Here is a 72,089-nt window from a genome sequence, read left to right on the forward strand (position 1 = left end):
TACTAATGCATTTTAAATCAAAAAATAAATTTATACGTTTTAAGAAATGTTGAATGTTGGGAACAAATATCGTTAAAAGACGTAACAATTTTGGAAAAAATATATTTTCAAGAATTCATTGATATTTTGCATATTTTTAATGCTAGCATAATTTCAAGAGCATACAAAAGAGGTAATCTTTGGTCCATTATGAATTTACGTTAAAAAAAGTTAAGTTAAATTAAACTAATATTATTTACAATTAAAACCACCAAAAAAAGCATAACATAGTATTTCTTCTGATACAGATTTTTATGTTTTAACATTCTGTTTTTGTAAATTTCAACGAATTATAAAAAAGTTGAAACTTTTTACTAGTTGTATTTTTTTGAAATATATTTTTATGCATTTAAAATAAGGATTGCAATTATCACGTAAAATTTTGCTTGTTCCAATATTTTTCCTAATTGTCTTCAATTAACCATGAGGGCCAACAAATGGTTGATTTTCCTTACACACTCCACTTACCCAAAAGTCCTCACACTTCAATTTCGCTTGCATAATTTCGACTTAACATAATCGCCAGAAGTGCTAATTATACCCTCCCGTCGAACGCTTTAATGCCACACAATTAGTAAACAATTAATTTCCATCGGTACGGTAATTTCGGTTAATTTCTTATGTATTTTTTGTTTTGTTCTTTTACTGTTACGTTTTCACAACTGGAAGCAGTCTAATGAGTTTTAACGTGATTATAAATATTAATGCTTGCAGGTTTTTCTTTTTGGTATGGTGTGTGTCGATTGTAGCTTTCCTAAATGTTATTCACGTTTTTATTAGCTATAGCTGCCTAATGCTAGTTTTGTTTTTGCTTTTTGGATTTTGAGACACGTGAACTGAAACAACAACAAAAAATCAGTGGAAAGACACGGTTACTTCTAAGCGAGGCTGTTTTCATTAGTTATATAGGTTTGCACGAGTATACAGCTTCTTCACTGTAGGAAGAGTTTTTAGTTCGAATGGTTTCACAGGGATGTTGTATAGCTGGTAAAAGGGTTCAAGCTCATGTGTTTTATTTTTCTCCTAGAGAACATCAACAGTAACATCACGAACAAAAACTGAAAAACAGACAGGACAGAGTGCGCGGCTCTACAACATCTGTACACGTGGCTTGTTGGTTAATAGTTTCTTTAAAAACGATGAAATCCATGGGGTTAGTCTGTGGCTTAGGAAGTATCTTATATGTTACATAATGGAACACCGTTTCTTATTTACTCAGTGGGAAGCACTCAGATTCTCCAGGTCCTTGCTGGAGGGTGGCCGCGACAGGTGCGGGTCGGCGTCGGAGGCCACAACCGGGGGCAGCACGTTCTGCCGGAACTCGCCCATCACGTTCCCCGCCGGGTAGTAGTACGACACCACGAACAGTTTGCCCGTTTTGGAGATGGACTTGCTAACGCCAAAGTACCGGCTCGCCCGCCAAACCATCTGGGAAAAGTGGCCCGTGTTGACGTTGGTGTGCAACAGGTGCGGCTCCTTGAAGTAGTCGTACCGCCGGTTGGTGCTGTACCAGTACGTGGCCACCTCTTGCCCTGTGGTGTTTGAACCCCCGGAAGGGGCCAATCGGCAATCATTTAGTAATCGTTGAAATACCGTTTGTTAGGGGGACTTTGATCTTTTATTTTGGTGAAAACGATGATTCATAACCTCAATTCAAACCTTAACAAACAATTGATATTCATATTTCGAGAAGAAGAAATTTCCCGATAATTTGGTTATTTTGAATATTAAAATTGTACACAGTTTCACAAATCGAATAACAAACCAATCAGTATTCCAAAAAAAAACTTTACCAAATTGTTTTGACATTTCATTTTGAATGTCAATGTCAAATCTGTTAACTACCGATTTCGGTAAAATCACAACCGATTTCGGTAAAATCAAAACCGGTTTCGGTAAAATCCCAACCGATTTCGGTATAATCACAACCGACATGAATTACAGAATTATCGACTGTTCTGTCAGGGACACAATATTCTAAATAGTTCGTAGATAGTTATCAGAGTCCCCCATTTCTAGATTTCCTTAATAACTTACCCGACAAATCCGTCAGCAGCGAGTTGGCCGGACAGCAGAATATGTTCTGCCCGTAGTTGGAGCCGATCTGGTAGTACAGCTCGTTGGTGTTGGCCAGGTGGTTCGCCCACTGGTTTGCCATCTCGCACAGTTCCGCCGAAATGGACAGCGCCGGCGCCCCGTGCCTCATCCGGTACTCGTTGTGCCAGCACATGCACTCGAAGATAAAGTCCTTGTCCATCACGATCTTCACCTTGGGCGAGCCCTCACCGCCGTCCTCCGTTCCGACCGTGGCGATTCCGGTGCCGCCGTTCTTCTGGCGGTCCTTCCGGTCCAGGGCGGTCGAACTGGCTGGTTTGGGGAGTAGCGGGCGTTGGTCAAGCTGGTCCTGCGTTTGGCCGGTGTCGTTGATGCTGATGTCGTCCAGGTTCGGCGCCGGAATGTTCCGGCGACCGTTCTTGTTCAGGTCACAGGCGGCGACTCGCTTGCGCAGGTTGGCCATCACGATGGCTTCTTCCCTGGAGGGGAAGAGAAATATTTGAAATTAGACTAATAAAAATCCGAAGTTTGGCCGTATTTGGTTGCCGGAGCTCCGAGTTATGATTAAAAATGTTTACAGTTCGACGTCGTCGTGCTATCTTGTCGCACCCGCCATTTTGACGTTCCGAGAAAAACGCGTTTTAATGTTTGACCTTGAATATACAAAAACGAGAGCACGCAATGTAAACAATAACAAACACGTTTTGTTTGGCTGACCATTCTGTGCATTGTCCCGAAGTTTGGTTGAAGTTGGTTGCTGGAGTCACGAGTTATAATTACAAATGTTTACGGTAGTCTAGCTTGTACGTGCGACAAACGCATCCTGACTTTCCTGGCCTGAAATCCCTCTGGCCTTTTGTCGCACTTACATCAATTTTCATGGAGTGACAAGATAGCACGACAAGATTGAAACTACTTTCATATGTAAAGTGACAAAAATGCACGGAGTTTTTTCGGTTTTTGTTGAATATCTCAGGATTGAAATCGAATTTTGGGGATCTGTGAAGGTCAAAAGGTGAGGCATTGTGAGCTGCACAAAATGGCGTTCTTAACTCAATTTGGCCCAAAATGCACGTACGACAAGTTAGCACGATGGCGACGAGTTGTAGGGCATGTACGTGTGTCAAACAAGTTCTGATTAAAATCTCTTTGACCCAGTGTTGCAAATGAGTGATAAAAAGCTATCAATAGATTATCTCTGCACCAAAAATAGCCGAGAGTATAGCAGCCGTCACTATCGAGAAATTAAAAGTGAGAGTGTGTGCAACATGGAGTTAAACTTTCTGTGCAGTTGCTGTGAAGGTTTCCATGGCACTTCGAAAAGTTTAACTCCATGTTGCACGCACACACTCTCACTTTTAATTTCTCGATAGCTTGTGAGATCTCTTCTTGTGTCTCGTGATTCCCAGCGATGTCATTCTCTCTCTATCACTCCTCCCCTTTTCCTCGACTATGCGCTCTCACCGCCAGGGGTGCCAGGTTGCCAGATAAATCTGGGATTGCCAGATTTTTTGAGCGCCAATAAGAAAAAAATAATTTTCTATTTCTTCCTCATATTGTTTTATTGACGTATTTTTTTTATTTTGTGAAGCTATAATGTATAAAAAATTAAAATACACAGTTTTGAACAAAAAATTACTTATTACTTTGAGAAAAGTGGCTTGCCAGATTTTTCCCAGATTTTTTGCCAGATTTTTTACTTTTCAGACCTGGTAACCCTGCTCACCGCTGAGTCTCTCAATATCTCCGAAAACTGCAATGAGAGAACGCGAGATGGCGATTAGGAGCCGACCACGCATGACGTCCCGTTAAACTGCGTTTGCGAAATTGGTTTTGTGGCGGCTTTTGTGCTTAAACGCTGTTGCGGTAGGATGATCGTGGAAGCGGGAATGAGAGAGAAAAGGAAAATGTCAATCGCGAGTGGGTAAGCACGAAAACGTGTTCGGCTATGTTCAGCTCTGAGAGTTTCAATGAAGAGAGAAGAGCAGTTGTATTTGAGGCATGAATATTCAGGCGGGATAATTCTAGTTTCTGAGAGCTGATATTTTGATATTTTAAAAACCCTGCTTTGACCAGTTGTCGCACTTACAGCAATGATGTATCAAAATAGCACGATCAGATCAAAACTTCTTTCATATGAAGAGTGATAACAATGCCCCGAATTTCTCAGAATTGAAATCGAATTTTGGGGATCTGTGAAGGTCAAACGGTAAGGCATTGAAAGCTGTACAAAATAGCGTTCTCTATTCAATTTAGCCCAATATCGACGTGCGACAAGCACAATCCCGACGACATGACGAAGTCATGGACCACCGCGACAGTTATTGTCATTGCAATCTCCAACTTTTCAAATAAAACTAAAATCTTATCAAAGTTTTCACTTGTGCAAGTCAACATCGGCAGCCTTCTCCCCAACCAAAACGCGATGATTACAATCTCAATCGACCTTCATCATCCCGAACGTCATCTCATCACCATCAAAATCATACCGAGATGGTAATGCTTTGCGTTTTGCTGCCTCCATTTCCCTCGCCGGCGAAAACTGAAGCCAAAACTTAGAAGAGGCCATCACTTCCGACGGGAAACATGAATCCCCCCCAAGCGGGATGGCATCATCCGGGCATCCAATTTGCTGGCATTTTCCCGCAAAACTTTCCTTATTCTCGGCGGAAGATCTTCCGACCAACCGTGAAGTGTCCCTTTTTAATATTCTCTACACTTGTTTGTTGGTAAATATTTTGGAAGGTTTTGGGAAGCGTTCCCAGCTTGTTATTTTTTGCGCGTTATAAAAGATAATGGCATTGTGTTTTTTCACGGTTGAATTAGGTTTGCCTCCCATTTTTGCGTACGGTTAACGAGGTTGTATCGAGTCGTGTTTCAAAGTTGTTGGTTCATTAACCGGCGAAAATTGGTGGTCAGAAAATTTGTCTTGTAAAATTCATTCTTTGTCCATACATCATGGTTGTAGGGCAACTTTGGGGACCATAATTTATTTTTATGGTTCGCCAGGAAAAAGTTGCTCCAATCCACGCAGATCGGATTTACACGTGGTCAGTGGCAGCAGTGTAGGTTCCTTAAAGGTCCAGGTCGGTGGCATACTTGAGCGCAGCAGAGTCCAAGGGCAGCGAGATTTATGGCATCTGCAGGACCATAAAGCAAGGGAGCATTATATTTCACTTCAACAGGTAGATATGCTAGGATCGACGAGGTAGAATTTGAAATCGGATAGACGACGGAATGGCACGCAATGGCGCGTTGACAATCTTTTCAATGATTGCAAAAAACGTTAAGAAATCCAAGTTAAGTAAGTCAAATCGTCTGGAAAGATTGACCATCACACTGACAGCGAAGGCAAACTATTGAGAATGAAAGTAATTCTGTTTTTAACGCAGAAAAATGTTAGCTCACCAAAATTTTAACGCATACACCGAGATTCGAGTCTGTTAAGTAATTCTCTACGTTTTTTTCAAATTGACCTTTATATTTTTTATTTGGATGATTTTTTTCCATGCATTCTTGTGTCAAAACGATTTGACGAGGCTGGTCAAACAAAATGGGCAATTGAAATTTCGAAAATCTTTATCATGAGATGGGATTTTCGATCGATTTGGAGTCTTCGGCAAATTTGTATATTAGGATTAGGATCCTTCACTTAAATAAATTGCATATGAAAAAAATCCCAAACTTTTTATTTGACTATACATTATTCAAAGTACCTATACTTTGATTTGAGATTTTTTTTAATATGTTTTAGGGGACTCAAAATGGCATTTTTTGGAAAAAATATGAATTGTGCATAATTTTATACCTGATATAAAAACTTTTGGAAAAATGTGATTTTTGCAATGAACATCGATAGAATTGTAGACAAAATATCAAAAATCATTTTCAGATGCAAAACAAAATTTGCAAATCAAATCTACAAAAAAAAAAAGAATTAAAGAGTTTTCAAGTTATGTGCATTTTCAGGAATATTTTTTCTGCAACTTTTTTTATATGGGTTTTGATATTCTTTTGACTATTGGATCCTAAAGCCTTTTGTTAATTTTAGCATACATCCATAAAGGAACGTTAGAGCACAAATTCTGATTATTGTGAGATCCGAAAGTATGTCAAAGCAAAATAGGGAATGGGTGAAAATCACGTTTTAAACTATAAACTGCAAAGAAACAATATTGGAAGGCATTTGAGAGTTGTTATTTTATTTTTAATGAATTCCTTGGACAATTTTCTATAACATGCAACTAGAAGAATGTCTTTTGGTCTAATAATTAGAAAGTTACGAGTAAAAGAATTAAAAAGTTTTTTAGAAAATCGTCACAAAAGAGGGCGGTGCCAAAGAAAGAGGGATGGTCAAATCTGCACCAAACTTGATATTTCTGTTAACTATCGATAGATGAACGTTTTCTTCAAGTTTGATCCATATTGGTGAAGGTCGAGACCAAAAGTGTACCCAGTTGACACGGCATATCCCCAAAATTATTGTTTAAAATCCGCAATCTGAACTCGATTTTAAGCCCATATTATTATTTTTTGGCTTTGTTGATAGAGCAACTGGTTGGTAAGATACTGCATCCTAAGGTTTAAATTCGGTGCAAAATGAGTTTTTCTCAATGTCATCTTCTTATTTGCTTATTTATCATTTTGAAATATTCTGTTTGAAATTATTTTAATTTAAAAGCCGAGCCGAACCAGCGTTTATGGCTAAAAGGCTCGTTAATAAAGAGAACTAACTAACTTTAATTGAAAAGAGCACACAATTTCACAAAGGAGAGTTTCAAAAGTTATTTAACTATAATTTTAAAATCATTGATAAATATGATTATTTAAATATTCTCAAAGTGTCATGTTGTTTTTTTACGGAAATGAGTTGCATTATCGAAATTTTTGGAAAATTTTATTTTCTTGGTTGAAATTTAAGTGTTTTTGGAACATAAATCAAAAATATCTTTAGATTTATAGGCATTTCCAGTAGAACACTGTCTAAATAAATTTCCATATTGTTTTGGTCACCGAGAACTGATGTTAATTTAATCTAATCGGTCTTTATCGGTGAAATCTGACGCAAATTTTAGAAGAAAGATAATGAAATTTTAGGTGGATAGGTCGACTAAGAGTCATAGAAGAAGATATAAAGGACGGAAAACTAAGTCAGCGAAGGGCCATTTGAGGAAGTATGTGTGTGTGATCAAGTCTTTTAGCCTTCTAATTTGGCTCTGTACAAGTACTGAGCGAAACACACAGTAAATGTACAGAGACAACTTATTCCTGCAGCGTCATCCATATGACTCCCGGACGGCCAAAAGAAATGATCGCACACCGCCTATACATAGGGGGAGAGGGGGTAATATGCACCCCCTAAGGGAATACTGTGATTTCTCAACCATTACAGCATTATTGTGGAAGAATTTTGTTCAATGTTCTGAAACAACTATTATTCTTCGTCATCCATGTGAAAAAAGTCTTAAAAAACCTCAAAATTGTTCGAAAATATCAAATTTCTAAAAACATATTTGATTCATTTCAAACAACCATGCGGGGCAATATGCACCGCAACATTGGGGCAAAATGCACTAAAACAACGGGGCAGAATGCACCACAACATGGGGCAAAATGCACCGGGTAAAAGCGGTTTTCACTAGTCACCACTAGATGACACCACTGTTTTTACAAAGGAGCTTCACAGCGGTGCATTTTGCCCCGACCACGCTTTTTGCAGAAAATTTAATTAAAAATGCATTTTTTTATGTTTTTGGACTCATCTATCTACAGAATAATGATGATTATGGCAAAAACTATATACCTCAACACTTACAATATCAATAAATGCTTTTTATATTGTCCAAAAATCATAATGAAAGTTCCATGAAAATTAGATGAAAACACAACATTTTGAAGTTTTGCAAATAACTTAAACTGTTTTTATACTACGATGCTCAAATTTTTCCAGCATGGTTTATCAATGTTAAGCTTTCAATTTCTATGATTTTTCCCCGGAAAATTCTTCCAAATACCGAGAAAAGCAGGGGGTGCATTTTGCCCCGGGGGTGCATATTACCCCCTCTCCCCCTACAACCGGCACGTTACTTTGGTTCTACCGATGACATTTATTGCGTTCGGATATTTCTGGGATGTGTCTTGAGCCTTGCTCTGGTAGCTTGGTATTCAAGACAAAGCCGTACTGCATTATCCTTGCGCTCCATAAATAGAACAGTTCTAATTTACTTTTCTTTTATCCGAAAACTTTTTATTCCCATATTGTTTTGATCACCGAGAACTGATGTTAATTTAATCTAATCGGTCTTTATCGGTGAAATCTGACAAGGCTAAAAGACTTGATCACACACACATACTTCCTCAAATGGCCCTTCGCTGACTTAGTTTTCCGTCCTTTATATCTTCTTCTATGACTCTTAGTCGACCTATCCACCTAAAATTTCATTATCTTTCTTCTAAAATTTGCGTCAGATTTCACCGATAAAGACCGATTAGATTAAATTAACTAAATAAATTTGGAAAACGTTGGTTTTGGTGGCAACAAAAATGTATAGTTTAAAAGAAAAAAAAAATAATTTTTCAAGATTTGTATCAAACATGGAACTTTTTGTTAACAATAACCCAAATTTTACATAAATTTTATGAAAGGTCAATAAAATTAGTTAAAAAATATTTTATTTATATATTTTTCAAATGAAACAGCAATAGAAACCTTACTTATGATCCATTTGACGTAATTTATTCAAATTGGAATTTGTAAAAAACACAGTAACTATCAACGTCACTCCGGTTTTTAAAATAACAAATAGGGGAAATATACCCATTTTGATAACTCTAAGACATTCGACCAATTCTCATCACTTTTGCCGTTTTCCGCTTTTAAATAAACTTTTTCAGATGTATCAACAGTGGAGAGTTGCTTACTCACTTTTATTTGAGCTATTTATTACCTCGGAACAGTCAAAAACACTTTATGAAAGCTGTAATTCATGATCAATGTGCTGATAGGCTGTATTATAGGCTGAAAAAGGGTATAGTTCCCCTATCAACGAAATTTTTTTCCAAGGTGCTATGTTTTATTGAAAACACGTACATGGATATTGTGTGACACAGCCCAGTACTTTTTTTAAAATATAAGTTATGAGAAAAGTATAACTATTAAAATAGTATTTGAAAAAATAAAATAAAATATAGCCTATACCGAGACTCGACCCCAAAACCGTCGCCATCTTGAACCGCGCCTTTGCCGTATCGGCCACCACGGTTCGGTGACTAAGTGGAGTTCATTTGTCCATATAAGCCACTCAATGGGATGAACTGTTTCAATGAACGAATGAACACGATTTGTTGTTGTTGTAAGCGCGAGAGGTCTATACTCTCGCCAAATAGTACTTTCCTCTCGTTTCTTTTCGGAAGGAATGTACGCTTCTCGGATTAGTTTTCAAAAAGCCGTAAGAGCCATTGGTAAACAACGTCTTTTTTGCATCGGTATTCGACCTACTTACGAAAAACCAATATCAAAAATGCTTGAGATTGTTCATCTACACGTCCTTCAAGTGCCTCAAATTATAAGTAAATGAAATTTTGTTTCATTTTTGAGAAAAACGAGAATTAGTGTCAGAGGTCACGGTGGCTCTTACGGCTTTTTGAAAACTCACCCGAGGCTTGGTCTTTAACTTTGGGCGAATCAATGTCACCCAGATTTACTGTAGTTGAAAACTCAGTAGAGTTTAAATCGATTGAAATCTGTCAAAATTGTCAAAATTTGACCAAATATACAACCGATATTAGAAACTTAAACTTTATTCTTGTTAAATTTACAAAAAAAATCGTTGACCAATATTTCCACAGAATGGGCGCTAATACTGATCATACCAAATAAGTGGGGTCTTCAGGGTGTTATACAGAGAAAAAAAAGACGATAAGTGTCGAACTTCTATTGGCTTATTATATAACACCAGCAAATCCTTATAACAGTAACAGAGTAGTAGACTGTCTTCAAATTTAAGCAGACTCAAGCTAGAATGATATTCAATTCTATCGAATTTAAACAGTTATTAATAAAAGTGTAAGATAATAACTCCTGTTTTGAGTTGCACCAACGCTTTAAAAAATAAGTTGATCCGATATAAGTTCTTTCAGTGAAGCCACCGTCCTCTGAGCTCACCTTGAAAACCTATAATTATCGCTAATTGTTCAATTAAAATCGCACCGTTCGAATCTCTAATAGCAGAACGCGACCAGTCCTAGTCGGGGTGAAATTGAGTGGGTATAATTCCTGTACCGTCTAGTGCCCACCTCACCCCTCACCACTCCTCCCACTGACCTTTCTACCCCTTTAGTCAGTCTCTAATTTATCGTGATAAATTGGACGGCATATTTCGTCCGCAACTGGCCGTCAGGAACAGTTCAGTGGCCAGGGTGTGTGTCGAGCTCCTCGAGCCGATAAGCACTCGTGGAATAGGGCTCCAAACTTCCCCATAATGAGAGCATATCACGCAAGCAGCCCAGAGTTAATCAAACCCAGTGACCTTGCTGGGTTTCACCAATGCTCTCAATGCTTTTGGGAGTTTCCCCTCCCCCGGGGGATGACTTGCGTCGTCTATCACGCTTGGGATACGCGGAAGCAGCGCTGATAAAACGGTAGATGGATTGGATCCGTCGTTTTTGGGACACATCTGGAGTAATATTTGAGATGGGCGTAGTCGGGTGGAATCTGCTTGAAATGTGTGAATTCACCATTTTCACAGAGTCTTTTAGACATTGAGTCGAGCACGTGTGCAGGAAGGGATATGTTGAACATCAAAGCATGATGGAATCCACTTTCTATGCGTCACTAAGGATGAACAAGACTAGTAGGAGGACACTGCTAAGGACCTCAATCAGTGACGGTTTGTTCACATGAAGGAGATTTGATTAACTTTGTATATGTTTTGTGGAGTAGAGGGAGGAGACACATTTCAGGTTCATGTAATCGAGGAACATCACAATGAATTCTTGTTTTTCGTTTTTAAAGGGATTATTTTAAGAAAATACTGTGCAAATATTCAAAAAAGATCGAATTATGTCCTAAAACTTGAAAAATATAAATAGTTTCTAAAAAAAACATTGCTGTTGGCATCTTGAATTAGTTTCATGGCTGAATTTTTGCTTCATATAATTAATTGAGAGGTCACCGGCACCGTCTGAACCAGAACAACAAACCGCCTCAAGCAAAACTCGATGACGTCAACCGAGGCCTTACTTTCCCCAAATGCGACTTTGTTTATAGGCTCATTTTTGTGAGCTCAAGGAAAAGTGCTCCTCGTCCCGGGTGTTATTCTTCGCCGGGATGGCACACGTGGCCACATTTTGGGAGCCGGAGAGTGCCTACTAGGGCCACACTTTGGCAGCACCAGCCTGGGCCATCATTTGTATTCATGAGGGAAATTGTTTACATAGGATCAAAATCGAGAAACGTGCCAGCAAATGGTTATAGATTTTCATAGGAAATATATTCGGAGTTGGGAGGGGGGCGATATCAGAAGAAAGTTCTGGAAAGTGCCAGCTGCAGAGCGACGTCATGTCAAACAACATCGAAAATCAATGGCCATCAGGCGGCGGTGGCTAGACACTTTGATTAATATAGTTATTGACTGGTTCTGGGCCAGGAAAGCCTTTTAGACCTTGTTAGGAACTCTAGACCAATTTTCATCCTTCTGAATCTGATCAGCAATAACCGCTGCCAGCTCTTGTAAACAGTAGATGAGAACAGCCAAGGAATCGTTTGAGATTCAACTCAACTCAACTCAACTCAACTCAACTCAACTCAACTCAACTCAACTCAACTCAACTCAACTCAACTCAACTCAACTCAACTCAACTCAACTCAACTCAACTCAACTCAACTCAACTCAACTCAACTCAACTCAACTCAACTCAACTCAACTCAACTCAACTCAACTCAACTCAACTCAACTCAACTCAACTCAACTCAACTCAACTCAACTCAACTCAACTCAACTCAACTCAACTCAACTCAACTCAACTCAACTCAACTCAACTCAACTCAACTCAACTCAACTCAACTCAACTCAACTCAACTCAACTCAACTCAACTCAACTCAACTCAACTCAACTCAACTCAACTCAACTCAACTCAACTCAACTCAACTCAACTCAACTGAATTCAAGTTTTTTTGAGATTGCAATTAAATTTATATCAAATGTTTTTAGCAACGCGCTGTTTGGATATTTTCGATCAAACACTTTAATGTGTTTTCTTCGTGAAAAGAAAACATGCTTTGCATGCTGATGTTTTTCTCAAACGCATCTCCCATTCATTCAAAACAAAACTTATTTTCGTGCACGTCATTCAAAGCTTGAAATGCACGCTGGCAATCAACACACAGGCCGCTTCAACGCTTCTAGAAAACGCATCCATTGAGCCCCGAACTCGTGTCGAAACTAGTTTCCGTTGAAACGGTGCCAAATTTGTTGGAAAAGAAAATAATTAAACATTTTCCATCAGCACTTTCGTGCAAGTTGGGGAGTAGTTTTGCCGCGGTTTCGTGACGCTGGGGGAAAAAGTTTATAATTGAACATTTCTTCCCGAATCACTTAGAGAACTTAGTGTGTGCAGAAATACTCGCTGCAGGAAATTCCACTTTGAAGGACATGCACACACATACACAAATTCCTCAGTGTTTCTTTGACCAACATTTTAGGGACATCGACTAAAAGTGTAGTTTCGCTGCTGAGGGAGAGACAAAAACGATAAATTGTTTTTAACTAGCTTTTCCAATTCAATACTGAGATGCCAAATAGTGTGGTTTCATTTTCCGGGAAGAAAAGTTTTCTGAGTGCTGAGTGCATCGTGGTGACCAGTGTCACTTATTGTTAGTGTTTTTTTGTTTGCAAGATTTTTTTTGTTCAATTGTTTTCCAAGGAATCGCAATCTTAGTTTCAAGGATTTCGCTTCAGCTTAAAATGTTGTTTTTTTATCACGTGTCCTGATTCTTGATTCAATGAGTACAGAACACTCACTTGTTTTTGTGTTTTCTAAAAATAACTGTGAAGTTATTTAAATAATGCCATTTAAACAATTGAAAATGTCAAATTATTTGGGAAGATTCTCATGTGTTGCTTGAATGAAACAAAATTTGCCAAACGATCGAAGTTCTATTTAAAGCGATTTTTGCAATGAAAACAACCGTCCTATCATCAAATTATAAATAACAATTTTGATATCGCCTCCAAAAAAAAAAAAATTTGTCTTCAGACCAGACTTAGATTATAATTCAAAATCCAAAATTAAAAAAATACCTCCGGAGTACACTTTGTACCAGCTTCACCTTGAACAAAATGTTGTGTTTTAGTTTGTACCCTAAAGAATACATATTTCAGTAATTCCACAGCACTCAGAAAACTTTACTTTTCTGAAAATTAAACCACGCTATTTGACTTCTCAGTATTAAATTGGAAAAGCTAGTTGAAAAAAATTTATCGTTTTTGTCTCTCTCAGCAGAGCAATTCTCTACGAAATTGTTTTTTTTTAATTTTAATTTTTGTATTTTTGAATCCGGCTGAAACTTTTTTGGTGCCTTCGGTATGCCCAAAGAAGCCATTTTGCATCATTAGTTTGTCCGTATAATCTTCCATACAAATTTGGCAGCTGTCCATACAAAAATGATTTGTGAAAATTCAAAAATCTGTATCTTTTGAAGGATTTTTTTGATCGATTTGATGTCTTCGGCAAATTTGTAGGTATGGATATGGAAAACACTGAAATAAAAATGATACACGGTAAAAAAATTGGTAACTTTTAATTTCACTGTTTGGCATTAAAACATGATATGCAAAAAAACACTATTTTTAAATCATTTTATTTTCTGCTACGTTTTAAGGGACATCAAACGCCAACTTTTCAGAAATTTCCAAAACTGTCAAAAAATCTTTGACCGAGTTATGAACTTTTGAATCAATACAGATTTTTTTTTTCAAAAAATCGAAATATTGGTAGCAAAAATTGTCAACTTCATTTTTAGATGTAAAATCGGATTTGCAATTAAAAAATACTCTAGTGAAATTTTGATAAAGTGCACCGCTTTTTTAGTTATAGCCATTTTTAGGTAACTTTTTTGAAAATAGTCGCAATTATTCATTTTTTAAAACTAGTGCCAAGATTTCAAAAAACAGGTAAATTTATGTTTTCTAAGTCTCACCCAAACAACCCACCATTTTCTAATGTCATTAACAATATTTTTTTTTTAAATCAAGACTTACTATTCAAAAGGGCCAAATATTCAATATTACGCCCTTTTGAAATGTTAGTCTTGGTTCTTTTTTTTTTAAATATTGTTTTCAAAAAGATCGGAAAATTTCACGAATGTTTCATATTTTAACATTGAAAATCGGACCATTAATTGCTGAGATGTCGATATTAGAAAATGGTGGGTTGTCTTGGTGAGACTTAAAAAACATAAATTTTCTTGTTTTTAATCCTTTGTATGTTAATATCTCAGCAACCAAGGGTCGTATCAACCTGGGTGCTGAAAAGACAGAATGCGTAACGTGATTTTCGAATGCTCCCCACTACTCCTCACTAATACAACTGCACTACAGCTGTAAACATGAACAAAGTAGAAGGCTATGTTCAAGCTCTAGCGTGACATTTTTTTTGTTGCTGATGTGTCTTGTTTTGAAACATTTTGGATCTGTTGATGTTAGACTTTTCGCTGACAAAATTAAGTACTTCGTTCGTGTTTTGTTCATAGACTAAACGATGGGCGGCCAAAAGAGGCCTTTTTTGTTTTCCACGTAACGAAAAATTGCGTTGGAAGTGGGTGGAATTTAGTGAATCGTAAGAGCATCCGAATGGCACTTTTGAATGTTTCAAAAGTTCGACGCCATCAACTTTTTTTTATTTCTGACAAAATAAATTATTGATCGATTACAATACTTGCTATTTCTTAGGAGCATTTTGCGAACAGTAAATTGGTTCCGCTTTGACAGTTCTAAATTGAGGCCGCACTGCGAACGACTATTCAGCACCCAGGTATCAACAAAGTTCAAAAAAGCAAAATATAGAGAATTTTCTCAGCTTTTCATAAATATTTTTTTTTCAAAGGTGGGCAATCATGTGCACTAATTTAAAAAAAATTTAAACTGCTACTATTTTCAAAAAAGTTACCTAAAAATGGCTATAACTTGAAAACGGTGCACTTTATCAAAATTTCACTAATGGACTTTTTGATCTAGCTTACTAAGTCCGCGCCCCAATGGACTTTTTGATTGCAAATTTGTTTGTACTTCGAAAAAAGAAGTTGAAAAATTTTTGCGACCAATATTTCGATTCTTTGAAAAAATCAGTTTTGATTAAAAAAATCATAACTCGGTTAAAGAATTTTTGCACAACCTGGAAATTTGTGAAAAGTTGGCATTTGATGTCCCCTAAAACACATAAAAAAATAAAAATAAGTTTTTTTTTGCAAATCAAGTTTTGAAAGTTTCAAAAAGTGAAATTAAAAATCACCAAAAAATATTTTACCGTGTATCATCTTTTTCAGTGTAGTCCTTATCCTTACCTTTAACTTTGCCGAAGACACCAAATCGATCCAAAAAAAATCCTTCAAAAGATACAGATTTTTGAATTTTAATATATCATTTTTGTGTGGACAGCTGCCAAATTTGTATGGAAAATTATATGGACAAACTAATGCTGCAAAATGGCTTCTTTGGGCATACCGAAGGCTCCAAAAAAGTTTCAGCTGGATAAAAAAATACAAAAAAAATCGAATGACCGAAATCTCAGCGAATTGCTCAGCAGCAAAATTACACTTTTAGTGAAAAAAGTCGATTGAGTTTTTCATGAGATGAGTTCCGTTATTTCTGAACCTACAAAAACTTGAAATTAATTCCACTTGTGAAGCAAAGAAGTTTCTTTTGTTGGGCAAAAAATCATGTAAAAAGTACAGAATCGGAAATCACATAAAAACGAGAATCATGAAGTAAACAAATGTGCACCCTTAAATCAATAATTTTTTGTTTAAAAATGGCACATTGAGTGCTCAAATCACTTTTATTTCGACCCAAACTGCAAGAAAATGGAAAAAATATGTCTCGATTCGTTTTCCTCCACCGTCCATCTCGATATCCTTGGAAGTACACAGAGCGCAATCGGTCACCAGTTTGCGATACCCAGAATAAAGAAAGAAGATTTCCTTCAAACAGAGACTGAACACGAAAAATTGAACTGCGAAAATAAAGAAAAAAGGTCGTCACAAAGAGTATTCTTCTGAGAAGAAGGATGCTGTCCTCCTTTTCTCTACGCTTCGATTTTCTTAGAATCACTTGGAAAACATTTCTCTGAGGAATTTATGTTACATGTTGCATTCGGAAAGTGGGTGGCAAGACCTCCCAGACGGGTGAGACTGATGGCAAATAACCACACACACTAACACAAACACATACGGTTGATCAATCGGGCGATTTGGTCGCTTCACATTTTCCGATGGGCGATGGTGGTGGGTGTGTTGGGAGGGAAAGCACTCCGGAGAGTAATGAGGTTATGTTTATTTATTTGTGCTTGATTCATCTTTCATACAGTTCCAGCACTGCCGCCCCCGATCGAATGTTGATGCGCTCGACAAATGGAATGAAGTCATTGCGATTCGAATTGGAAATTTGTGCAAGCTAGCTAGAAACGGGAGATGCACGACGATAAATTGCGAAATTTGATGGATTTTTTATGAACATCATTTTCAATACGGTAACGAGCTCAAAGTGCTCTGGAGGTTGAGTAGTTGGTGCTTTTGTTTGCAAAGTTGTTTTATCCTGGTATGGAGTTTTTATTTTTGTTCTACTTGATTTGTTTTGCTTTTTGTTCTTCTTATTGAGCCACTCAGGGATGAAATAATCGCAATAAATCTTTTTCGATTGTAGACTTTCTTTACCCACGAAAGAGAGATGAGGCGAAACAGGCAAGAGCAAATCGATCTCGTACTTTTCGGAGGAAATCAATCAGTTGACTTGTACGGGAGCAAATGACCCATAGGGATAAAGTTCCCCTGATAAAATCAACAACAACAACAGTCAGTTAACGATTTTTTGTGAATCTCATTGTTAGCACCACTTAAATTAATTTATTTCGTTTTGTATACAACTATTGTTCATCCGGGACCGTGGTGTAGGGGTAAGCGTGATTGCCTCTCACCCAGTCGGCCTGGGTTCGATCCCAGACGGTCCCGGTGGCATTTTTCGAGACGAGATTTGTCTGATCACGCCTTCCGTCGGACGGGAAGTAAATGTTGGCCCCGGACTAACCTAAAAAAAAGGTCAGGTCGTTAGCTCAGTCCAGGTGTAGGAGTCGTCTCCCTGGGTCCTGCCTCGGTGGAGTCGCTGGTAGGCAGTTGACTAACAATCCAAAGGTCGTTAGTTCAAATCCCGGGGTGGATGGAAGCTAAGGTTTAAAAAGAGGTTTGCAATTGCCTCAACAATCAAGCCTTCGAACACCTAGTTTCGAGTAGGAATCTCGCAATCGAGAACGCCAAGGCAATATTGTAGAGCGAATAATTTGATTTGATTTTTTTTATTGTTCATCCAAGAAAAGTGACATTTAATTTTCGTACGTGTTACGCTACACCTGGACCTAGTGTAGTAGTGAAATCGATGCTCCACCAAATAATCAAGGTGACGATTTTTTGAGTTTCATTTTAAAGATCTCTCGTGCGCGTGAGAGGGAGCCATGTTCCTTTCCGATTTCGCTCTTGATTTGCGTCAAAAGATTTTCTTTTGATGAATCTTCCATTTCTGGAGCAGGTGGTTGGCAAATCCTTGTTAAGATATGAAGTTTTTCTTTTGCAGGGTTGAAACGAAAACTCTTTGAAAAAAAGCTGACCTGCCCGTAGGCCTCGAGATGGCTGATGATTAAATCGCTCGGCATCTGCGGTGGCAAGTCGTGGACGCGAATTTGAACGGCGTCGTCCTCCGGGAAAAAAGGTATGCGGAAGACTTGGCCTCTGCATCCTACCTTATGCAGGAGGTTGTGCTGTTCGGCTATCCCAAGCTTTTTCCGGCGATCCTAGCTCGATGATGATGTGGTTTCGAGAGTTGTTGAGTTGGATGTTTCTAACTCTTTTTAGATCCAGTTGTAGTCAATAACGACGGCGTTTCGGCGATGTTTTGACATTGTAACCGATTTTTAACACGGCCCCGTCTAGGGGAAAAAGAAAGACATTTCCCAAAAAATAAGGGCAAAATCTTTTTTTCGCATGAAACGATTTTTCTTTAATTGAAAAAACTGGTTCAGTCGATTGTAAACTATTTTGATACTATGATGTACACAGCTAAAAAAGTAGTAATTGAGCTGCGTGTAAAAGGCCTGGGTGTAAAATAAATATTGCATTATTTTATGCAATTTTATGTGATTTTACATCCTGAAATATGTAGCCCATCAGTATGGGAAACCTACTTGACCGAAATGTCAAGCTCATATATGCGTTTATCCTTTCAGCTTTTTATCGGTCTTATGGCCGAGTGGGCTAAAGCGCCAGCATTTACTTTTGGTGCTGGGTTTGAATCCCGTCGGTTGCAACTTTTTTTTTGTGTTTGCAAAAATTGAACATGCAGTGTGTAATATTAAGTGTTTATTTTGACGAAGGTGATGTGCATGCTTTTGCATGCGATTTTACCATCGGATTTTTTGCTGCGTTACGTATATTTTTGAAAATTGTAATCAAATCGGGCTTTATTGAAAACATTCTAGGAAAAATATATTCTTGAATTCAGTAGAGTATATCTGACAATGAATGAAGCATTTTGAGATACACAGAAAAAAAATCATTTTAATATTACATCTGGGAAGGGGTACACCTTTTATGTCAGAAAAAATATGTAAATTTACCTCTGAAAATGTGTAATTTTACCACTTTTCTAGTGTAATGTCACATTTTCAGTCTAAATTTAGGAAAAATTACATCATAAAAGAAGTAATATTCAACCTTCCAAAATTAAGTTTTCCAAATTCACACATTTTTTTTCTGTGTACCTTCTACTTCACTATTTCAAAATTTAATATCATCCGTCCGTCACGAGATATCGAATAACGGCCCTCGGATTCTTGATCAGGGACCAACATTTTCCCTCGGGTCGAAGCAACTGCTGTGTGAGTTGACGGAGAATAACACAATCTGCTTATTTTCAGCAACTTCGTATGGGGGAAGTTGTTGGAGTCGGAATCGGTAGATTTTTAATTTTAAAAAGAGCTGGAGTCGTAGTCGAATATCTTGAGAAGTCAGAATCGTCAAAAAGTTCAATGATGATCTTCCGTCCATAACGTACCTTGAGATTCAAGTTCACGTGAACGTGGCTCCGAACCAACTATCTCCAGTAAGTCCAACCTAGGCAGCTAACTACGCTGAAGTAATCCCTGGTGGCTATAAATCGTTTCACGGTGAAAACTTTCAAGCCCGTATACATCAAGTAAAGTCCCTTTATGGCAACGGATCGTTCGTCATCTTGAAACGAGAGCCCAGCTATAGGTTTACGTAATCAAAACTTTTGGCAGCCTCTCTTGCTCTGGAAAGGACACCGGTGAGAATATTGCCCAAATGAAAAATTACCACCGATTAACGTCCACCAGGGAGCAGACTGTTTACGGGAAAACTTTTTTCTTTGTGCTTTCAATTTTTTTTTCGATTTTTAGATATCATTTCTAGGATGTTTCAATGCAAAACCATATCTAGTCTACATTTAATAACTCTTTATTATTTATTTAACAAATCAGATTTCATCGTCGTCATCATGAGTTAAAATTTTAAATAAATTCCACTCATCTTCGTCGTCGCACTCAAATCATGAGCATGACGGCACTTTCATTCAACTTTTCCCGCATATTTAGGAACAAAACTTGGCATCGGTTTGATCTTGCCGAAAGCTCCCTGCCCTCTCGCTCACTCGCCACACTGGATGGGAAAACTTTTTGCTAGCTAGAAAGCTGCAAAGTCAAATAAGCTGGCTCATGGAGCGACGCTAATTCTCGTGGGAAAAGTTTAGCTGGACGGTGATGGTGATGAGGGAAATAAATTTTAAGTGATACAAACTTTTTGAGATGTTTGAAATGATTGAAATTTGAACGTTATTTTCAAATACAAAATATTGTTCAAGAAGCCCAATCCAACCTCATTTGCCGTTGTTATTTTTCTTCTCTTTATCCAGAAACGCTCAGTAAAGTTAGATCCTTAACTTCAAAAAACATCACATTCACGCACCATTTGCTGATGTTTTGACTTGAAGAAGGTCGTGAAAAACGACCGTGGCATTTGGGCCCAATCCAATTCATTAATTTTACAGTTTTTTTCCTTCCAATATCAACAAAAAATAACAAACCCCTCTCTTGGGAGGTTAGTGAAAAACTAACATGTGAGAGCACACAAACAGGCACGAACCCAAACACACACATACACACGTTGCCAAGAGCAATTCAGGCTCGTCGAAGTAAAAAATAATTTGAAAAGGATAAAAGATGGAAAACGAGATAAGGAAGGGTTTTCCCCATTTATCTTGCTCTGGTTCAGTCACAAGAAACTGAGTGTTGCTTTTGGTCATTATTTTATTTTAGACGTTAAGGTTTCAGGTTCAGGATATTGTTTGTTTGCAGGCGTTAATATCAAATATGAGAAGCATTAGTTTTGAAAGTCCTTAAAACGTATGATGGATTTGGGTGATTTTTATGTCAGTAAAAAAATCGTGGGTGCGCATGGTTGCTTCAGTTGATTTCATTGCATTTATTCCTGAAATATGCAATTTTATTTTACCGCGAGATTTTTTTTTCTCTTTTATTCTTTTAATTAAAATTGCGTTGCACACATTTGATCAAGTACATGCAAACTGGTAAAATTTATACCGATTATTGTAGCGCAAGGTCCTTGTTCTTGAAGTCAATGTAAAGCAAACAAACCGCTCATTCTGCAATTTTCTGCAGGCGACCACGTGCAATGATCTACTCTTCAGAATCTTGCAGTGCGTTGAACACCGCCGTTCGTTCGTTCGCAGAATCTGGCCCGGATTTCAAGAAGGGAATAATTTATGTGCTGATTCACTTGCTGCACCGCACAAGAAGCAAACATGTCAGAGCCCGCGTCAGGACTGCTCTACTATATTCTGGGTGTGCAGAGTGTGCGACAGCCGATGATTATAATCGCACTCATAAATTTTGCTGCTTCGGTCATATTTCTAGCTTCCGAGAATTTCTGAAGCTGCTGTTTGATGCTCTCCTTGGCAGAACTCCAGCCAGCCATCTCCCTTTGTTGACTTTCGTTGACGACGGCGATGTACCCCAACCTCATGTATACCTCATAAGTTCATGGTGTGACACGTGTGAACGTCCTACCTGGCTGCCAGTCCTTTTAATCAAGTACCTACCGTTGTACGTGCGATGCCCTGATTTGACACCAGACAAGGTCTTAAGAGTAAGAATAATGCCTCCTAAGACGTTGAAAGCACCTCGATATGCCAAGTCCCAGAGGAAGAGACCCTTCATTTTAGACTCGAGATGGTCCTTCAAGATGGGACTTTTTAATTAAAGTTTTATCCCGTTCGAACCATTCGCAGCTCGTAATGGACTCTGCTGCTGCTTAGTTGGTTGGATCATTTTGCACTTACTTCTAGCCAGCATGAAAAAAACGCAAACGAGTGAAAACATAAAGGAATGCTGCTCCTTGCTGCCTTACAACATCGTTCACGTTTCTTACATCATACTCACCATCTTCCTTCCAACATAGATTCGGTTCAATGGAACGTTACGAGCATGCTCCCTTATTTTTAGAATTGAGCAACTCTCTACGAAATCGGCCGATTTCGACCATTTTTATTTTTTGTATTTTTTTATTTGACTCAAACTTTGTGGGAGCCTTCCCTATGACCAAATAATCTATTTTGCGTCATTGGTTCACCCATACAAGTCTCCATACAATTTTGGCTGCTGTCCATACAAAAATGGTATGTAAATATTCAAACAGCTGTAACTTTTGAGTGAATTTTCTGATCAATTTGGTGTCTTCGGCAATGTTGTAGGTATTGTTGAGGACTTTTGAAAAAAATAGGTACACGGAAAAAAAATTGCAGATTTTTTTATCAACATTTTTTTTACTAAAACTCAATTTCTCAAAATACGTATTTTTTGATTTTCGAGATTTTTTAATATGTTTTAGGGGACAAAAATCCGCAACTTTTGAGCCATAGAGAAATATGGTTAAAAATCTGCCGCCGAGTTATGAATTTTTGAAAAATAGTGTTTTTTGGAAAAATTGAAGTTTCATGCAAAAACAAGTTTGACATTACTTTTTAATGCAAAATTGTAACGGCGTAATATTCAATATTTGGCCCCTTTTAAAATGTTAGTCTTGATTTAAAAATTTTCAAAATATTTTTTTCGAAGAGATCGGAAAATTTCACGAATGTTTCATGTATTAACATTGTAAATCGGACCATTAATTGCTGAGATATCGTCATTAGAAAATGGTGGGCTGATTGAGTGAGACTTAGAAAACTTCAATTTTTGTGTTTCTTTTTCTTTAAGCCGCTGTATTTCAGCAACCAGAGGTCCAATCTTCAATGTCTCTCAGATAATTTTATAGCAAATTTTCTGAACTTTTCAAAAAAAAAAATTCTTCTAGAAATGGTCACTCATGGTAACTATTTTTAAAAATTGAAAAACTGCAAATATTTCGCTAAAATCAAACTTTCGGTGGCTATATCTTGAAAACGGAGCCCTTTATCAAAAAATCTGTACAGTACTTTTCGATTGCAAATTCTATTTTGCATTAAAAAGTAATGTCAAACTTGTTTTTGCATAAAACTTCGATTTTTTCCAAAAATCACTATTTTTTCAAAAAAATCATAACTTTGCGGCAGATTTTTTGACCATGTTTCTCTATGGCTCAAAAGTTGCGGATTTTTGTCCCCTAAAACATATAAAAAAATCTCGAAAATCAAAAAATACGTATTTTGAGAAATTGAGTTTTAGTGAAAAAAAAATTGATAAAAAAATCTTCAATTTTTTTTCCGTGTACCTATTTTTTTTCTCAAAAGTCCTCAACAATACCTACAACTTTGCCGAAGACACCAAATTGATCAGAAAATTCACTCAAAAGTTACAGCTGTTTGAATATTTACATACCATTTTTGTATGGACAGCAGCCAAAATTGTATGGAGACTTGTATGGGTGAACCAATGACACAAAATAGCATATTTGGTCATAGGGAAGGCCCTCACAAAGTTTGAGCCAAATCAAAAAATACAAATAAAATCCATTTCCGGTTTTGGTAGAGAATTGCTCAATTGCTTTTCAATGCTCTTTAATGGTTGCGATGTAATAGAACAAGCTCTCGTTCTATGGGAGATAAATTCGACCATCCAAATGGTTTATTCATTAGCTTCAACGGAGCGGGGAGTTTATGCTGCTCGAATGCGATCTAATATTTATCAGCGAGAGCCATTTACAAAGTGGTCCCCAGCTGATGATGGAATCGATGCCGTCCGCTGTACTACTTTTACACCTCTCTTAGCGAAGGGTCAAACGGTATTAAAAGTTGGTTTTGCTGAACTTCATCCTGGTACGAATCTCTTTTTAAAAACGTTACTTAATCCACCTTTAGGTGGGTGGTGCCTTCCTTTTATTTTTAGAGCGACCCCCCAAAAAAAAAGTTATGTATAAAAAATCAAACCACCTATAGATTTTTTGTCAAGAATATACAGACACCGCCTTTGAAGAAAATGGCACCCCTCTTTGCTTATCGTGGCCATCAGACCGAGCCTTTTAAACGACTACATGAAACTGTACTACTTTCAATACCAAGCTGGAGGACCTGAAAGTGAACCGAGTGGACCACATCCGGACAAAATTTGTTCAGCCAAAGTCGAAAAAACCGAGTGCATATTTTCGATCAACATTCCCACAAACGCACACACATTTGTTCAGAATTTGATTCGGTTAGTATAAATGAAGGTGGGTCTAGGAAGTCAAATTAAAAAGTTCATTTTCCGAGTGATTTTATAGCCTCTCTTCAGTGAGGAAGGCAAAAAGACCCTCAGTAGCAGAAAGTGGAAGAAAAAAAAAATCATGAATATATTACTCTCCGAAAACAGAAATATAACAATTTACTATGAGGCTTCATCCATAAAGTACGTCACGCTAAAATCGGCCAAAATATACCCCTCTCCCCCCCTTTGTCACGCTTTTTCTATACTAATAACTAATAACTATGCAATGTCACACTTGCTCAGACCTCCCTCCCCCCTAGAGCGTGACATAATTTATGGATGACGCCTAAGGAACATTCCTAATTCCAAAAAATTATAGCAGACAAAAAAAATAGATCAAAGTTGAAATTTTAGGTAAATGAATCTAGGTTAATACATCCAAAACTGGGCATTCAGCATAATAGAGGATAAAGATAACTCGGGCTAGTGATTTTTCATGATTACGCGGAAGCCGTTTAATCCGCGAAATCTGTCTTGGACCGTGAAATTTGACCGATCCCGTGAAATGCCGTGAAAACAGGAATATTCAAAGAAAATTCATGTAAGTAATTTAAACATTCTTTAAATGATTTCCAAATTTAATTCATGAGTTTTAATACGTTAATGAACAAGTATTTTTTTTAGATTTTCGAAAATTTTGATGCCTTTTCAATAATTTTATTGCTTAAGATTGCTTAAATATGTTCGATATATAGTAGTAGCAAAACACTGGTTTAGGTAGGTTATACTCTATAGATTGAAATATAAAAAATATATAATTATTTAGATAATAAATGACAGACCAATTTGTTTCACTTTAATTTCAAAAAAAAAAAATCTTCTGATGTTTCAGTATTGTTGAAATTTAGACTGTATTGCAGGGTTGCGAATGAGCGAGCGCTCACGGAAAGCGTGCTCGCTCCAGCTGGAGCGTGAGTTTTTATCAGGTAGCTCGTGCTCGCTCACGCTCATCGGAGCGTTTTGCGCTCACGTGAGCTGGTGAGCCAAAGTAGGTAGTTTTTTTTTCCCTGTTGAAGCATCTGCCTGTTTGAAACGAAGTTTCTAGAACTATCTCAGCACAGGCAGCAAAAATAAACAAGAAAGTGGTCAAACATACAAAAGTAAGCTATAAAATGGATTTAGTCGGTGAACCGAAACATACGTTCTATTTAAATTCAGAATTAGCCAAGGGTCAGAATGATTTACTCTTGAATGTGCTAACAAAGAGCTAACTCATTCTTAATGTAAAAAATCATTGACGTGAAGAGATGCACTGATATGTACAAAAAATTTAATTAATTGACAAATGTTTATTTTAAGTTTTTAGAATCCGGAGTTTTGACTCAAGGCGGTTTAAAAAACACAAAAAAATAATGTTTTATTGGACCTTTAAAAAAACAGTAGTAAGCTTTATAAAAGTTATAACTATTCTTCATATTCGGAACATTTTAGAGAATGTCCATATTCAAAAAATCATTCATTGAATCTGTAATTGAATATTTTCAGAACTTGGTAGCGGAAGTGTTAGATATAATTTACTTGACGGAAGAGGAGCCACCTTTTATGTGCTAAAAAATAACAATGACATTTTATATTATTTCATTCATATGGGTTATTTCAAACACTAGGCTTTTTTTGTAAAAAGAGAACTGTTTCAACAATTTAACCCTATTTTGAAGAATGAGAAAGATTAACTTAATAAAAATGATCAGCCGTTTCCAAGCACTGAACGATTTATTAAATGGAATGACTTTTGTTTAATTGTTACTCATTCTGATCTGCACGCTGGAATGGTAGCCAACAAACTGCTTAGGTACATAAAACAGTTAAATTTTATATTTTAATCAACCAAGCACATAACATTGAATCGAACTTACCCCAGCATAAATCTTCTTGAATTATTTCATTGTTTTGTAAGTTTTTCTAAGGTTTACAGTCCTTTTTGTTCACGCGCTCATACCCTTCCTTTGTTTCCACTGACAGCACCTTAAGTACAAAATCTAACTACGATTGAAAACCAAAAAAAACTGTCTCAAAAAGTTAAATGATTCGCGATACTTCCAAAGTGAGCGCTCCATGAGCGAAAAACGAGCGCGAGCGCGAGCGTGGGACAAACGCGAGCTGAAAAAATCGGAGCAAACGTGAGCGCGGGAAAACGTGAGCTAGCTCGCGCAGCGCTCCTCCTCACGAATGAGCGAAAAGTGAGCGCTCACGAGCACGTGAGCGCGTGAGTCCTCCTCACGAATGAGCGAAAAGTGAGCGCTCACGAGCACGTGAGCGCGTGAGGTACGCAACACTGCTGTATTGTCAATCAGGCCAATGCATATTTAATTTGTAGTTTTATGCCAATTCTCTTTAATTTTATCGCCTGAAACAATATGGGGGAAAATATACCTTTTCTTAACATATAAATTTTAAAGAAGAAAAATGATTAAATTGATTGTAAATCATTTAGAATACATAGCATACCTGGTTTATTTTTACGTTTATGATCAAACTTTAGGCATTTCATAAATTTACACTTTTGAGACCACAGATTGGAAATGACGTCAAACCATGAGGAAAAAATAATGTCCTTAAACTTATTGAAAAGTTGCCGATTTTTGACAGTATCATTATTGTTATGTATAAAGGATATTATCGGGACCGTAGTGTAGGGGTAAGCGTGATTCCCTCTCACCCAGTCAGCCTGGGTTCGATCCCAGACGGTCCCAGTGGCATTTTTCGAGACGAGATTTGTCTGATCACGCCTTCCGTCGAACGGGAAGTAAATGTTGGCCCGGACTAACCTAAAAAGGTTAGGTCGTTAGCTCAATCCAGGTGTAGGAGTCGTTTCTCTGGGTCCTGCCCCTGTGGAGTCGCTGGTAGGCAGTTGGACTAACAATCCAAAGTTCGTCGGTTCGAATCCCAGGGTGGATGGAAGCTAAGGTGTAAAAAGAGGTTTGCAATTGCCTCAACAATCAAGCCTTCGGACACCTAGTTTCGAGTAGGAATCTCGCAATCGAGAACGCCAAGGCAATGCTGTAGAGCGAATAATATGATATTGATTTTTGAAAGGATATTGGGATGCCATTTGTTTTTATAAATTATGCTTTAAATACGATAATTTTTATGTCCCTTTCCCTTTGGACATCAACCAGGACCGACGAACAAAAACTTTTTATTATTTTTTTTACATTTTTTAGTTTTTTTTCTGTTTAGTTTAGTATTTTTATAGACAGTGTAAACTCAATCTTTTATTCTTTTAGAACAGTTTGAAGGGTGCAGAAGAATCTGGATGTTTTGTGAAGGAGCTATCACACAATGGCAAACAAACAAACAAACAAACAAAATATTCTAGTTTGTTTGTTTACCATTGTGTCACTAGCCCTAAGGATCACGGTGTCGACATGGAGAATCGAATTGAAGACCTTTGGCATACCGAATCCTAGACTTTACCGTTTCGGCCACCATGGTTCGATGAATAAAAGACGGGCATTTGTCCATATAAGCCACTCAATGGGATGAACTGTTTCAATAAACGAATGAACACCATTTGTTCAATACTATCCGCTCGGCTTTCTACTGTGGGTGTAGTGATAGAAAAAAAAAACAAATATTAAAAGAGATATTTATAATACTTGTTGTTGGTTTTAATTTGTGCAGCAATTATTTTGTGGAAAAATATGTAACCATGTGGTAACCAAAGTTTGTTTACAAATTATATAAAAAAAGTGTTCCGAATTTGTCGATTTCAAGAATCGTAGTCGTAAGCATTCAAGGTCACTTGCAACAGGCACGAATGGCGAAATAAAAAAGTAACTTTTGCAAAACCTTGTTTTCGTGAAACCGCGATAACTCCTGATGGTTAAAAACACACTCTTTATGTTTAATTATCAACAATTTTGTAATTGTCTACTCTAAAACTTGATAGAACATTACCACACTCTAAAAAATAGCCCTGTAATTTAGAAAAAAACACAAAATCTTAATATGAAAATTTTTGTTCCAAACGAAAAAATTACCCTCCTGGGATAATGTAGACGAAAAGTACATTAAATGTTCCAATTTTTTACAGTTGAGTAATGGAAAATGGCAGTGTTTTGAAAACTTTTGCAGTGTTTTTAAACGTTTTATTGCGGAATGAACGCCATCAAATCGAACGTTCAAATTTTACGTAGAAGTCGCTCTGACTCCAAATTTCCATCTCAACACCTTCTCAGGCTACAAATTATTAGAAAACATGACTTTTATTTGCATGTTCAAAAATTAAAGAGGTCGTATTGCCCCTCCTTCACGAGATATCAAAAAATTACCTCGGATTCGTGATCAGGGACAAAAGTTTTCCCTTAGGACAATGTTTTACGCAAATCGAAGAGGGGTCGCCGATTTTTCCCGATTTCGTTGGAGTTGGTAGAGAATTACCCAATCTTTTTCAACTGGGTGAATCTATTTTATTTAAATTGATGAGATTTACTACAATGATCGTACTTTAAAATATGACGTTATATGACAAAATATATAATAATCAACAGAAAAAAAACAAAAATTATAAATAAATTAATTTGTTGTGTGAATAACTACTCCAAACTGTGAATTTTGACAATCAATGAATTATTTGAAAGAGTTGATTTTGCGTTTAAAAGCTCAAAACATCAAATTACATGATACCAACACAAAACACCACTTTTCAATGTCATTCCCAAGGTCAGTTGCCCCAAGCAAACTCCATTTTCATCCCACCCTCTACCTCGTGAAACACTGACTGGGTGGCATGCTGCTTGCGAGTGTTGCGAGCTTCTGTGTGCCACCAGGGAATGAAACATTTATCAATCTATCCAATGTTCCGCGATATCCAGACGCGCGAAGCTAACATTTCGCCCTGGGGGAGAGTCGTATTCTATCACCACCGCAGCAGAACTTGGTGGGGAGGTTCACGTCGCTTGAAATTAGGTCAAGACCATCAGGGAAGAAAGGCAAGCCTGATAAAGTGGGAGCTCGTTGCTCGGTCCGACACGTATAGCGAAACATTGAGAATGAATACGAAGCATTCGCTGATGATGGTTTGTAGTTTTATAGTGAGATAGAGTTTTGTTTTGAATTGATTAGTAAAAGTTATTATATTTTGTCATAAAGACCAACCATTTTATTCTGTACGGAGTGAGAATGAAAATATTTATTGATCATTGCGTCAAGAAAGCATTCAACCGTCAAAATGTATGTACGTTAACTTGAGTGGCGGGAACTTTTTACATTTTATGTTTCAGGTAGCCACAACCACGAAGAGACGAAGCTTTTTATGTTTCTTTATCGCGAACCCGCGGAGCTGATTCTGTACCCCCAAGTTCAACCTTGTCGGCGGCGACGGTGCCGAGCCAGCTCCGGTCCCGTGTTTTCCTGGAAGAGTAACTTTTTCGTCTCACTTTGGAGGGGAAACCCTTCATGTGTGTGCTGCACGACCGAGCACAGCATCCTGTCGAGGGTGGAAGGTGTTTTTTTCCGGGGTTTTCCGAGTAACACAAGGAAGCACATAAAAACATAACCTCACACAAATATACACACACACGGCTTCCAGCGTAGCGTGTGGGTGGTTTGTTGATGACCCATAAAATAAGGAAGGAATAAGGGGGGTTTTCTGCTACTATTTTTTACGGGTTCTGGCAGTGACTTTTTACAAAGAAAAATGCTGCGAACGCGATCCACGGTCAAGGATGACTGACGACACAGATGGCGAGAGGGGGATCGTTTGGTTTTGGTTGTGTGCGGGTGCCTGACGAAGTGGAAAAGTTGCTGCTGCTGGGGTTGGTTCGAGGGATGTTTTTGGTTCGTTTTCTGGTGGATAAAACTTGTTTTAGTGGTTTATATTTGCGGGAAATTTAATTTTCCCAAAAAGCCAATTTGCTGACCACTCTTGAAAGTTTATCGGCAGAACCGAACCGGGCTGATATGAAAAGATGATGGTATTTGTGCTATTTTTGGTAAATGATAAAATGATGAAAATGTGCTATATTTTCAAGACTTTTATTCATTTTTAACAAGCAGTATTGTGAAACAATTAAATTTAATTCAATGAATCAATCTGTTATTTCATGTTTCCCAAAAATGTTGGGACATGTCATTATATCGATGCCTCTGTGCTCTCTTATGCTAACTAGATAGGAAAACCAGCAAGCTAAGAACAAGAGAGCACAGAGGCATCGATATACTAAATTTAATGATCCTTTCAAATTCGCAGCAACCCACAAAGGTCATTTTTTCGATTAGAACATTTTTTTTCGGGTTTCTTCTAACTTTGCAGGGTTATTTTTTAGAGTGTAACAGTGGTCTGTTGTAGAGCAAACAATTACTAAGATTTTGGTTTATAAACTTAAGAGGTTTTCTTGTAACCATTACAAGTTATCTTGTTTTTACGCGAAAAAAGTTTTGAAGAAGTTAATATTTTTTGCTTTGTTTTGTAACTCGTGATTAGGCTTAGAGATTTTGCACGCTCAAAAATTGCCAAGTTCACGGGGACCTCAATTTTTAAACACCAAATTTAACGCAAATTTCGCGGAACGATAAAAATGATAAAGTAACTCTTAAAATCACAATCACAAATCACAAAAACTACTTTTATACTTCATTATATATTATTCTTCAATAAACTAAAAAAAATCCTTAATTAATTTGAACGTGACCCAAAAAAAATCTCCTCGTTTTCATAAAAGTTTTTAGATAAGCTCTATATATATATATTGAAATAAAATGTATGGCATGAGTATTCTCATTTATTGAACTGCTTTTTAAATATTCGACTTATAAAAAACAATCTTGTCCAGCAAAAAAAGTGACATAATTTGTACTTTTTGCGACATTTGGCACATTATAATTATTTTAAAGGTTTTTAGGCCGTTGCAAATATTTTTTGAAGTTTATGTCCCTCGCCTCTTACCAAAGTCAAAGGGCAAAAAAAAGTGTAAAAATTGACATTACGAGCCATGATTACAACATTTGAATGCAAAAATTGTTTTAAAATGCACCTGTCCAGTTTGTTTGCAATCATTAGTTTTCAAAATATCTAAGTATTAAAGAAAATTTTATTTTTAAAATTTAATAAGCATTGAAAAATATTTGCAACGGCCTTATATCCTTTTACAACATTTAAATTTTAAATCAATAGGCAAAAATAATATTATTTGTAACAAAATCGACATTTTTATTCAAAATAAAAACAAATCAAAAAGTAGTATTTTATCTTTCACGGGAATCGTCCACCCAAATAATCAAATATCGTAAAAATTAAACAGCAAAAAAATCTGTATTGTTTTTTAAAGTTGATTTCGAAGCTTTCATTTTATTTTGAATAAAACAAAGCTTGATTCTTCTAATTTCTTTTGAAACTATACCTTTCAAATAAAATAGCAGAAATTTTGTTATAACAGCGAATGAAAATATTACTAAACATAGTTTCTAAAAACACTGAAAAATCTGAACAATTCTTCAAATGGTTCATATCAAGCTTTTCAATTGAAAACTAATAAAATTTACTTGAATAGTCTGTATGGATGAAAAATGATTTGAGAAAATTGATAAATTTCACGCCGTCCACGAAATCGGTAAAAATTACTAACACTGTGTAAGTCATTAAACAACGGTATTCATTCGCTTAATTCTACAGTAGTTCATATGATTATGTTTATTCCTTTTTGAGCTTGATAAATCATTTTGAGAAAAATCGTTACAGTTTCACACAAACATGAAATTTCACGGGACTTCGCGGAAATAGCCAAATTTCACGGATTTCGCGCTGTCCGCGAAATCGTGAAATTTCACTGACCCTACTCGTGATGGTTACTGGCAAATCTTTTAAGCATTGATATTAACATTTTTGTTTTTGTCTGTTTTACAATTTTGTTGAACATGGTTACACTCTAAACAAAAAATTACGTGTCCCAAAAAAAAATCAGGTGAGTTACGAAAAATGGCAGAATTTTAAAACTATTTTTGTATGTTTATTGCTGACACATAGGTTTTTTTTCGGAATTCTGAGTACGCCATCAAATTGTGCGTTCAATTTTACAAAAAAATGTCTTTTTGATAAATTTCCAAACCATCATAATTTCAGGCTGCACATTATTAATAAACATGACTTTTTCGACTGTTCGAAAATGTAAGGGGTCGAACCACCCTACCGTCACGAGATATCGGAAAATGGTGCTCGGATTCGTGATCAGGGATAAAAATTACTCCTTAGGACAGAGTTTCACGTATATCGAAAAGGGGTCGAGGAAACTGCTGAGCCATATAGCATTAAAAATTAATAAATTTTGATGTGACTATAGTATAGGAGCAATTCCATGTCAAATAGGGAGTCAGTTGTACCCGACCCTCTCCAATATCAATGAAACTTTGTAGACATGTTATCCTAGGTATATATAAGCCATTTTTGTGTATTTGGAGCCAGTTACACTCGATAATGACATTTGAGAAGGGCGTTACTGTTTTAAATATTTTTGTTTTTCGTTATTTAAATATTGCTGTATTTTGAAGCCGTTGCATCGTATCAAAAAGTGGTCAAAGACACACTTGTAGGAAATTTGCAGGCTTTCATAAGCAAAAAACACTGAAAGAAAAAAACACTCCTTTTTATGAGATTTTTAAATTTTTAAGTTTAAAAGTCAAATTTGAAGGTGATCCCACGATTTTTTTTCGTTCAAATTTTTTGTGAAAATAGCCTAAAATGTTACAAAAAGACTCACGAAAAATGTAGGATGGAGCAACACATCTAAAAAAAATACAAAAATCATTTACTTAAACCTTTTTTTTTAAAGTGCTCTAAACATCATAATTTTCAAAACCGAATACGAGAGTCGATTCTCCAGATTATTTTACTTAAAAGTCTCCATATTGACCATTGTCCTAAGTCCAATCCTTGTGAAGTTACTGTGATTTTTAAAATAAAAATGTTGAAAAAATAGTGTTTTTGATGGTTTTTGGCAATTTATATAGGACAGACTTGATTTTTCAGTCTCGGAATATTTTTACCGGAAAGCTCGTCCAATTTCCCATAAGTTTGTCTTTCACCACACTTCGATTGGATGTATCGGCTAACAGATATAAGTTAATTTACCATCCAGGTTACTATACTACACTGAAAAAATATTATGTTTACAGTTATGAGCAATGTAATTAGCATATATCTGTAAGCTCATACATCCAATCGAAGTTTGGTGAAAGACAAACTTATGGGAAATCGAACGAGCTTTCCGGTAAAAATATTTTCGAGGGAGACTGAAAAATCAAGTCTGTCATATAGAAATTGCCAAATACCATTAAAAACCGATGTAACTTCACAAGGATTGGACTTAGGACAATGGTCTTTTATGTAAAATTATCTGGAGAATCGACTCTCGTATTCGGTTTTTGAAAATTTTGATATTTGGAGCACTTTTGAAAAAAAAAAAACAGTTTCAGTAAATGATTTTTGTATTTTTTTAGGTGAGTTGCTCTATCCTGCATTTTTCGTGAGTCTTTTTGTAACATCTTAGGCTATTCTCACAAAAAATTTGAACGAAAAAAAATCGTGAGCTCACCTTCAAATTTGACTTTTAAACATAAAAATTAAAATATCTCATAAAATTGGAGTGTTTTTTTCTTTCAGTGTATTTTTTCAGAAAGCCCGTCAAATTTCCTACAAGTTTGTCTTTGACTGAATTGAAAATCTGCTTATTTACTTTGCAAAAAAAAGCTTAGATTGCGATATAAAATATTGGTGTCTACAACAAAGGTCCTCAAATTTTCATACCCAACAACATTTTGAAGAAAAAAAAATCAGAAAGTATTCCTTATAAGCTAGGTTTGCTTAAATACTATAATCAAGATCTATCCTTATTGATAACCAAGTTAAAAGTTGTGTTTTCTTATTTCACATAACTCTTCAATAGCTTTAAACCTTCAATATTTTTCGGAAAATCCAATTTCCACTTAGTTTAGCGCTTATAAGATCAAGTCCAGGTGAGTTCAAATCAGAGAAAATTCTCATATGATTTTTTTACTTTACTTAAAACCAATGCGATCAATTATAGGATTCTCAAATGTTTGATTCACTCCTATTTCAATCCAAATTGCTGTTTCTCACTATTAAATCAAATTAGTTTGCATTAATGGCTTGCTTCTTCCTTCTGATCTGTTTATAACTCGATTTTAGTTAAAACACCCTTTCAGAGCCCATTCAATAGTTTTCACCCTCTTCTCGTTTCAAAGAAAAATTTGTTTTGAAATCGAAATCTCAACATTCTCCAGGAAACCCACCAAAAAGCTTTTATGTTTCCCTTCTTACCTTCTCCGGTTCGGCGGCGGCTTCACCGCCTGGCCCGGAATCGCCTCGATCGGTGTGATGCTAAACTCGGGCGTGCTGAACTGTATCTTCTTGACGGGGACCTTTGCCCCGCTGTTGTTGTTGCTGTTGTTTCCGCTGCTGATTATCCCCGTGATTCCGTTTCCGTTTGGATCGTTGTTGGCGGTGCCGGAGCTGCTTCCAGCTTGACCACCCCCGCCACTGTTGTTGTTCATTTTGTTGATTGACGATAGCTCAAACTCGTTGGAAGAAAGCTTCTTCTGTAAGGCCATTTTTGCTAGATTTCGTTTTCTTCGATTTTCTGCTTTAACTTGGTAACAATCACTTAGCACTAATATTAGACTGCATTTATTTATATTTTTCTAAAACACATTTTCACTGCAAATTTTCTCAAAGTTTTACTTCATAACATTGTTTGTTTTTTCCTCTAAATTTTATTCACTAACACACGTTGATGTAATCCGCTGGGATTTGGGCTTTGGATTGTCTAGCGAGAAACGCCGCCGCCGGGTGTACAAAACATGAAAGACAGAACGTCGGCATCGGTGGAAAACACTCTGCAGTCGTCTTCCTTCGGCCATAAAGATTAGGATCTTCCGGAGCAACAGCTAGGGAAATGGAAAAGTCGAAGTCGTTTAGCAAGCGTCGATGGACGGGAAACACATTTGGCTTTTCCTTCTTCCAAAATGTGTGTATGTTACCGTTGTGCTGTCTTGCCACGTGAAGGTTTGAAAATTATATTTTTTTAATGGCTTTGGTCGAGGTCAATGAAAAAATTACTTTTTAAATTAATTTGGATCAATATTCTGCTTTTGCCAAAAAAGTTGTTTATTTAGTTGCGTTTACATAAAAACAACACCTGACAATTTATTTCTTATCCTATTTATCTAGGGGAAAGTGGGGCAAGTGTAACAAGCTAAGGAAATGCTCGTTATAACCCATCAAAAACGTTAAAAATTCTGTCGGATTTTTCATAATCATCTTATTCCAGGTCTTGACTAAGACTTTGATAGAAAAAGTTAAAAGAAAATCCTGTTTTTTAATGTAAAAAATTGATTTTGAAAATTTTGATTTTCCGTACGTTCTTCTCAACTAGTGGGGCAAGACGAACAACCCGTTGGGGCAAGAGGAACAATTCATGTAACAACATGTCAATTTGCTAACAAGTGAACTGTTATCACTTAGATACATCAGATTAGAATGTATTTGAAAAGTTTCTTTCATTTTTAGATTAAAAGATAATATTTTACTAAAAAAATGATCGTTTTTTACAAAAAAAATATTACTCAGATGAAAAAAAGGAAATTTTAAAAATATCACTATATTTTGCATGGACAATTTTTTTTAACAATTGTTTATCAGTTTTTAAGTATTTTTATGTATTTTTTCCCCAATAAAATATGTTGTTGCAGCAATTCGTAATTTTTTCCATACTAAAAATCCATATGGTACACTTGCCCCACCTGAACAAGATTTTTTAAACACTCTCAACAAAAATAACTAAAAGTTAAATCATACTTTATAAAAGGTGCAAGTCATTGGTAGGGACACTACTGATCTAGGAAAAATAGCATTTTGATAAAATGAGCCTTAAAACGAACCCTAAGCCTTATTTTGTACTTTCCAAATATTATAGGGTAATTCTCCGCCAACTCACACAGCAGTTGCCCCGACCCCTCTTCGATTTGCGTGAAACTTTGTCCTAAGGGGTAACTTTTGTCCCTGATCACGAATCCGAGGTCCGTTTTTTGATATCTCGTGACGGAGGGGCGGTACGACCCCTTCCATTTTTGAACATGCGAAAAAAGAGGTGTTTTTCAATAATTTGCAGCCTGAAACGGTGATGAGATAGAAATTTGGTGTCAAAGGGACTTTTATGTAAAATTAGACGCCCGATTTGATGGCGTACTCAGAATTCCGAAAAAACGTATTTTTCATCGAAAAAAACACTAAAAAAGTTTTAAAAATTCTCCCATTTTCCGTTACTCGACTGTAAAAAATTTTGGAACATGTCATTTTATGGGAAATTTAATGTACTTTTCGAATCTACATTGTCCCAGAAGGGTCATTTTTTCATTTAGAACAAAATTTTTCATTTTAAAATTTCGTGTTTTTTCTAACTTTGCAGGGTTATTTTTTAGAGTGTAACAATGTTGTACAAAGTTGTAGAGCAGACAATTACAAAAATTTTAATATATATACATAAGGGTTTTGCTTATAAACATCACAAGTTATCACGATTTTACGAAAAAAAGTTTTAAAAAAGTTGGTCGTCATCGATCATGGCCGTTCATGGTCACCCGCGACAGACACGGACGACGAAACAAAGAGAAACGCAAAAAGTAACTTTTTCAAAACTTTTTTTTCGTAAAATCGCAATAACACGTGATATTTGTAAGCAAACCCCTTATGTCTAAATATCAAAATTTTTGTAATTGTCTGCTCTACAACTTTGTAGAACATTGTTACACTCTAAAAAATAACCCTGCAAAGTTAGAAAAAAACACGAAATTTTAAAATGGAAAATTTTGTTCTAAATGAAAAAATGACCCTTCTGGGTCAATGTAGATTCAAAAAGTACATTAAATTTCCCATAAAATGACATGTTCCAAATTTTTTTACAATCAAGTAACGGAAAATGGGAGAATTTTTAAAAAAAATTTAGTGTTTTTTTCGATGAAAAATACGTTTTTTTCGGAATTCTGAGTACGCCATCAAATCGGGCGTCTAATTTTACATAAAAGTCCCTTTGACACCAAATTTCTATCTCATCACCGTTTCAGGCTGCAAATTATTGAAAAACACCTCTTTTTTCGCATGTTCAAAAATGGAAGGGGTCGTACCGCCCCTCCGTCACGAGATATCAAAAAACGGACCTCGGATTCGTGATCAGGGACAAAAGTTACCCCTTAGGACAAAGTTTCACGCAAATCGAAGAGGGGTCGGGGCAACTTTTCCCGATTTCGTGTGAGTTGGTAGAGAATTACCCTATAAGAAAACAAAGGTTTAGAGAAAAACTTAATTAAATCTTACGCCCCGTGGCGTGTACGTCGTTTTGGCGGATATGTGGTAGTAGTAGTAGTTAATTGCATTGCTAGCAACAATTCCTCATACTGGAAATAATCAAAATTGCAAAAATTACGACCTTTCGAGCGATTGTTCCTCTTGCCCCATATGGTCGTCTTGCCCCACCTTCCCCTAAATCGTTTTTTCATACAATCTTTAAACCGCAAATCCTGGAGATTAAACCAGCTTTGGAATAATCTTTATCATTAGATTAAAAGTTATGTAAGAAATAAAGTAATAATTAAATAAACGATTTTTTGGAGGAATCAATCAATTTGCAAATGGGTAATTCTCTACCAACTCACACGAAATCGGGAAAAGTTGCCCCAACCCCTCTTCGATTTGCGTGAAACCTTGTCCTAAGGGGTAACTTTTGTCCCTGATCACGAATCCGAGGTCCGTTTTTTGATATCTCGTGACGGAGGGGTGGTACGACCCCTTCCATTTTTGAACATGCGAAAAAAGAGGTGTTTTTCAATAATTTGCAGCCTGAAACGGTGATGAGATAGAAATTTGGTGTCAAAGGGACTTTTATGTAAAATTAGACGCCCGATTTGATGGCGTACTCAGAATTCCGAAAAAACGTATTTTTCATCGAAAAAAACACTAAAAAAGTTTTAAAAATTCTCCCATTTTCCGTTACTCGACTGTAAAAAATTTGGAACATGTCATTTTATGGGAAATTTAATGTGCTTTTCGAATCTACATTGACCCAGAAGAGTCATTTTTTCATATATAACAAAATTTTTCATTTTAAAATTTCGTGTTTTTTCTAACTTTACAGGGTTATTTTTTAGAGTGTAACAATGTTCTACAAAGTTGTAGAGCAGACAATTACAAAAAATTTAATATATAGACATAAGGGGTTTGCTCATAAACATCACGAGTTATCACGATTTTTCGAAAAAAAGTTTTGAAAAAGTTACTTTTTGCGTTTCTTTTTGTTTCGTCGTCCGTGTCCGTCGCGGGTGACCATGAACGGCCATGATCAACGACGACCAGCATTTTCAAAACTTTTTTTTCGTAAAATCGCAATAACTCGTGATATTTGTAAGCAAACCCCTTATGTCTAAATATCAAAATTTTTGTAATTGTCTGCTCTACAACTTTGTAGAACATTGTTACACTCTAAAAAATAACCCTGCAAAGTTAGAAAAAACACGAAATTTTAAAATGGAAAATTTTGTTCTAAATGAAAAAATGACCCTTCTGGGTCAATGTAGATTCAAAAAGTACATTAAATTTCCCATAAAATGACATGTTCCAAATTTTTTTACAATCAAGTAACGGAAAATGGGAGAATTTTTAAAAAAATTTTAGTGTTTTTTTCGATGAAAAATACGTTTTTTTCGGAATTCTGAGTACGCCATCAAATCGGGCGTCTAATTTTACATAAAAGTCCCTTTGACACCAAATTTCTATCTCATCACCGTTTCAGGCTGCAAATTATTGAAAAACACCTCTTTTTTCGCATGTTCAAAAATGGAAGGGGTCGTACCACCCCTCCGTCACGAGATATCAAAAAACGGGCCTCGGATTCGTGATCAGGGACAAAAGTTACCCCTTAGGACAAAGTTTCACGCAAATCGAAGAGGGGTCGGGGCAACTGCTGTGTGAGTTGGCGGAGAATTACCCAAATCGATTTTTTTTATTTTTGAAGCATCATTATTTTACAAATACAAAATTGATTTAGGTTTATTTCAAGTCCACCAAAGCCAACTAAAATGTCATTTATCTATCATAAAAACCTGAAACCTAGATGCATGAATTTCTCTTTTAATGGTATTATCAGTTAATCTATGTGCTCACCACTCAAATTGTTGGTTAGAACGTGTAGAACAATGTTTTTGTAGGCCTGGATGAAGAAATTTTCTTCTTCTTTTCTTCCAAAAATTTCCCACCCCCCTGGCTACGGGCCTGTAGCTATCCCAATTTTACTGAGATATTAGAAATTTTGCTCCATTACGAAGCACATTCGAAATAACAGATTCACCAACAGTAAAGGAAGTGAAAAAATAGTGTGTTTGTTTGCATGGTTTTAACCATAATTCGAAAATTAAAAAAAAAAGTTTTGTTAAACTTCTATTAAATATAAAACTTGGCAATATGCCTAACCAATATACTAATTTACTCAATTTATTTTAAACCAATTTGAACAAACTTTTGTAACCAAAAAATCATTCTATATTTATTTTCGTCAGTTTATATTTAATTTTCTTCAACTTTCGTTAAAGAGTTTGTAGAATAAAATAGGTGAAAAGGCATTGCGATGTCTTTCATTGACATTCTTTTTAGAATGTTGTTTATAAAAAATAAGTTCATGTGTTATGAACTGCCTTAAACTACACATTTTTGACAATTTTCAAGCTCTTGCCACTGGAAATTAACAATCCATTATTTGCATTCACAGCTGACAGTTTTTTTTGTATGGACAATTGTCCACGAGGGGGGGGGGGGGGAAACAGATTCCCAAAAAAGTGTCCACGTGGTTTATGGATGGTCCCTAAATAATTGGAATTAAACAATATATTTTTTTTGTCAAAAATAAAATATTTACTTTTTATCATTTATTTAATTTAATTATGGAAAATGCATTTCACCAATGCATAATTGGGCAAAACACAGAACTCTTTTTGAAGTTTTGCTGTATTTGTGATCCTCTACATGGATTCAAAAAATATTAAATAATGTTCGGACCCGAATGACTCTTGAGTTAAGTGGTCCTTAAACGCAAATAAATAAATTTTAAAAAATGTGACATTTTTCGAAACATTTTTCATAAGTGCCTGAAAATTTACTTCCGTTGAAAATGTTATGTTTTAAACTGTTTAACTTATATTTCCGATTTCAATCTAGTTACTGGTTGATATCAATTTGATTTAAAAATATGTTCCCAACAAATCAGACTGATTATTGTTTTTTTAATCAAATATAATTTTTCATTTCAAACGATCTTGAACAATTTTAACTTATTGGTTTGTACACTCTATCATTGAAATTTGTCTCAAAACACTTCGGTAACTCCTGTGGCAAGTTAGCACAATCACAACACCTCATCCACTGTTTAAGCTTATTCTTCCTATTCTGCCAACATAAGGATCTATCCCCAGATTGAGCCGACTTTTCTTCTTCGGGAGGAGCTTTTTGCTTTGTGAACCGTATCCTTCGCGAGCGAAATCATCACTGAAGCAGCACCACCAAAGGAAGCAGTGGCTTCCTTCCTTCCTTCCTTCCTTTCAGAGTGGTGCCAAAAATTGAATCCCTTCCAGCACTCTCGGCAGGGGCAAAACAAATACCCACACACACACACACTGGCATTGCTGTTTGAGGATTCTGCAGCTGGGTTTGAGGACCAAAATCGTTGGGATTTTGCTGGTAACTCTTGTTATTCATTCAAAAGTCATTATGAATTGACAATTTTTCTCTAAAAACTCACTCAATATCCACTAAAAACCCAAAAACACTTCTTCAAAATTTTCCCTAAAAAGCTCCCCGGGAGCGACCCCACAAATACCGACCGTCCACGGGAAAATCCTGTTCACAACTCAGAGTTGTCCTGCTGCGGCGAGCGCTCGCCACCAACCAAAACAGGTGTGAGTTTCCCTGAGTTACGGACCCAAAATTTCCCGTGAGAGCACACACTCTAGGAGAATGAGTTCCCGCGGCGGATGAGGCGCCAGGGCGCATGTACAAACAAACCCGTCAAGTGGTGATCCCCGCTGATATCTGCGTGGTTGGGTTGAGGGTGGCCAAGTGGGTGGTTTGTTTACATTTTGTTCAACGCGGCGCGGCGCGCGAAGCGTCGGTCGGAAAAGTGAGGTTATGTTTGAGCGGTTGGTTGGTGAATGGGTGGTGGAGGTCAAGGGGTTGTGATACTGACAGCTATTATCATGATTTACATGATGTTAGCTTTCCCTCTCTTTTTTTTAGCGTGTAGTAACATAATAGATGTTTGTATGGTCAAGACGGGGCTTGGGCTTGGTATGTTGACGACGAGGGAGATTGATGGCTGAATGGGTCATGTCCCCAGTCAGGGAAAGTGATGTTAGGTCATCCATTTTTTATCAGGTCCACTTAGGGCTTGTGTGCACTAGGTAATTGATTACAGGCCATTCACTAGAAGGAAAGAGCAGTATATTGACTGAAGCGGGAGCTAATCGGGAAATATTTGGGAATCAAAACTAAAGATTTAGTAGTGGAGTAGTTCTCTAGATTTTCACAAATTATATTGCGATTTTTAAATTTGCTTATTTTTTATTTGGATGAAACTTTGCCCATGGGCACGAAATCGGGAAAAGTTGCCCAGACCCCTCTTTGATTTGCCTGAAACTTTGTCCTAAGGGGAAACTTTTGTCCCTGATCAAGAAGCCGAGGTCCGTTTTATGATATCTTGTGACGGAGGGGCGGTACGATCTCTTTCATTTTTGAACATGCGAGAAAAGAGGTGTTTTCAATAATTTGCAGTCTAAAACGGTGATTAGATAGAAATTAGGTGTCAAAGGGATTTTTTGTAGAATTTTCGCCCGATTTGATGGCGTACTCAAAATTCCGAAAAATACGTATTAGAAACCGATTAGAAAATTTCTTCTCAAGGTACAGAATTTCATTTGCATGTCCATACTTATTTTGTATGACCACAATTTTTGTTATGAAATAACAAGATTACTTTGTTTTATTTATTTTTTTTTCTTAGCACTAGCAAAGTATAAGCGAATTCTTAAATAAATTTAATTATCATCACAATTCAAGGTTGCAAATTATTGAAAATCCACGGATAGAAATCCGTGCAGAAGGAGTCGTATCGCCCCTCCGGCAAGAGATATCGACAAATGGACCTCAGATTCGATCAGGGACCAAAATTACCCCTTAAAACAAATATTCACACAACTCGAAGAGGGGTCAAAGCAACTGCTGTGTGATTTGGCGGAGAATGACCCAATTCTAAGGGTAATTCTTATAATTTCCATAGAGTCACGTGATCCTGGGACCTTCTAGTGTACGCTCTTCCATGAACCGTGAATGTGTCTTTTCTTTTGTTGACTTGTGTAATCACTCCCATTTAAGGGTTTTATTTAACCAGTAATCGCCCCTTTATTTCAAACAATAAACTATTCCATTCTATTATACTCTGTGTGATACCATCACGCCGATAACGCTCAATTGCCTCGCCATTGTATTTCTCACCGTTCCATTCTTGGCATCCTACTCATTGTCCAACTCGATTCACTCAAAAATGCACTCACCACTCTCAGCCCACACTGGTTGCGTGTGCTGGGGGCACTCATTTCCCACACTTTCATTCACCACCGCTTCGCGGTCGTCACTCAGCAGTGCTCTCACGCCAAAAGTAGCCAACCTCCGACCGGATCTCCCGGTGTTTTCCCTTTTGGTCGCTTATGTAATTCCAAGTATCATTGCTGGGAAATGCACATTTTCGCACCTTCTGGAAGCTTTTCCAACCCCTTTACTTCAGCGCTGCGGGGTAACTCACGAGTGTTAAGGGCTTTTATTGAGGAAGAAAAAGCCCTAAAAAGATACACAAAACATTCGCGTTCGCCTCCACTTGTTTACGAGCTTTTAAGCTGTCGTGCAAACTCTGGGAGGTGGTACACTTTCGAGAAGTCGACCACGTGGGATGAGCGTTCGCCATAGTTGATTGCTTTCAAGGCACACGCACACACGAACGTCCGCAAGGGCACGTGCACCGAAAAAGGGCTTTCGTTTCATTCAGAATTTTAGAGGTGCGTGTTGAAATTGAACGCACGTGTTCTATACGCTATGCGGTGGGTCGTCAAAATAGAGGTCACCTGGTCTGGACAAAAAATGGTAATTAAATTGCATGTGGAATATTTTGAGATTAATCAATTTTCACGATTTCGCAAACATTGTGAAATGCATTTTAAAACACTTTTTGCACTCAATTGTTGAGACTATGGCTTGTTATTTAAATTTTTATTATTTTGTTTGTTAAGTTGAATTGATTTATTTTTAGAAATTTATTACATGTGAGATTAAATGAATAGTATTTTTGATCATCAAAGAACATTTCAGATTTTTGCTTAGTCTTATTTAATTTTTACGATATTTGTTTGTTTGAGTGGAAGTTGATATGGAATTCAATAAAATAAAAAGATAAAATTTATCAAAATAAGCGAAAACTTTTCAGCTGAGCAATTCTCTCAGAATCCGGCTGAAACTTTTTTGGTGCCTTTGATATGCCCAAAGAAGCCATTTTGCATCATTAGTTTGTCCATATAAATTTCCATACAAATCTGTTGTCCATACAAAAATGATGCATGAAAATTCAAAAATCTGTATCTGTTGAAGGAAATTTTGTATCGATTTGGTGTCTTGAGCAAAGTTGTAGGTATGGATGAGGACTTCACTAATAAAATGATACACAGTAAAAATAGGTGATTTTTATTTAACTGTTTGTCACTAAAACTTGATTTGCAAAAACACACTATTTTAAATTTTTTTTTAATTTTTGATAAGTTATGTCCCCTAAAAAAACGCCAGGGAACTTTTTGAAAATAGTCGCAGTTTTCAATTTTTTTTAATTAGTGGGTTTTTTTGCGTGAGACTAAGAAAAAAATCAATTTTCCTGTTTTCAAACCTTTGTATGGCAATAACTCAGCAACTAAAGGTCGTATCAACAAAGTTCAAAAAAGCAAAATATAGAGAATTTTCTCAGCTTTTCAAAAATATTGTTTTCAGTGGGTGGGCAAACATGTGCACCAATTTAAAAAAATGAAAAACTGCGACTATTTTCAAAAAAGTTACCTTAAAATGGCTTTAACTTGAAAACGGTATCAAAATATCACTTAAGTAGTAAAAATAAGTAAAATAGTGTTTTGTGACAAAAAGTTAAATAAAAAATCATATGTTTTTACCGCGTATAATTTGTTTACCGTTTAGTCCATATCCAATATCCATACCAACAACTTTAACAAAGACATCAAATCGATCAAAAAATTCCTTCAAAAGATACATAGTAATCTGAAAAAAAAAATCAGTGCTAATCATTTTATCATCAGAATACAGTAAAAAATTGCATGGCAAATGCAAGGTGCAGCGAGAGTAAACAAAATATTTTTACAGAAAGCGTCTTCATTTCAGTGCTAGTATTTTAAACGCTTAAGAGGAAACCGCAATATTAACCGAAATTGCTTAGGTAGGAGGTTAGTATGTTTAATCTAAGAAATATTGTTTCGTTGCTTTGGATGCTATAAGATTCGTTGATTACTGAAATTCTAGTCAATATGTCCACCTGAAATACATTATCTATTTCTTAAAAGAACGATATTCATCACTAAATGAAAATAATTAATTTGTAGAATACCATGAAAGTAAAACTGCTCATTAAAAAAGATACGTTTTCTATGGATTATGAAGTCAATGAAAAATTAAACGACGATGAGTGCGATATGTGAACAAAGGCTGATAGTGATATCACTATAATAGCTATTCGTTCTTCGTAGTCCGAACAAATCCTCGATAATCACTGCTCTGGCCATTTCCTTAATTGAACCGTTCATAGAACTACGCTACGCTCAGCAGCAACCGGAGTCGGAGCCGGAAATCTCCCATTTCTCAACCTCCTACGGTGATATAAATTTGTTATGTTCTGTCCGATGTTTTCCCTCACTCTGCCAGTGGGGTCCCCCGCTCGGTAGGGATCTTCTCCTAGTATCTCGCGACGATGACGGTGATGACATTTTATGGTTCTCCAATATAGTGCCGATGACGTGGTCCCAGTGGGGGAAGCCCTAACTCATGCTTAAGGCTACCAACTCTTGCTGAGCAAAAATCCGTACATTATGCCAATATGATAGCATGGTATAACAAAAACTGTCAAGGAATTATTTATATAAATTAAATTAAATTAAATTAAATTAAATTAAATTTGAGAATTAAAAATTTAAAACTGTGTCGTTTTTACAGCTAACAAATTTCACAAAATGCTATCAGAGTGCTTATGACTTGCACGTTTAAAAGTATTCATACAATAATGGCCTATCTACAATCACTTAGCTTAGAATAGTTAAGTAAAGTAAAACTTAGAAAATGTACACAACTTACGGCCGTCATCCACAATCAACTTAGAAAATTTGCTGGGCTGATATACGTTGCTATGCAGTTGTTTGTTTACCTTTGATATGGAAACGTCAACTTACCGTAGATTTTGAAATTTTCCAAACCATACGTCAAGTTTCTAATTTTATTCCTTTTCATTGTAGAAGATCAGATTCATTTCCATTGATTCAAACTCCTAAGCTAAGTGAAATTTTCTAAGTTAAGTGATTGTAGATAGGCCATTAACCGTGATTTGAATCAACACATTATGTTCTTATTTTTTTGTTAAAAGTTTAAAAGTTTACGAAATGTCAAGTTTGCTTTAACGAATAAAATCGTTCTAAGTGTTTTCACGAACACATATCCAAAAAAAAAATATCGAAAAGGTCCTATAACATGTCCCAAGTAACAATTTAAGTTTTTTTACTTTCTTAAAGATAGATTCAAGTTATCTTAGCCAAAAAATATCAAAAAGCCAAACTTTCTCCAGAACAACAACAAATCAGCGTTAAACCTGAGTTAAGAGCAAAGTGGACTATTTTAGGAGGTTATCAAGAGCGTTTATGCGGAGTAATTTAAAACTAAGCAAATTGACGTTGATTTTTACAATACTCTGCAAATGCTCTTAATTGCTATTCTAAAACTTATTCTCAAGCTTCAAAAATTTATAACAACATAGAAGAGATCTTCAAGACTGTAATAAAGTGAACTTAAACTTATTTGCTCTCGTTGATGATAAAAGAGATTTGTCGAAGAAAACCCAGTTCTGAATTTTATTTCGTGAAATCCATTTAATCTTTTCGAAATTAATTCACAAATGGCCGATGAACTTAAGCTTACACCGATAATTATATTATAATAAACAAATAAATATAACTGTGACTTTACGCAGCCATTTTTATCGTAAAATTCTTGCCATAAAAATTTCACTGATCAATTTTCTTAGATGCCTCGAAAAAATATGCATCGAAGGTATGAATCTTTCAAAATTACTATGATTTGTAATTTTTAATGGAACAATTAATTCTACATCAGCAGAAAATTCAACATGGCTTCCGTTTTTGGGCGTTATTTTTTCATGTTAATATGGCTGATCTCATCAAATCTATTCTCTCTTACTCAAAGCAGTTATTAGAGCTATGTTTCTTGAGAAGCTCTTGTTCAAGATTAAGTAAGAACATGTAGACTGCAGTAAGCTTTAATGCGGTTTTATCGCATAGTAAAACGCGTAGTATTGCGACCGTAGCGCATGCACATTAGGGTGGGTACGGATTTTGAAAAAATCTCAGATCAAGTTTTGGTGTGGTTCCCCTTGTAGGGCATACCCAAAGGGACTCTCACGCCAAATTTCAGCTCATTTGGTTGAAAACTGGCTTGTCTCAAGCGGGTTCAAGTTTACATGGAAATAACTATGGGAAATTTTGAATTTTCGTTCATTCGTTCCTACAGGCCTGGGGAAAACATGTAGAAACTTCTAGGATGGCCAGAAATGAGCGGAATCGTCTGGAGAACAACTTTCCCTAAGAGACCAGGTCGATTTGTTCAACCCCCATCGATCTCAACGGCAATACATCCGGGGTTTTCGGAACCAACGGTTTTCCCCAGAAAAGCATCAAATTTTCCTTAGCATGCTATGAATGCTTGATGAAAACCGCGACGCCACGTGTCAAACAGCTACCACGTGATTGTAAAATTTGCACCATAACAGTTTTTTTCTTATTTGGAGGTTCAGAATACAGCTGAATAGTATCCTGATCACCATGAATGATAATTCTATGGTTCAAAAAGTAATAAAAAGTATTTTTTATAGGCGATGCTAGTCCACGTGGTAGCTGTTTGACATGTGGCGTCGCGGTGTTCATCAAGCATTCATAGCATGCTAAGGAAAATTTGATGCTTTTCTGGGGAAAACCGTTGGTTCCGAAAACCCCGGATGTATTGCCGTTGAGCTCGATGGGGGTTGAACAAATCGACCTGGTCTCTTAGGGAAAGTTGTTCTCCAGACGATTCCGCTCATTTCTGGCCATCCTAGAAGTTTCTACATGTTTTCCCCAGGCCTGTAGGAGCGAATGAACGAAAATTCAAAATTTCCCATAGTAATTTCCATGTAAACTTGAACCCGCTTGAGACAAGCCAGTTTTCAACCAAATGAGCTGAAATTTGGCGTGAGAGTCTCTATGGGTATGCCCTACAAGGGGAACCACACCAGAACTTGATCTGAGAACTTTTCAAAATCCGTACCCACCCTAATGCACATATTTGTTTGCAGGAGGTAGATCCGAAAAAGATTTTTGGAAATGCTTTTTTGTCGTTGGATTAAAACAATGGCGTTAATTATTTTTCAAATCTTTTTATTTATTCATTGAACGGCCGCGATTTTTAAAGAAAACACTGATCTCGCACTTGAATCTAAATGTAAGGACGGGTACTGGACACGGATTCACCGGCAGGTTGGTGTTCTGCTCGCACCTTATTCGACAGCCTTGACGAGAGCCTTGGCCACTTTAACGGCAATTCAGCCTCGGCGCGTTCCACATCAGTAGAGGCCGACGAAAGTTTGCTCTGGGCGCCGGACAGGAGCTCGCGGCACGCACCGACATCCAGATCCTCAACCGGGTGGGCTTCTTCGGCCAGCACCTGTCGAAAAAAAATCACAGGGGAAAAAAAACGTTGAAATAACGAACATTTTTAGTCACAGTAATCAACACGAAACCAATAAAAACACTAGCACTCCGCGGGACATTTTTCTCCATTCTCGAAACGCCTAATTCTGGTCCGGATGCGTCGTGCCGATTTTGCGTGTCGGAGAGGTCACTAAACTGACTGACTGTACGAATATTCAGTGATTTGACAGATCAAGTTCAAAGACTCTTGAATTATGCTTTCATTAAACGGAGTAGTTTTAGTTCAGTTTTAAGGCAGTTTTGGCAATGTAAAATGGTCTTAAAAATAACCTCTCTGGGATAACTTCAAGTCAAACAACGAAGAGTGGCATAAAACTATGTGTCATGCTTCTAAAGTGCTCTTGAAGATACTTTTAAGAGATTTCTATCGTAAATCTTTAAAGTTTTGTTCAATATCATTACAACACCGAGTAGCAAATTTTAAATCTTTTATAAAACCTGCTAAGAAGTAGAAGCATTTTGCTTGTTACTTGGGTGTGAAACACAACAGTTTATAGGACCTTTAGAAAACTCTAGATTTGTTAATTCAAATGTTCAAAGGTTTTCACAAGTTTTAGATGGCCTTAGGATCTTTTAATGGATAAATATATTTAGTAAGGAATTTCTAAAAGAACAATTCGAGATTTTTTTAAAAGGTCCTATCAACATATTAAAGACAATAGTTTATAGGACCTTTTAAAAAACTAGACTTATTGATAATCAAGTTTAAATTGAGGAAAACCCGGAAAACTCTCCCTTTTCAAATCAAACTCACAGTAAAATAAAAATAAAAATGTCTAGTTAACAAAAGCTTTGACCAAATAAAAAAAAGCAATCCAGTGTTTAAAAAGTTGTTAAAATTCCGTACAAATCCGTAGCATGCGAAAAATTCCCTACAAAAATTCCGGCCTGTTTAAAATCCGCAAAGAGGGTCGAAAATCCGTATGGTAAGGAAAAAATCCGTACAGTTGGTAGCCTTACTCATGCTGGATCCATTCAAAGGTGATTCTAGACTACTCTGAAAAGTTGTTTTGTTTGTTATTGCTAGTTTAGTTTGCAGTATTCCTCAGCATGTTAATTGGTTATGTGAAATTCCTATTTTAAATAAAATCACCCAATTTCCCCTTTTCACATCAAAGAAATTGAAGCAATAACACACAAAAAAAGTTCTCCCGACGTTAGTCGCCAAGAATGGAAGCCAGCCGCGGAGACAATGGGACAATAACCGTAAAACTAAATTTGTGGATCCCACCGGGGGTTTAAGCTCTATCTAGCAGCCTCCACCGTAGTAGAACCCAAAACAAATGGTTAGTACAGCTTTATAAGCCTCGGCGCAAGGAATCAATATCCCAAATTGCCAGTCGACTCCCTCGAAGAAAAAAAACACACTGCCCCTTCGATATGATCGAAAAAAATCCGATTGGGTGGCGGAAAAAGGGCGATAAATATTCGCCGAATGTCCGCTCCCAACTTTTGTCTGTTTTTCCTGCTGCTGTTCAAAATATGTGACTACTTGTTTGTGCGGACAGTTTTGCTTCAATAAAGTGATTAGACCTTTTCATGGTGAATAACATTCTGTAGTTGGAGCCGTTTGAAAAGAGATTTATGTCCCTTCTTAGGCATGCAGCAGGCGTCACGTTTTCCGGCTGTCGCAGGGAAAATTTGACGGAAAAAATGAACCCTTAAGAAATTGGGTCCATACTTTGGCGGAGATTTATCTACTGTTGGAGGGTCACATGTAAGGAAAGTGGAAGGGCTGAAATGTGCTTGATTCTTGATTTATGATAGAATTGCGTTATAGTTTTTGTGTGTGTCAAAATGTCAGTTATGTTTCGGATGTCTATTGTTTATTCGTCAAGCTTATGTTGGCTACTTACAATTTTCTTACATACTAGATATTATTTCTATTGTACAGATATGATCATAAAAACTAACTTAATTCACCTAAGTGGTTGGTGCCTTCCTCACTCTTTAACAACAATTGGTGATTCGATGGGTTTGGGCACAAATTTCATCCAGTTTTTCTTAAAATCCACAAAAAATACACAAATATCACTTAAGTGGTCATAACACAGGACTCGTTGGAAAGGTTTTATGATTGCCTAACCAACAGTGGGTTGGATTATGGATCCGGATATAGTTTTAATACATTTAAGTGAGATTCGGCCTATATAAAGTATATAAATATCACATTAGTGGTCATAACTCGAGACAGGGTTGCCAGATGTTTTGGACTCGTTGGAAAGGTCTTGCGATTACCTAACCAACGATGTATAACATGACGATATTTGAATCGATTTCCGGTCACTTATCCAACATCCGGATAAATACAAAAACACATTTTATACATAACTTTGAACTACACATCGAAACTTTCTAAATCAATAGGTACGTATGGGACCTTAAACCAAATCGAATGCAACTGGTTTGACCAAAATCGGTTCAGCCAGTGCTGAGAAAACTCAGTGAGAATTTTGCTCACATACACACACACATACACACACAGACATTTGTTCAGTTTTCGATTCTGAGTGGATAGGTATACATGAAGGTGGGTCCACGAGCTTTCTATGAAAAGTTCATTTTTAGAGCAGGCCTTACCTCAGAGAGGAAGGCAAAATGATGACATGTCCCAATGACCCAATCTCACCCCCAGAGCCAATGTCAACCCTGATGACGGTATTTTTTCCATATATTCTTGTTGAGCACTTGGTTTTTCAGTCTCGTAAAAATTTTTAACGGAAAGCTCGTCCAATTTTCCATAAGTTTGCCTTTGACAGCATTTCAATTGGATGTAAGGGCTTACAGATATAAGCTTAATTACATTGCTTATAACTGAAAATAGAATATTTTTTCAGTGTGGTAGAAACCAGGATAGTAAATTTGATTACGTAAATATAAAAACGATATAAATCAAAAAGCTAACAAAGGCAAACTTATGGGAAATTGGACGAGCTTTCCGGTAAACATATTTACGATACTGAAAAACCAAGTCTGTCATATAGAAATTGTCAAAAACCACCAAAAATCCCGTTTTTTCAACATTTTTATTTTTAAAACCGCTGTATCTTCACAGAAAAAAATATGTGAATTTACACAGCACGTAATTACTGTTTCTTATGTAAACTCACTCAATGTAATGTTGAAATATGATGTAAAGAGTAAAAAATCATGGAAACTTCTCCAATGTAAATCTAAATCTAATGTAAATCATGAATCTAATGGAAACGTTGAGCATGGAAACTCAAATCTGATGAATTTCTACCCGTGTTCGGCTTCCTGTAAATTCCTATTTAATGTAAATCATATATCCAATGTATTTCTGCCAAACGTTGACTTCAAAACTACCCGAACTAAAAATAGTAATATTTGGTTCTCTTTCTATCGCTCTCATACTTCGCTGGCCCACTGCCTGTGCCTCGACCTGAACAAGTTGATGCTTTAGCCGCTCGTTTACAAAATGCGAAGATGGCTCAGTCGGCAGCGGGTAGCAGCAGTAACACCGAACATTCTTCCCGTCGTCCGTTCGATTCCAGGCCAGCGTTATTCCACTTGGCCGTCGACGAGAAAGCATCCCCTACCTGAGAAACAACTTTTTAAAATCATAATTTCCTTTTGCTGCCCGCTTCAATCATTTTAAAATAGAACATAGGCCACACCCTTTTCCTACTGCAATCCAAGTCGAGCTTCTCATTCCCATTGGCCAATCAGAATTAGTTGATTTGAACTAATGTAAATTCAAAAGTAATGTAAATTCCAAAACTAATGTAAATCTTCAAAACTAATGTAAATTTCCAATGAATATAATGTAAATTTCCAATGAACCTAATCTAAATATACATCATTTATCATGATACCTTTTGGTACATGATAAATAATGTAAATTTACAGAAATATTTTTTTCTGTGTTCCCAAGGATTGGACATAGGACAATGGTCAATACGGAGACTTTTATGTAAAATTGTCTGGAGAATCGATTCCCACTACCGGTTTTTAAAAATTTTGACGTTTAGACCACTTTTCAAAAAAACAGTTTTAGTAAATGATTTTTGTATTTATTTAGGAGAGACATACCATCCTGCATTTTTCGTCAGTCTTTTAGTAACATTTTAGGCTATTTCTTCAAAAATTTTGAACGAAAAAAATCGTGACATCACCTTCAAATTTAACTTTTAAACTTAAAAAGTGAAAAATGACATAAAAGTGGCGTGTATTTTTGTTTCAGTGTATTTTTATCAGAAAGCCCGTTCAATTTCCTACAAGTTTGTCTTTGACCACTTTTTGATACGATGCAACGGCTTCGAGATACAGTAATTTTTAAATTGCAAAATACTAAAATATTTAAATACCTTACGCCCTTCTCAAATGTTATTCTCGAGTACTATTGGCTCCATATACACAAAAATGACTTATATAAACCTAGGATAATATGTCTACAAAGTTTCATTGAAATCGGAGAGGGTTGGGTACAAAAGTACCAGAAAAAATCCTGATTTGAGCTGGAATTGCTCTCCTGATTTCTAGAACAAAGTACTGGATGTTATAGGCTCTTTTGAAAGAGCACACGATTTTGAATCAAACTGCATCAATAACTCAAAAGCGATGAAAATGCATATGGGACATTTATGCTATCAGGAGTATAGCTATTGAGGTTTTGCAGCGCGATTGTGTTTCAAATGTAGGTGGCGCCAAAATGAGGTTACTTACCCAAAATCGTATTCCTTTCTGCTGGATTGAAGAACAAAATCGCTTATTTCTCATGATTCGCTGCATCAATCATAATGAAACTGGTTGCAAAAGACGAGAAAAATTGTTTGCTTTAAAATAATGAATATCAATTTCTTGGCGCGCAAAAATTTGTGACCTTTTTCTTCAAAAACCATGTTTTGGAACACGAAAAAGTGAGTTTCCCCGTATATATCAATGAAATAAACAGTTATATAGTTGATAACAGATGTGTTATCGTATATTCCACAGTTTTTATTGATTTTTGACAGACTTTCTTGCCAAATAGTCGAAATTGTTATCTTTTTCTAAATTTATAGTTTTCTCATAGAAAAATCAAACAAATATTGGAAGGTTGTACACCAAATTGTTGGAAATAGTTTTTCTCATCCGAATCCGGCATAGGTTTGATAAACTTATGAATTGTGAATTATGATTGATTATGAGCATGAGCATGAGCATGGTTGACTGCCAATGAGCTGCTACTCCGTTATTGACAGATCAGCTGAAGTTAAACAATGAATAAAAAATGATCAGTGGGAGCCAACCATCCGTTCACTGTTTAACCCCTGAAGACCCCGACTTTATTAGTCAATACCGGCGCCCTCCCAAGAAGCCTGCAGTTCAACAAAAGGGAGGAATGTTAGTCCGATAGTTGAAGTTGCAGACTCATCAAGCACACAGTTTTGCGCTATATACTTGTTGATACCGCTTGAGACCGTGTAATAACGAACTAGGGGGCAATTACCACCACTAGTTCATTAATTAAAAATTAAATAAAAACACGAACTTGAGACTCTTAGAGATGAGAGAGAGATGTAGAGATCTGCAACTGCTCACATTTGACGTGGGGAAGGAGAATTGTACCTACCCTTTCACAATCCTGGTTCGATTCAGCTAATCGCTCTGTCCTGGCAAAAAGAATCACAAAAGATCGTCGCTTTGGGTTATGGGAAAAGTCATGTTTATTGCGTTTTAAGTTGTCCTAATTTATTGATTTTACGTCGATTTAAAACTAACCTAACCATGTGTGTGTGTGTTCGTGTGTTCTAGTGTATCCCGCGGTGGTCGAGTCAAGTCGGAGGATCTTCCTCCGGCCAGGCCTGGCGCAGCAACGGTTTTGGTGTCTTTGGTTTTGTGTCTTTGTCTTTGGTAGAAAAAAAACCTGTACAGTGTTTAAGGCTTGTTTTAGTACTTGTGCTTTGTGTAACAGTGGTAACAATGAACTCACCGGATGGCCTCCGCCATTGCGCTCTAACAGATTCTCGGGTTGGCGCGCTCTGCCAACTTGGAGGTTCTGAGAAAGGAGTTCATCTCTAATAACTTGTTCTAGCTTTAACGTTTTGATTTTGGATATTTACCACATTTTTGTTACCTCCTTGCACCACCAACCAAACGACCACTTTTGACGTAGAGCGCGGTCCTTGACGGTTAGTTTGGATGGTGCGGGTTGGGACCAACTCCCTGACACATTTCGCCGGCTACAGGAATGCTGGGTACAAATAACAGATATTCACAGCACTTTAAATTACAAAACGTTCACAATTTGTTCGTTTGACCAGAGTATGTGTAACGGACTCTGGTCGGTAGCGGCAAAAGAGGACGATTCAAAATGACGAAGTCCCTTTTATTAACAGTCAAGTTACTAAGCCCCGTTTCAGCGTTACATGGATTTTCAACAAGCTGTAACTTGGTGAAAATTACATGAAATATCAACTTCATATATACCATTGGATTCGAAAATTAATCAACTTTAATATAAAAATATTTAATATGGTGGTTTAGGGGCGCGGGTCCCCGGGGGGAGGGGCCAAAGGAAAAAAAACAGCGTTACATGGAATCCAAGGGCTCAGAGCACATCGTAAAATAACCCAAAATACCAACTTATATATGTTTTTGGAAAGGGGAGAACCCCTTCTTTAAGGGAAAAACATTTAAAACATGTTAAAAATATTTTAACAATTTTTAAAAAATAGTTATCGTAACTATTTTTACAAAAGTAATACTCATATGAACTATAAAGCCAAATTTTGAAGAAATATGGTCATGCGACATATCAAAATTCATGAAATTATTCCAGGAATCGATATATGAGCAATTCAACCTGATTCGGTTTAACCGGTAAAATTACCGGTACCGGTTGAACCGATTCCGGGGTTGTATCACTAACCATGTCATGCGACGTGTCAAAACTCTTCAAATTAGCTCAACAATCTCTTCGTGATAAATTTGAACCGATTCAGTTGAACCGGTTCAAATAACCGGTACCGGTTTGAACCGATTCAGTGTTTTTACTGCAAATCATGCCATGCGACGTGTCAAAACTCTTCAAATAATCTCAACAATCTTTTCGTGATAAATTTGAACCGATTCAAATGAACCGGTTCAAATAACCGGAACCGGTTTGAACCGATTCAGTGTTTTTACTGCAAATCATGCCATGCGACGTGTCAAAACTCTTCAAATAATCTTAACAATCTTTTCGTGATAAATTTGAACCGATTCAAATGAACCGGTTGAAATAACCGGTACCGGTTTGAACCGATTCAGTGTTTTTACTGCAAATCATGTCATGCGACGTGTCAAAACTCTTCAAATATTCTCAACAATCTTTTCGTGATAAATTTGAACCGATTCAGTTGAACCGGTTCAAATAACCGGAACCGGTTTGAACCGATTCAGGGTTTTTATTGCAAATCATGCAATGCGACGTGTAAAAAATCATCAAACAATCTCAACAAACTATTCGTGATAAATTTGAACCAATTCAGTTGAACCGGTTCAAATAACCGGTACCGTTTGCACCGATTGCTTGTTTTTACAGCAAACCATGTAGTGCGACGTGTCAACAATTTTCATATAACCTAAACAATCTATTGGTAATGAATATGAACCGATTCAATTGAACCGGTTCAAATAACCGGTACCGTTTGCACCGATACCACGTTTTTACAGCAAACCATGTAGTGCGACGTGTCGAACATTTTCAAATAATCTCAACATTATATTGGTAATGAAATTGAACCAATATGGTTGAACCAGATCAAATTACCGGTACCGGTTAGGACCAATTTTATGTTTTATAGCATACTTGCGACCTGTTTTCGTGAATAATTTGAACCGATTTTGTTGTACTGTAACGATTCGCACATATTCCATGATTTTACTGCAATGATATGGTCATGCGACGTTTCACATATGGCTACTGCAAATATTTTTCAAAGTTTTGTCACTCCCATCCCTTCGAAATCTACTCGAAATATCAGGGGGCAAAAGACATTTCAAAAAACTTATAAATTTCGATAAAATTTATGTGCAATCAGCTGAAATCAATTTAAAATGCACTCCTTTGCGTTTAGAATCATGTTTAGCATGTGCTGGTTTATATAAAAAAAATATTTTCGATGTAAACCTTTTTGCAATGATTGTCGTATTTCAAATTATTTCCTTTTGACTTGAACAGTCCAACGTATACAAAAATCCCTGGGCTTTGTCATTATGAGTGTCATAGGTTTGATGCTTGTTTGGCAAAGAGTATGATTTGATTCGATGTGGAATTAAAATCGAAGTGTTCAGTATATTGCTGAAGCTTCCATTTTTACACATGGACACCACTTCATGCTGCGAGAACCCACTTTGGCGCAGTCTCAGGGCTTAATCGATGGCCGGTAAGCTGTCATCGAGACAAGGAGGTTCTCCGATAGTGGAAATATCACATTTGTACAATGAACCGCTACATATGTGATTTTTCCCTATCTTAATGTGGGTTTCAGGTTAGGATGCGAGTTTTAAAAATTTAGTTTTTGTAGAATTTAGGATTTTAACTATAAATATCAACTTTTTATACTTTGGCTTTAGTTATTTAGGGACAAAATTAGTAACAGTGAATTTAGTAATTCTATCAGAATCGGTGATTTTCATTCAAGTAGCATAAAAACCATTCTGATTTGTCAAAATTTCCATAGAGTCTCGATCAATCAATAGTGAAATGATATCGGACTTAGTTCGTTGATCTGTTGAACTAACGGTTGTCGGATTATGATTGTATCGACCATTGTTGCGAATCGAGGATCTACTGGAATTCTGACGAACAAATGGTCGTCTCTTTTTCATTTCACGACTTGTAAAATATCAACTGTTATTTTTTTTTTGTTTTTTAAAAGAAGCCAGACAGGTTTTAAAAGAAACGTTTTTTTTGGTTAATAATTAAAATGTCGGGGATTTGAGATAAGAGTAGCTTTCGGATAGGTTGATTTAAATCTTGTATTCAATTCAAGTTAGGTAGTTATCCGCAAATGAAATTTGGACTTATATGAATAATTGAACATTTTGGACTTTTGAATAACACACAACTGTGCATTTATTCTAGAGTCAGATCCATACAGCGTCAGTGTTTATTTGGTCGAAGTGTACTAATTCATTGGCAGATCTGGTTCTAGTTGTAATGTACGACAAGACTACTGACGGACGTGACAGGACGAGGGCCCAGTTTAGAGGTTTCGACATCAACGATGTGCGGCTGGATCACCCTCCCAAAAAAAAAAAAAAAAAAAAAACAGTCCAACGTATACAAAAATAACAACCGTTTCCTACCATAAATTGATAAATTGATAAGGCTGGTACAAATATTTTTAAAAGTTTTTTGATAAATTGATAAATTGATAAATTGATAAATTGATAAATTGATAAATTGATAAATTGATAAATTCTCGATTAAATTTTCAAAAGGTCCTATCTGCATAGGAAACCCATGAGGGATAGGTTGTTTTGAAAATTTAATCTAGAATTGATAAATTGATAAATTGATTAATTGATTAATTGATAAATTGATAAATTGATAAATTGATAAATTGATAAATTGATAAATTGATAAATTGATAAATTGATAAATTGATAAATTGATAAATTGATAAATTGATAAATTGATAAATTGATAAATTGATAAATTGATAAATTGATAAATTGATAAATTGATAAATTGATAAATTGATAAATTGATAAATTGATAAATTGATAAATTGATAAATTGATAAATTGATAAATTGATAAAAAAAATTAGAAACTTATAAACAGCGCTTTGCAATTTTTGAAACATGTTTGGTACTTAAACAAAATTGAATTGAAAAATATCCCGTCATGAATAACCAAGTGTTTATTTATCAATTTATCAATTTATCAATTTATCAATTTATCAATTTATCAATTTATCAATTTATCAATTTATCAATTTATCAATTTATCAATTTATCAATTTATGAATTTATCAATTTATGAATTTATCAATTTATCAATTTATCAATTATCAATTTATCAATTTATCAATTTATCAATTTATCAATTTATGAATTTATGAATTTATGAATTAATGAATTTATCAATTTATCAATTTATCAATTTATCAATTTATCAATTTATGAATTTATCAATTTATCAATTTATCAATTTATCAATTTATCAATTTATCAATTTATCAATTTATCAATTTATCAATTTATCAATTTATCAATTTATCAATTTATCAATTTATCAATTTATCAATTTATCAATTTATCAATTTATCAATTTATCAATTTATCAATTTATCAATTTATCAATTTATGAATTTATCAATTTATGAATTTATCAATTTATCAATTTATCAATTATCAATTTATCAATTTATCAATTTATCAATTTATCAATTTATGAATTTATGAATTTATGAATTAATGAATTTATCAATTTATCAATTTATCAATTTATCAATTTATCAATTTATGAATTTATCAATTTATCAATTTATCAATTTATCAATTTATCAATTTATCAATTTATCAATTTATCAATTTATCAATTTATCAATTTATCAATTTATCAATTTATCAATTTATCAATTTATCAATTTATCAATTTATCAATTTATCAATTTATCAATTTATCAATTTATCAATTTATCAATTTATCAATTAATCAATTAATCAATTTATCAATTTATCAATTTATCAATTTATGAATTTATGAATTTATGAATTTATGAATTTATGAATTTATGAATTTATGAATTTATGAATTTATGAATTTATGAATTTATGAATTTATGAATTTATGAATTTATGAATTTATGAATTTATGAATTTATGAATTTATGAATTTATGAATTTATGAATTTATGAATTTATGAATTTTTGAATTTATGAATTTATGAATTTATGAATTTATGAATTTATGAATTTATGAATTTATGAATTTATGAATTTATGAATTTATGAATTTATGAATTTATGAATTTATGAATTTATGAATTTATGAATTTATGAATTTATGAATTTATGAATTAATGAATTTATGAATTAATGAATTAATTAATTTATGAATTTATGAATTTATGAATTTATGAATTTTTGAATTTTTGAATTTATGAATTTATGAATTTATGAATTTATGAATTTATGAATTTATGAATTTATGAATTTATGAATTTATGAATTTATGAATTTATGAATTTATGAATTTATGAATTTATGAATTTATGAATTTATGAATTTATGAATTTATGAATTTATGAATTTATCAATTTATCAATTTATGGTAGGAAACGGTTGTCATTTTGTACGACTGAACAGTCAAAAGGAAATAATTTGAAGTACGACAGTCATTGAAATTTTGAAATTTCTTCTGTCATTGCAGTAAAATCATGGAATATGTACAACAAAATCGGTTCAAATGATTCACGAAAACAGGTCGCATTACTTGGTTTGCTATAAAACATGAAATTGGTTCTAACTGGTACCGGTAATTTGATCTGGTTCAACCATACTGGTTCAATTTCATTACCAATATATTGTTGAGATTATTTGAAAATTGTTGACACGTCGCACTACATGGTTTGCTGTCAAAACAAGGAATCGGTACAAACGGTACCGGTTATTTGAACCGGTTCAACTGAATTGGTTCAAATTTATCACGAATAGTTTGTTGAGATTATTTGATGATTTTTTACACGTCGCATTGCATGATTTGCAATAAAAACCCTGAATCGGTTCAAACCGGTTCCGGTTATTTGAACCGGTTCAACTGAATCGGTTAAAATTTATCACGAAAAGATTGTTGAGAATATTTGAAGAGTTTTGATACGACGCATGACATGATTTGCAGTAAAAACACTGAATCGGTTCAAACCGGTACCGGTTATTTCAACCGGTTCATTTGAATCGGTTCAAATTTATCACGAAAAGATTGTTGAGATTATTTGAAGAGTTTTGACACGTCGCATGGCATGATTTGCAGTAAAAACACTGAATCGGTTCAAACCGGTACCGGTTATTTGAACCGGTTCATTTGAATCGGTTCAAATTTATCACGAAAAGATTGTTGAGATTATTTGAAGAGTTTTGACACGTCGCATGGCATGATTTGCAGTAAAAACACTGAATCGGTTCAAACCGGTACCGGTTATTTGAACCGGTTCAACTGAATCGGTTCAAATTTATCACGAAGAGATTGTTGAGCTAATTTGAAGAGTTTTGACACGTCGCATGACATGGTTAGTGATACAACCCCGGAATCGGTTCAACCGGTACCGGTAATTTTACCGGTTCAACCGAATCAGGTTGAATTGCTCATATATCGATTCCTGGAATAATTTCATGAATTTTGATATGTCGCATGACCATATTTCTTCAAAATTTGGCTTTATAGTTCATATGAGTATTACTTTTGTAAAAATAGTTACGATAACTATTTTTTTTAAATTGTTAAAATATTTTTAACATGTTTTAAATGTTTTTCCCTTAAAGAAGGGGTTCTCCCCTTTCCAAAAAAATATATAAGTTGGTATTTTGGGTTATTTTACGATGTGCTCTGAGCCCTTGAATTCCATGTAACGCTGTTTTTTTTCCTTTGGCCCCTCCCCCCGGGGACCCGCCCCCCTAAACCACCATATTAAATATTTTTATATTAAAGTTGATTAATTTTCGAATCCAATGGTATATATGAAGTTGATATTTCATGTAATTTTCACCAAGTTACAGCTTTTTGAAAATCCATGTAACGCTAAAACGGGGCTTAGTAGTCTACGGGTACTTTTCTGGCATAGTTGCCTGACTGTTAATTTTAAGTCTTTGTTCTTGCGTATTTCGAAAATTGCTCAAAGAGATGTGAGTCGTGCTAACCGTTTTAGGAATAGGGATACCATGTTTTGTATGTTGTTTAAGTGTAATGGTTGATTACAATATCCTAACTTGTCCCTACGGTTCAGTTTGACAGGATGATGCGAAGCATTGTGACCAGAGATTGTACTACGTACAAGCGATAGGTTACAACCGTTGAATCCACAGCATCTCCTTCAAGCATCACGTGATTTTTTTTTGGGTTAGTAGGATAAGGTATTGGCTTTTCGATGCCTCCCGAGCTACGATGCTATGGGGAGGACTTTCATAACAAACCCGTCGGCGAGCCTTCCGAGCAACGATGCTATGGGAAGGTCTTTCTAATTAGCACATTAAAACATTCGTGCACAGGTATTTAAATACTAAATAAATGTAATTTTTCATCATGATAACCCAGACAACTTAAACCTTCAGCTTGCCTTTCGATCAATGATGATATAGGAAGGACTTTTTACAGTAATTTACAGTAATACTTAAACCTATTTTAATGCAACAATTCACACGACCTCGTGCCTCCCGATCTACGATGATGTAGGAAGGACTTGAGCAAGCCAATCAGAATGAAACATGAAATAAAATTCTTTTCTTTCCACACGCAATTGACCGCACGTCACCACCCAACAAATTGAACTGATTTTCTTCTGCTTGTGGGCAAGCCAACCATGATGAAACACGAAGCAAAATTCTCTTCTTTTCACACACAATTGACCACGCGTCACCACCCAACAAATTGAATTGATTTTCTTCTGCTTGTGGGAAAGCCAACCATGATGAAACACGAAGCAAAATTCTCCTTGTGAATTATGATTGATTATGAAAGAAAAAACACATTTTTTCAAAAAAAAATCATAGGTTTACGCTATTTGTTCATAGGTGGCGACATGTGTCTTTCAGCATCGCTCCAAATTCTCTAGCTGGTTACGTTATGTATATTTGTAATTCGTAACACAAACCCGGGTGCGGATTTATTAAATGCAATTCGGACTTGATTTAATTTATTATCTCAGCCATTCCACGTCAAACAGGAAGTCTCCAAATCAAAAGTGCTCCGATTTGGCTCAAATTTGAAGTGGAGGTTCTTTGGCCCAAATAATTAGACCCGTATTTTTTTGGTTTGGCGATTAGGGTGGTTCTATCTGAAATAGGGTGGTCCAAAAAATTGCGTTTTTGTCGATTTTCGCAAAAACCTCATTTTAAAAAAAAAATCATATCTCCGGAACGGCTGAACCAATTTTGGAGCGCCATCATTCAAAAGAAAGGTTATTAGTTGGGCATTTAAGGAAAAATATGTTGAGGTCCAAAAAAACTAGCTAAATATTTGAAAAGGTCCTATGAAAATTTCATTTGCCGATTTCAAGGTCTCGGGACTCGGGTCTTAAAATATTTTTCCCTGATTCCTTGTAATATTTTACATAACATATCAAAAAATTAACACGTTTCGGAGATATGATTTTTTAACATAAAAACTGAGTTTTTCGACGCGCCGCGCGCAAAAACGGGAAAATGACGAAAACGGGTAAAATCAACTTTTTCTCGTCGAAAAACTCAGTTTTTATGTTGAAAAAATCATATTTCCGAAATGTGTTAATGGATATTCGCAATTTTTTGATATGTTATGTAAAATATTACAAGGAATTAGGGAAAAATATTTTAAGACATGGGCTCTTTAGTCCCGAGACCTTGAAATCGGCAAATTTTCATAGGACCTTTTCAAATATTTAGCTAGTTTTTTTGGACCTCAACATATTTTTCCGGAGATATGATTTTTTGAAAAATGTGGTTTTTGCGAAAAACGACAAAAACGCTATTTTTTGGACCACCTTATTTCGGATAGAACCACCCTAATCACCAAACAAAAAAATACGGGTCTAATTATTTGGGCCAAAGAACCTCCACTTCAAATTTGAGCCAAATCGGAGCACTTTTGATTTGGAGACTTCCTGTTTGACGTGGAGTGGCTGATCTTGAATATTATTTTGACTGGAATGATGGACGCAAAAAAAATTAAAGAGACATCTTTTTTATCGAATTCGGTGAAAGAAATGATTAAAAAAATGCAGACTTTTACAGCCAATAAGAAAATTCATATTTCAGTTCCACTGATCCAATTCCATTCTTCATCTGCCGCGATTCCTAGCGCATAAAGCCACCATCAAAAAGGTTCAAACACGGAAGAGTGAGACACACTTTTATTGTGCCAGGACATTTATTCGAGATGAAATGGCTTTTGTACGAATCTTCTTTTTGCGCTGCTGGTTGAAGGAGGACATCTATCAAATTTTATGAGTCTTTCTTCTCAGGATAGTAGGGACGTTACCACATAGGGTAGGTCACGGGAAGACAGTTATGAATGACGCAACGGACAGATATCCGTGCTTCGTTTGGGGGAGGAAAGTCTCAATGGATAACGGAAGCTACCAGAATATTGTATTCCCATTCGGATTCTAATAGCTCTTTCGGAATGGTTCTGGGTGGAAGTTATTATGCCACGGTATTGACCTGTAACTGGTACACGACGGTCTTTCTCTCGGAAAGGTCAGCGTGACAGACGAGTTGGCTGCGGGTTCTTTGTTTGAAATCGTTGACCAGGAAGTGCACAAAACGTGGTTCGTTTTTATTTGCTAAACTAACTAACGCACAAAAAACGGGCGGGATAGCTTACAGAACTAACAAAGCAAAGAACAGAAGCAAATTAGTCCGGTGGTTTAACCAAGAAGTAAGCCAACCATTGAGCGCAGTCCAGTCCAAGCAAACAAACCGAACAGAGCAAATATCACGAACAGGTCATGCGTAACACTCCTGCTGCTGGCTGGTGCTGATACTCATCACACAATGTTACGGCCAATGAGCCAAGTCATTGGTTTGGAGAAGATGGGGGTTAAATGGGCCAACCCTTTCTTTAAATCTTTCTAGTTTAATGAAACGAAAACTTCGAAATTAGTTTAAACCTTTTTGCAAATTGCAAATTTTCTATTTCTTTCTATTTTTCTATTTGATACCTTTCGATTTTAAGAAAGAAAAATTATATAGTCCATTTCACCACCAACTTCCCAATTGTAACTCGCCACCCTTTTGTTTCGGAAAGTCAGAAAAACCAAACCAAAAGTCAGTTTCTTCTACGATTGTCCCCGTGGTCCGTTGTAGAGTAGGTCTGGACCAAGTTGTTCTTCCAAATACAGGACAAAACATTGTTGCCCAACTGGCAGAACGGAGGATACGCGATAAGCATAAACCCTTCAACTTCACAACATTCGTCGAGGGCAGCTTTCTGTTGGGTTGCAAAAGCAGACTGCAAATATTTGTCCTGCTTACTTACTAGTCGGAACGCCTGAGACCTGGGTGCTTCTAAAGGCGGTACTCGAGAACGGTTCTTGGCAACCCAAGAAGAGAGGACGTTATCAAATAAACTGACACGTTTGGTGGCTTGGCTGCGTGTCGACCGTTTGAGTTTGCTGGTCGTGAGATCGTTTAAAGTAAACTCAGTACTGAAATGAAATTTTTGATTTTATTGTAAATAAGACGAATTTGAAGCTGCACATTTTTTTTTAAATTGCGACCAAAATATTTCTGTAAATTTACATTATTTATCATGTACCAAAAGGTATCATGATAAATGATGTATATTTCCATTAGGTCCATTGGAAATTTACATTAGATTCATTGGAAATTTACATTAGTTTTGAAAATTTACATTAGTTTTGGAATTTACATTACTTTTGGAATTTACATTAGTTCAAATCAACTAATTCTGATTGGCCACTGGGAATGAGAAGCTCGACTTGGATTGCAGTAGGAAAAGGGTGTGGCCTATGTTCTATTTTAAAATGATTGAAGCGGGCAGCAAAAGGAAATTCTGATTTTAAAAAGTTGTTTCACAGGTAGGGGACGCTTTCTCGTCGACGGTCAAGTGGAATAATGCTGGACTGGAATCGAACGGACGACGGGTAGGATGTTCGGTGTTACTGCTGCTACCCGCTGCCGACTTAGCCATCTTCGCATTTTATAAACGAGCGGCTAAAGCATCAACTTGTTCAGGTCGAGGCACAGGCAGTGAGCCAGCGAAGTATGAGAGCGATAGAAAGAGAACCAAACATAACTATTTTTAGTTCGGGTAGTTTTGAAGTTAACGTTTGGCAGAAATACATTGGATATGGGTAATTCTCTACCAACTCACACGAAATCGGGAAAAGTTGCCCCGACCCCTCTTCGATTTGCGTGAAACTTTGTCCTAAGGGGTAACTTTTGTCCCTGATCACGAATCCGAGGTCCGTTTTTTGATATCTCGTGACGGAGGGGCGGTACGACCCCTTCCATTTTTGAACATGCGAAAAAAGAGGTATTTTTCAATAATTTGCAGCCTGAAACGGTGATGAGATAGAAATTTGGTGTCAAAGGGACTTTTATGTAAAATTAGACGCCCGATTTGATGGCGTACTCAGAATTCCGAAAAAACGTATTTTTCATCGAAAAAAAACACTAAAAAAGTTTTAAAAATCCTCCCATTTTCCGTTACTCGACTGTAAAAAATTTTGGAACATGTCATTTTATGGGAAATTTAATGTACTTTTCGAATCTACATTGTCCCAGAAGGGTCATTTTTTCATTTAGAACAAAATTTTTCATTTTAAAATTTCGTGTTTTTTCTAACTTTGCAGGGTTATTTTTTAGAGTGTAACAATGTTCTACAAAGTTGTAGAGCAGACAATTACAAAAATTTTGATATATAGACATAAGGGGTTTGCTTATAAACATCACAAGTTATCGCGATTTTACGAAAAAAAGTTTTGAAAAAGTTACTTTTTGCGTTTCTCTTTGTTTCGTCGTCCGTGTCTGTCGCGGGTGACCATGAACGGCCATGATCGATGACGACCAACTTTTTCAAAACTTTTTTTCGTGAAATCGCGATAACTCGTGATGTTTATAAGCAAACCCCTTATGTCTATATATCAAAATTTTTGTAATTGTCTGCTCTACAACTTTGTAGAACATTGTTACACTCTAAAAAATAACCCTGCAAAGTTAGAAAAAACACGAAATTTTAAAATGAAAAATTTTGTTCTAAATGAAAAAATGACCCTTCTGGGACAATGTAGATTCGAAAAGTACATTAAATTTCCCATTAAATGACATGTTTCAAAATTTTTTACAGTCGAGTAACGGAAAATGGGAGAATTTTTAGAACTTTTTTAGTGTTTTTTTCGATGAAAAATACGTTTTTTCGGAATTCTGAGTACGCCATCAAATCGGGCGTCTAATTTTACATAAAAGTCCCTTTGACACCAAATTTCTATCTCATCACCGTTTCAGGCTGCAAATTATTGAAAAACACCTCTTTTTTCGCATGTTCAAAAATGGAAGGGGTCGTACCGCCCCTCCGTCACGAGATATCAAAAAACGGACCTCGGATTCGTGATCAGGGACAAAAGTTACCCCTTAGGACAAAGTTTCACGCAAATCTAAGAGGGGTCGGGGCAACTGCTGTGTGAGTTGGCGGAGAATTACCCATATATGATTTACATTGAATAGGAATTTACAGGAAGCCGAACGCGGGTAGAAATTCATCAGATTTAAGTTTCCATGCTCAACGTTTCCATTAGATTCATGATTTACATTAGATTTAGATTTACATCGGAGTAATTTCCATTACTTTTTGCTCATTACATCATATTTCAACATTACATTGAGTGAGTTTACATAAGAAACAGCAATTACGTGCGGTGTAAATTCACATATTTTTTTTCTGTGTAGGATATATTATAAATTATCATCAAATTCTTCAATTTAAACATAATTTGCTAAAGTAAATGTATGTTGATTCCAATTTTTATCGCTGCTTTCTTAAAATTTACTCTTTTTTTAAAACATTGAGTGTACAAACCTCTGCAGAGGCTTCTCGTGAAGACCAGTGGACCAATCTTGTGGACGCACGAAATTGGAGAACATCACCACGGTCCAATTTGCCCCGGGATGGAACGACAATGAAATAGGAACGCAAATTAGAGCTTGGCGACGACGGCGACGACAACGTTTCGCAGGACCGTTAGTGTAGGTACTATTAGGTGAAGCATTTTCAGAATAAATTGCTGCCATGGTGAAAGCTGCGCCGAAGATGAATTATGGGGTCCCATTTTTCATGTGCTTGATGTAATAGGTTTTATATTACAGTTGGAATAGATTTGCTTGTGAATGGATGGTTTTTTTTATTCACGGGTGGAATTCTTCAATTAAAAATCGTTTTTTGTTTCATAGTATAAATAGAGTTATGCGCTTACACACTGCTAATCGTGTCATTGATATGTTGTTGCTCTTCTTCGAATTTAATTATTTTTATTTCTTCAACATAATAATATAAAGAATAAACAGCTTTCTTAGTTTGAAACTTAGACCTCGTCTAACCAAATCTAAATCGATGCATAAATTATGATCCTTAAAAATCATTCCAATAATCATTATTCCTCTGAGTTCTCCATCTCAAGTAGTAATTTTCACTCAGCTCACAAATTTGTGAGTCCTCATCCCAAAAAAACCTGTCAAACTCGCTACACACTAAAAAAAACTCACTCCCATAAAACAAACACTTCACACGGACTGGCGAGCAACATTGCCAGTAGAAAGTAGCATTATGTTTGTGCCTCTCATAAAACCGAAACGCTCCTCGGTGGCTCGACTTAGGTCCTCTTTAACGCCACTCAAAATAACCCCCCCCCCCCATCCCAATAAACCGTTCAAGTCAGAGCTGCCACCCAAGAAAAAAAAATAAGCAGCAGCATTTTCACGAGCAAAAGAAGCGGTACTTTCGCGCCTCTAATGAGCGATAACGGGTGGCTAGTGAAAATGATGACGAGCCACTCATGTTGCATGCGTTTATGGTCGAAGGAAATGTTCCTTCTTAGCTTGTGCTTAGAGGATATTTTAGAATTTCCAAGATTGACCACACCACTTAGAAAATGTGAAAATACTAAATTGCAATGCTTTATTAATTAGGTAAATAGAACATTAACGTTCCTAATCTGCAAATGTATCATTCCCCTGCCGGAAAAAGTTGCTCTGAACCTTTCAATTTCTGTGAGACTTTGCCCATTACTCAACTTTCAAAAATTGAAAGATGCGTAATTTTATGGGAAATATAAGGTACTTTTCGAATCTGCAATAACACAGGGAGTTCATTTTTCATTTAATACTTATTTTTTGTCATTTTGAAATTATGTGTTTTTTGTCACTTTGCAGGGTTAATTTTTAGAGTGTATCAATGTTTAAAAAGTTGAAGAGAAGACTAAAACTAAAATTTTAATGCATATACATTATGGTGGTCCAAATCCGGGCTTCCAAAGCTTGACCCCAAAATATGTTGTCTTATGGACAGTTTTTCCAAATTTAGTGAAGATTCAAGACTTCAAGCGATTAGAGGAAGGGGCTACCGTGGTAAGAATAAGCTCAAATTTGGAATAAAGCCAGGTGATGGGCCAATCTTTGATTTCAGGGGGTAGCCTTGACGAAGCCTGAATGTTAGTCTTGATTTGAAAATTTTGAAAACATTGTTTTCGAAAAGATCGGAAAATTTCACGAATGTTTCATATTTTAACATTGAAAATTGGACCATTAGTTGCTGAGATACCGACGTTAGAAAATGGTGGACTGTTTGGGTGAGACTTAGAAAACATATTTTTTTTCAACCATGGCAATATCTCAGCAACTAAAGGTCGTATCAACAAAGTTCAAAAAAGCAAAACATACAGAATTTTCTAAGCTTTTCAAAAATAATTTTTCGATAGCTAGCAAACATGTGCACTAAATTTAAAAAATGAAATACTGCGACTATTTTCAAAAAAGTTACCTAAAAATGGCTATAACTTGAAAACGGTGCATTCTATGTTACTTTTTGATTCCAAATTTTATTTGACATCGAAAATTGATTTAAAAATTTTTGGCGACCAATATTTCGATTTTTTGAAAAAAAAAACAATATTTATTAAAAAAATCATAACAAGTTATAGTAACAAAAAGTTAAATAAAAAATCACCAACAAAATTTTTACCGTGTATCATTTTTTTAGCGTAGTCCTTTACTTTGCCGAAGACACCAAATCGATCAAAAAGATACAGATTTTTGAATTTTCATACACCATTTTTGTATGGAAAATTATATGGACAAATAAATGGCTTCTTTGCACGGAAAGAAATCCTGTCCGCGTGATTGATAACATTCTGCAATGAAACCGTTTACATCGAATGTTTTCAAATTCGTTAGCAATGTAAGCAAAAGTGCTCACAATGTTAACACTTTAGCGTTTTTAGCTTGGCTTTTTGCATACAGTTAGGCGTATTCAAAATTTCTGGATGCGTTACGGCGCAGAGCAGAGCAAAGCGAAAAACACAACAAAGAAAAGCAATGAGTTTTGCGACCGCAAAACGTCAGCATCATGGGGAGCATTGGGGTTAAATAAAATTCAACATATATTTTTTTTTACAAAACAGCTTAATTGGGTCAGCATATGGTGATGAATGATTTTGTTTAACACTTCATATTCATATGCATTTAAAATAGTAACTAACATTGGCTAAATTGATCAGTTTGCGCTAAAAAAAAAATATTGAACGAGTCACTTTACCCCAATGTTCCCCATGTTTTCGCGTCCGGTTGTCATCGAAAATTAAAGTGTTGTTTGTGTGATTAGTGTGCGACGAAGATGAAGTTTCCGGCCGAGGAGGTTCCATCTAGGCGGTTCCATCTGGTCGAGGATGGCGAGGACAAATATGCTGCGCTGGGCAAGCAAACCGAGAGCACATGCATCACGAAATCGGTGAGTTTGCGGGGGGAATTTAGAAGGATTTTTCGTAATTTTTTGATAATTACAGATCGGCTGTTGAAGAGATCTGAACAAACCCTGGTCAACATCCTGTTGGCCAACAACTACCATCAACCGGACCTTTCCGAAGTTTTCTTCTGGTGGCCGAGGGCATCTACGTAGAGATGTTGCCGAATTTCTGCCGGAGCATGGTTGCCGACCGGAACTTCAAAACGGGTGACGTACTTTCGGACGCTAGGTGCATTCCTCTTGGGTAAGTGGCCGCCTCTTGAAAAGTGGGAAAGCTTCTCCAACCCGATCCGTTGGAGGTGCGGTCGCCACGATATACTCCGACATGGTGCGCAGATCTGCGTCTCGTTCGGTCCAAACTCGATCCCAAAAACCAACCGAGGTGAGAACCACGTCGAAACGGCCTATGCTATTCTAGAGAACGAGCTGGGCAACGCAACAGCGCAGTTTATCGAGAAGCGTTTACGGACCAGATGGGCGAATCCGACAGTTTTTCTACGTTTACATGGCCCCGCGGTAAAAAATTACAAGAATACAACATATTGAAAATACAAGAACACACAAATATACAAAAATGCAAAACTGTTAAAACATCAAAATAACAAGAACGCACAAAAAAATATAAAAATAAAACTCAAAAGACAAAGCACAAAAATACAAAAATACAAAAATACAAAAATACAAAAATACAAAAATACAAAAATACAAAAATACAAAAATACAAAAATACAAAAATACAAAAATACAAAAATACAAAAATACAAAAATACAAAAATACAAAAATACAAAAATACAAAAATACAAAAATACAAAAATACAAAAATACAAAAATACAAAAATACAAAAATACAAAAATACAAAAATACAAAAATACAAAAATACAAAAATACAAAAATACAAAAATATAAAAATACAAAAATACAAAAATACAAAAATACAAAAATACAAAAATACAAAAATACAAAAATACAAAAATACAAAAATACAAAAATACAAAAATACAAAAATACAAAAATACAAAAATACAAAAATACAAAAATACAAAAATACAAAAATACAAAAATACAAAAATACAAAAATACAAAAATACAAAAATACAAAATACAAAAATACAAAAATACAAAAATACAAAAATACAAAAATACAAAAATACAAAAATACAAAAATACAAAAATACAAAAATACAAAAATACAAAAATACAAAAATACAAAAATACAAAAATACAAAAATACAAAAATACAAAAATACAAAAATACAAAAATACAAAAATACAAAAATACAAAAATACAAAAATACAAAAATACAAAAATACAAAAATACAAAAATACAAAAATACAAAAATACAAAAATACAAAAATACAAAAATACAAAAATACAAAAATACAAAAATACAAAAATACAAAAATACAAAAATACAAAAATACAAAAATACAAAAATACAAAAATACAAAAATACAAAAATACAAAAATACAAAAATACAAAAATACAAAAATACAAAAATACAAAAATACAAAAATACAAAAATACAAAAATACAAAAATACAAAAATACAAAAATACAAAAATACAAAAATACAAAAATACAAAAATACAAAAATACAAAAATACAAAAATACAAAAATACAAAAATACAAAAATACAAAAATACAAAAATACAAAAATACAAAAATACAAAAATACAAAAATACAAAAATACAAAAATACAAAAATACAAAAATACAAAAATACAAAATACAAAAATACAAAAATACAAAAATACAAAAATACAAAAATACAAAAATACAAAAATACAAAAATACAAAAATACAAAAATACAAAAATACAAAAATACAAAAATACAAAAATACAAAAATACAAAAATACAAAATACAAAAATACAAAAATACAAAAATACAAAAATACAAAAATACAAAAATACAAAAATACAAAAATACAAAATACAAAAATACAAAAATACAAAAATACAAAAATACAAAAATACAAAAATACAAAAATACAAAAATACAAAATACAAAAATACAAAAATACAAAAATACAAAAATACAAAAATACAAAAATACAAAAATACAAAAATACAAAAATACAAAAATACAAAAATACAAAAATACAAAATACAAAAATACAAAAATACAAAAATACAAAAATACAAAAATACAAAAATACAAAAATACAAAAATACAAAAATACAAA

General features: G+C 35.5%; 1 protein-coding gene across 1 annotated transcript; it reads right to left on the minus strand.

The window, feature by feature from the left end:
- Positions 1-1,035: 1,035 nt before the first annotated feature.
- LOC120426925 (uncharacterized) lies at positions 1,036-35,074 on the minus strand. The gene is made up of 3 exons (XM_039591732.2): positions 34,389-35,074; positions 2,077-2,573; positions 1,036-1,571 (listed from the first exon to the last, which is right to left on the minus strand). The coding sequence occupies exons 1-3, from the start codon at positions 34,676-34,678 to the stop codon at positions 1,255-1,257; spliced, it is 1,104 nt and encodes a 367-aa protein (XP_039447666.1). The 5' UTR covers positions 34,679-35,074; the 3' UTR covers positions 1,036-1,254.
- Between the last annotated feature and the right edge of the window lie 37,015 nt (positions 35,075-72,089).

Source organism: Culex pipiens, chromosome 3 (genome assembly GCF_016801865.2).
Source record: "Culex pipiens pallens isolate TS chromosome 3, TS_CPP_V2, whole genome shotgun sequence".
NCBI lineage: Eukaryota > Metazoa > Arthropoda > Insecta > Diptera > Culicidae > Culex > Culex pipiens.

Excerpts from the sequence above, each read along its gene's own strand:
- LOC120426925 (XM_039591732.2), bottom strand. The coding sequence starts at position 34,678 with ATGGCCTTACAGAAGAAGCTTTCTTCCAACGAGTTTGAGCTATCGTCA. Across the intron at positions 2,574-34,388 it reads CCGCCGCCGAACCGGAGAAG|GGAAGAAGCCATCGTGATGG; the intron begins GTAAGAAGGGAA and ends CTTCCCCTCCAG. Across the intron at positions 1,572-2,076 it reads GCTGCTGACGGATTTGTCGG|GGCAAGAGGTGGCCACGTAC; the intron begins GTAAGTTATTAA and ends CAAACACCACAG.